At 40.7% G+C, this 67420-nt stretch overlaps 6 protein-coding genes and 1 pseudogene across 8 annotated transcripts; 1 reads left to right on the forward strand and 6 right to left on the reverse strand.

The window, feature by feature from the left end:
• Positions 1 to 2116: 2116 nt before the first annotated feature.
• LOC143481224 (histone H4) lies at positions 2117 to 2434 on the reverse strand. The gene has a single exon (XM_076979166.1). It carries the CDS (start codon positions 2426 to 2428, stop codon positions 2117 to 2119), a length of 312 nt encoding a protein of 103 aa, XP_076835281.1. The 5' UTR covers positions 2429 to 2434.
• A 30920-nt stretch (positions 2435 to 33354) lies between these two features.
• Positions 33355 to 36365, reverse strand: LOC143481220 (histone H3). Its single transcript, XM_076979163.1, has one exon. It carries the CDS (start codon positions 36104 to 36106, stop codon positions 35696 to 35698), a length of 411 nt encoding a protein of 136 aa, XP_076835278.1. The 5' UTR covers positions 36107 to 36365; the 3' UTR covers positions 33355 to 35695.
• A 303-nt stretch (positions 36366 to 36668) lies between these two features.
• LOC143481222 (histone H2A-like) lies at positions 36669 to 37158 on the reverse strand. The gene has a single exon (XM_076979164.1). The coding sequence runs from the start codon at positions 37146 to 37148 to the stop codon at positions 36762 to 36764; it is 387 nt and encodes a 128-aa protein (XP_076835279.1). The 5' UTR covers positions 37149 to 37158; the 3' UTR covers positions 36669 to 36761.
• A 654-nt stretch (positions 37159 to 37812) lies between these two features.
• On the reverse strand, positions 37813 to 38813 carry LOC143480589 (histone H1 pseudogene; annotated as a pseudogene).
• A 3681-nt stretch (positions 38814 to 42494) lies between these two features.
• On the reverse strand, positions 42495 to 42894 carry LOC143480884 (histone H2B 1/2). Its single transcript, XM_076978747.1, has one exon. The coding sequence runs from the start codon at positions 42884 to 42886 to the stop codon at positions 42512 to 42514; it is 375 nt and encodes a 124-aa protein (XP_076834862.1). The 5' UTR covers positions 42887 to 42894; the 3' UTR covers positions 42495 to 42511.
• Positions 42895 to 43510: 616 nt separating this feature from the next.
• On the reverse strand, positions 43511 to 44292 carry LOC143480934 (histone H4). Its single transcript, XM_076978803.1, has one exon. The coding sequence runs from the start codon at positions 44284 to 44286 to the stop codon at positions 43975 to 43977; it is 312 nt and encodes a 103-aa protein (XP_076834918.1). The 5' UTR covers positions 44287 to 44292; the 3' UTR covers positions 43511 to 43974.
• A 1815-nt stretch (positions 44293 to 46107) lies between these two features.
• Positions 46108 to 50180, forward strand: LOC143480665 (dynein regulatory complex protein 8-like). Of its 3 annotated transcripts, none has more exons than XM_076978452.1 (7): positions 46108 to 46272; positions 47811 to 47895; positions 48029 to 48101; positions 48224 to 48303; positions 49366 to 49408; positions 49594 to 49660; positions 50016 to 50180. In XM_076978452.1, exons 1-7 carry the CDS (start codon positions 46248 to 46250, stop codon positions 50087 to 50089), a joined length of 447 nt encoding a protein of 148 aa, XP_076834567.1. In that variant the 5' UTR covers positions 46108 to 46247; the 3' UTR covers positions 50090 to 50180. The 3 variants fall into 3 exon arrangements, with proteins under 3 accessions (XP_076834567.1, XP_076834566.1, XP_076834568.1); XM_076978453.1 differs by having other exon boundaries at positions 46113 to 46272; positions 49971 to 50148; XM_076978451.1 differs by having other exon boundaries at positions 46110 to 46272; positions 49594 to 50148.
• Positions 50181 to 67420: the final 17240 nt, after the last annotated feature.

The following is a 67420-nucleotide window of genomic DNA, read 5'->3' on the forward strand; positions in this document are numbered from 1 at the left end:
GGGATAATCTTGGTATGTTAAGGGAATTGATTACAAACAATATTGGAAGAGAGTTTTTTATTGTTGCCTTAGACCAAAAGAAAGCTTTTGATTTTATATCAAGAGAATATCTGTGGTGTGTGTTAAAATATTATGGCTTTCCTGACAAATTTATTAACATTATTAGATTGCTGTACATGAGATCCAATGTTCAGATTAATGTGAATGGGATTTTAACTGAAGGATTTGAGGTACAGAGAGGGGTTAAACAGGGCTGCCCTTTAAGCGCAGCTCTGTATGTTATTGCAATCAGTCCTCTTTTAAACATTATTAAAAATGATAATAGGCTCCAAGGCGCCCGAACTGCCTCTAACCAAATAATAAAGGTCTCTGCCTATGCAGATGACGTGACTATATTCATCAAAAACCAAACAGAATTAGAGGTGATTAAACAGCTTTTTAAAGAATATGAAAGTGTCTCAGGAGCCAAACTCAATTCAAACAAGACTGAAGTTGTGTGGATGGGTAAAAATCCAGCTCCTCCTTTAGATATGGAGTGCAAAAAAGAGATTAAAATTTTAGGTATAATATTAACAAACGGAAAGTGTGCTGAAGAAAACTGGAAACAGAAAGAAATTGAAGTCCAGAACGAAATTGACTTGTGGAAAGTATCAAATTTTAAAAGTAGAATAAAAATAATTAAAACCTTTGTGCTCTCAAAATTGTTGTTTTTAGCCACTGTCTTTCCACCAGATAAAAAAACCATTAACAGATTGAACAAAATGTGCGTCAGATTTATCTGGGGCTCAAACAGAGAGGTCACAAAGAGAGAACTATTGTTTAAACCTATTGAGAAAGGAGGCCTGAACGCAATGGAAATGGGAAACAAATTAACGATAGCCTTTTGTAAAAATGTGGCACAGGCTATAGATAGACGCGCAGATTGGGTAGGTGACAGAAAAGACTGGACTAAAAAACGAGGGAGAGGGAGACACAAAATACCTGATTTTAAGCTTTTATATGGTGACTTTATATCAAAACACTCTGAAACCAACATAGACTGGCTAAATATGACAAACAAAGTAATCTATAACAAAATCATAGCAAAAGAATACGGGGGTAATTTTTGTTTTAAATACCTTACACCTAACGAAATGGATGTAGGGATAAAAAACCTCAGATGTAAAGATCTCTCAGAAAATATGAGAGACGTAATGTGGTTGATTGGTGTGGGTAGATTATCAGTCAGGTGCGTTGTGAAATGGAGTTGCTACGTTACCACCAAACTGTGCCCTATAAATGGATGTAACAACGATGAGACTGTTGAGCACCTTTTGCTATATTGTCCCCGCTCAGCAGAGATATGGCAATACATGAAAGAAATCGGGATTAATATTACCATAAACGAAAAAGCTGTCATGCATGGCATATTCATAGAAACACTTCCAAAAAAAGTTCACAACCTGTTTTGGCTAACAATCTGCATAATAAACAATAAAATTTGGAAAACAAGATGCAAAATGATAATAAACCAGTGCCATATCTCTGCTGAGACGGTTTTTAAACAGATAAAAATCGAATTGAGGAGACAACGGACGGTCGATAGAAGGACAATTAACACACTGCCATGGGACATTTTGGATTTTTGATAGTGAGTAATTGAATGTAAAGGAAAAAAAAAAAAAAAAAAAAAAAAAAAAAAAAAGGATGTATGTGTGTATTTTGTTTATTGGTGTATATTCCCACATGTTTTTTTTTTTTTTGAATAGCTGTTGAAAATCAATAATAAAGATTCAGTAAAAAGCAAAGTCAGACATTGTGTGTGATAAATTGTGTAGAAATTATATGGGGAAATAACAAGTAACAAGAGTTCATGTAGCCTATAAAATGAAATAGTTTAATGTGTATGCTGTGTTTTAATAGTATGTTTGACATTATGAATCTTGCAATGATTGTGTATTGACCCTTCCATAATTTTTATAAAAGTACATTCAAAAAGCAAAGTCGGACAAAACGTTATCTGTGCGCGTTTAAGTAATTGACGCTTGTGGTTACCAGTAAACGCATGAAACAGCTCTTTAAATGAGTATATGGGTGGCTCTTAAAAGAGCCGTTGGTTTCGTGTCGAGTTGAGCGTTTAACCTCCGAATCCGTACAGAGTGCGTCCTTGGCGTTTCAGAGCATAAACCACATCCATAGCGGTGACGGTCTTTCTCTTGGCATGTTCGGTGTAGGTAACCGCGTCCCTGATAACGTTCTCCAGGAACACTTTGAGCACACCACGGGTCTCCTCGTAAATCAGACCGGAGATACGCTTGACACCGCCACGACGAGCCAGACGGCGAATGGCGGGTTTAGTAATGCCCTGGATGTTGTCACGGAGAACCTTGCGATGACGCTTAGCGCCTCCTTTCCCAAGACCTTTACCACCCTTCCCTCTTCCAGACATCGCTAAACGTTTCTTTCACTACTCACAGAAAAGTGAAACAATTAATCTGCAAAACCCAGCGCGCATCTGTTATACTTCTCTACAGGACCTGCTTGAAGACACTAGAGCACTGGAGGAGGCGGAGCTAAATGCCACGTTCCTCCAAAGCCTCCAGCACCACATTTAGATGAACTGGAACAAGGACTCCACGCTAAGTCATAAAAGTACAATTTTACAATTTGAGATAGTTTAGGCAAGCACAACAAGCAGCAAAGAGAAGGGAAAAGAGAAAGCAAAGAAAGACAACAGCCGGCCTACAACTCTTACTGTTACTACTACTGCTAATAACAAGAATAAGACTTGGCATAGAAGTACACTATATTGCCAAAAGTATTCGCTCACCCATCCAAATGATCAGGATGAGGTATTTCAATCACTTCCTTGGCCACAGGGGTATAAAATTAAGCACCTTTGCATGCAGACTGTTTTTACAAAGTATTTGTGAAATAATGGGTTGTTCAATTAATCCAGCATGAAATTGTAATAGGATGCCACCTGTGCAACAAATCCAGTCCTGAAATGTCCTTGCTCCAAAATATTCTGCAGTCAACTGTCAGCTGTATTATAAGAAGATTGAAGTGTTTGTGAACCACAGCAACTCAGTCACTAAGTAGTAGGCCAGGTGAACTGATGGAGCAGGTTCAGCGGATGCTGAAGCACATTGTGTAAAGAGGACATCCAAAATGCATGTGGCCTTCAGATTAACTCAAGAACAGTGTGCAGAGACCTTCATGGAATGGGGTTCCATGGCTGAGCAGCTGCATCCAAGCCATACATCACCAAGTGCAATGCAAATCATCAGATGCAGTGGTGTAAAGCACTCCACCTCTGTACTCAAAAGCAGTCGAGGCGTGTTCTCTGGAGTGACAAATCACGTTTCTCTATCACGTTTCTGGCAATCTTATGGACCAGGCCTTCTGCTCCAACATCAGTATATGACCTCACAAGTGCGCTTCTGGAAGAATGATCAAAATCTCCATGAACACACTCCTAAACTTTGTGCACAGCCTTCCCAGAAGAGTTGAAGCTGTTCTAGATGCAAAGTGTGGACCAACGTCAAATTGAACCCTATGGATTAGGAATGAGATGTCACTTAAGCTCATATGCGAGTCAAGGAAGGTGAGCGAATACTTTTGGCAATATAGTGTAGATCCTCAGCACTGGGAACTAGAGTTTCAAACATCTACGTTAGAGGAGTCCTGCTGTAAAATGAGAAATATGCACTCTTTCTTTAAAATGAGAAGTCTGAAACCTGTTCCTCAGGGCAACCTGAACACAGCTCAGGAAAATTATTTTATAATAATAAATATTATTATTATTAGAGGGCTTGAAAAGTCTTATTTTGTTATGTATCATACTTCTTCTTATTATAGGACTTGTGCTATGTTTTTTTTTTTTTGAGTTGACAGCATTTGTAATTGTTTATGAATTTAAACATTCTTAAAGCCCCATAGAAATTAATGGCGAAATTTTCAGAATTTAAAATTATAACTGCCAGTTAGAGTGTGCTGTAGTGAAAAATGATCAAAAATCTCCTGGATAAACTGCTGTAAAATCTTTAAGCATTTACCTAGAAGCTCCATTTAAATTTTACATAGGAGAGAAACTTGTCCTTTCCGGCAGTCCTAAATATCTATCATTTGAATAATTACTTTTTAAAGTTATGACCATTTGTTTGGCCCTATGCACCACAAATTGCCCCATGGGATGTAAACTTATCAAAATAAGAGTTAAGCTTTTTCTCAATTTGCCTCGGTGTTTAACTTGTCATAAATCAGACAATACATACATACATCTCTCTCATACCCATGCCACGTACACAGACATATACATAGCTAAGGAGGTGGTCATACATACAATACACCTTCATACACACAACATATGCATCATATATGCCATAAACATACACACCACATACAATCCCATGAACCATAACACACAACTAGACTCTACACACATTGCACTCTAATCCTGTCACAACAGGTAGCTCCCCCACACACCCACACACATACATCTGTCTCTTACCCATTCCACACAGACACACACACCACACAGACACATACATACATACATCTCTCTCATACCCACAGCACACAGACATACAGCACACAGCACACTGTGCACCTTCATACACATCACACTATACACACTATTCACCTTCATGAACTACACGCATCTGGGCTTTAGAAAGTCCTAGAGCAGGGGTACTCAACTGGCGGACCGCGGTCCGGATCCGGACCCAATCTCATTCCTGATTAACTGGATACGGACCAAAAAAAAAAAAAAACGGAGCATTTATTTCAGGGCTATTGAAAAATAAACACTCCGTCACGAGTGTTCCGTTTGCCACCCCCGCTCAACAACTTACGTTCGCCACCCCCGCCGCACCGGACCTCAGGTCACAGGTATCTGCCAAAATTGGACCGTGGACAAATTTAGTTGAGTACTCCTGTCCTAGGAGGAGTAGTTAATGGGGATAGACAAACCAGACCCGAGGCCAGTCAGCAGACACACAGACTAGGCCGACTGTCACTTAACTAGTCACACCGGATTGAAACTGTGTCTGTTCTAGTGTTGTGTTGTTCGCGAACGAGTCGTTGAAATGAACGAATCATTTGAGTGAACGAACTGAATCGATTCACTTCCTCAGCTGATTCGTTCCTTTTTCAGTTCAGTAGTTGAGCTCAGCAGCGACCGTGCAGGCTGGCAGGGCGAACTGCTGTGTGGCCTGTGAATCACTGATTCACCCGTGAATCTAGAGGCGGAGACATTCATTGTGAGGGAACTGTGCATGCTCAGTGATTTGTTCACTGTACTGAGGGATCTCGTTCACTCTGATTCGTTCACTGTACTGAGAGCTCTCGTTCACTCACTCTCTGATTCGTTCACTGAACTGAGGGCTCTCGTTCACTCTCTGATTCGTTCACTGAACTGAGGGCTCTCGTTCACTCTCTGATTCGTTCACTCAACTGAGGGCTCTCGTTCACTCTCTGTTTCTTTCATGAACTGAGGACTCTCGTTCATTCTCTGATTCGTTCACTGTACTGTGGGCTCTCGTTCATTCTCTGATTCGTTCACTGAACATACTGTCACCCAGAGAACTGTTGCTAAGGACGTGATTTACGTTTGCACTGCCACTCACTCACATTTTCTTTTTGATTGCATATTTAAGTTGATATTTTCTTCTGAATGTACAGTTTTTATCTTAATTTTATATTTATTTTGCACTTAGTTGTAAGTTAGTTCATACTTATTTTTTGTATTAAGTTACAGTGATCCCATGCCACTTCATGCTTCAGCTTTTGCAAATTCACTCTTTCACAGGTTTTTATAAGATATTAATGGGGAAAAATAATTTGTGGGTCTTCACTTTTTCGCCGGTTGTCTGCGGAATTCGATCGGCTGAAAAAATTTTTTTTTATGATTTTTTACATGACATAATCCCAAAATGTATAAAAATATATTATAAGTATTAATTCTAACAATTAACAAGGAATCTTATAAATAATAAAATAGTACGAATTACAGGAAATTGTGCATATTTACTCTCGGAAACGAGAACCAGCATCACTTGCCTGAGACTCTACTCGCCTTCATGAGATTGTATAGAATATAATAGAATAGAATAGGTACTTTATTAATCCCGAAGGAAATTAAGTATACAACACGACTGCTCGCTGGACAAGCACACATGCACAGAACAGTGTGGGAATGGTTATTAAGTGAATGGGAAAAGTTTATGTAAAGGTGTGGGGAGGGTTTATAAAGCCTTAACCCTAGCAAGTCTAGGGGCATTTTTGCTGTTTATAGTGTATAAAAACTTAAATAAATATACCATTTCTACTTCGTGGATTGCAGGTAGTTCTGGAATCTCCAGAATGTGATAAAGTACCGGGAGTACCTGGAGTGCAGTGTGCTGTGCTTTTCTGAGACCTGGCTGTGTACTGACTGTCCGTACTCTAACGTGTCGGTGCCTGGCTTTCGGATCGTGAGGGCCGACATGAAAAATGGTGCCATCCGCAACATTTTACTATTAAGGAGAGTCATTGTTGCTCAAACGCTGAACTTTTAACAGTCAGTTCACGTCCGTACTACCTGGCGAGGGAATTCACCGCCACCATCTTTGTTATTGTTTACATTCCACCAATTGCGGATGCGGAGGTAGCGTGTGACGTTATACTCTCATGTATCGCAAAACTTCAGACTCTGTATCCAAATGCTCTTCAATCATGACTTCAATTACGTCACACTCTCCACCACCTTACCAAAGTTTTACCAGTTTGTAAAGTGTGCAACAAGGGAGAATAAAGTCCTGGATCTTCTGTATGCAAATGTAAAAAATGCATACAGCTCATCTGCACTTCCCCCACTTGGTAGGTCACAATTTGGTCCTGCTGACCCCCACATACCGACCAGTGGTCTTAAGACAGCCTGTGACAGTAAAGACCATCAGGAGGTGGACTCCAGAGGCAGAGGAGGCTCTGCAATTCTGCTTTGAGACCACAAACTGGGGAGTTTTGTATGAGTCAGCTGGAGAGGACATTAACAATGTGACGAACCGCATCACTGACTACATCAACTTCTGTACTGACACCATTGTTCCAGTCAGGCGGGTGCATTGTTTTCCCAACAACAAAGCATGGATCACCAGTGACATGAAAGAACTTTTAAATAAAAAGAAGCAGGCTTTCAAGCTGAGAGACAAAGATCTTCTTAGGAGTGTGCAAAAGCAGCTGAAGGTGAGACTGAGGGTGAACAAGGAGACATACAAAAGGAAGCTGGAAGGCCAACTACAGCAGAACAATGCCAAGGAAGTCTGGTCAGGAATGAAGATGATCATGGGCTTCAGTTCACAAGAACAAGCTGCTGAGGGTAGTCTGGACACAGCCAATGAGCTAAATGCTTTCTTCAATAGATTTAGCACACCCACACCCATCACCAGCAGCACCCTGTTCACACCCTTGTCACCTCAACAGCTTTCTCATTCCTTTTCGCACCCCACCACTTCACAGCCGTAGTCTGAAGCCAGGCAAAGCTGCAGGCCCTCATGGAATTGTCCCAAGAGTCCTGAAGGTCTGTGCCTCTCAGCTGTGTGAGATCCTCCAGCAGGTGTTGGGGAAATCATCATGTCTGGTTCCTGTTCCAAAAAAAGTCTCAGACTTCCACTCTCAATGACTACAGACCAGTGGCTCTCACATCTCATGTCATGAAGGTCCTTGAAAGACTTGTTCTGACATATCTCAGACCTCAGGTCAGCCCTTTCCTGGACTAGAGGTGGGTAGGAACGCGTTACATTTACTCCGTTACATTTACTCAAGTAGCTTTTTGGACAAAAATGTACTTGTAGGAGTAGTTTTAATATGAAAGACTTCTACTTTTACTTGAGTAAATATGTGGTGAGAAAAACGCGACTTTTACTCCATTACAATCGGATTTGCACCGCGCGCTACCGTTACTTTCGTTTTGTAAAAAATTCGTCTTTTCAGTGAGAAAAGACTGACCAACGTCTCGTCACCCGAGTATGAGTGACCAATCAAATGAAGCCGGTCAATCACGTGATCACATATGCAAACTTTCTCCACCGTAGCAAGAAAGTGACAGAAAAACCTACCGAACATCCCTGACCTCACATACAGCCAATGTTTACATTACAAATGTGTAAAAGGACAGTTATATAATGCGCTGCAGGGTTGCCAAGTTTTCAAGATCACTTTTAGTGAGATTTAAACTGGGGTAGGGGGTGGGGGTTTGGGTAGTGAACGTAAATTGTTGACGGGGGGGGGGGGGGTATAAAATGGACACAAATTAGTATTATATTGCGATCGATTGATCGCCAGTGGTTGGCACCAGAGCGAACTAGTAACTCATTGAATCATAGATGTGGATCAGAGGTAAATAAACTAGATTTTTTCCGGCGTGAGAAATCACATGTGTGGCGTGTAAGCGTGTGAAGACAGTCAAATGCGTGTGTCTCACGCTCAATGCGTGAGAGTTTGCAACCTTGGCGCTGCCAATTGTGTCTGCAAAGGTGTGGACATTTCAGCCTACAAGAACTCAACATCAAATATGAGGAAACACGGTGCGATAGGTTTGCTGTATGTATAATTTTGTGTAATGCTATATCTCTGAGGCATAACGTTTGTATGATGTAATTATTAAATGTATAACGCAGTGCAATACTAAAAACCAGTTCTCACACTGATTGTACACACTAGCAATATAGGTTTATAGATTAAGTCTGCTACAAATTGATTGAGTTGGTGTCAAGTTGTAGCTACACGTATTGGCTGACAGTCTTAGTCAGTTAGTGCCTTTGTGGAACACATTAAAGTTACACAGGCCTAATAATTAGAAACAAACAAAAATACACATTATTTATAATAAATAATTTATATATATATATATATATATATATATATATATATATATATATATATATATATATATATATATATATATATATATAATATTTATTTATAATAAATTATTTTTATCATTAAAAGTCATTGTTTCCCGTAATTCAATTTCCCATTATGTAATTTACTGACACGAGACAGTACTCATGCATTTACTCACTACTTGAGTAGCTTTTACTCAAAGTACTTTTTTACTTTTACTCAAGTAAATTTTTGGGATGCATACTTTTACTTTTACTTGAGCAACATTTGGTTCAAGTAACTGTACTTTTACTTGAGTAAAATTGTTGAATACTCTACCCACCTCTGTCCTGGACCCCCCGAAGTTTGCTTACCAGCAGAAGATTTGAGTGGATAATGCTGTGATCTACTTACTGCAGAAGGCTCACTATCATCTTGACCAGACCAACACATCTGTGAGAGCCACCTTTTTGACTTTTTCGTCTCAAGTGCTTTTAACACTATTCAACCCATCATACTGAAGGAAAAACTGATTAAGATGATGGTGGATAAGCCCATGATCCACTGGTTCCGGGACTACCTGTTTGCTAGACCCCAGTATGTGAGAACCGGAACCTGCCAGTCTTATCGTCTGGTCAGCAACATCGGTGCCCACAGGGAACTGTGCTCTCCCCCTTCCTTTTCACCCTGTACACCACTGACTTCCAGTACAGGTCTGACCTCTGTCACCTTCAGAAATTTTCTGACGACGTAGTGGTGGTTGGGTGCATCAAGGATGAACAGGAAGGAGAATACAGATACCTCGTGGACAGATTTGTTGGGTGGTGTAAAAGGAACCACTTGATCATCAATGTGACCAAAACCAAGGAGATGGTGGTGAACTTCAGAAGGAAGAGATCCACAATCTGCCCTGTCACCATCATGGGTCAGGATGTTGAGCTGGTGGACTCCTACAAACAAACTGGACTGGAAGGCCAACACTGATGCTGTCTACAAGAAGGGGATGAGCAGACTATACTTTCTGAGACGACTGAGGTCCTTTAATGTGTGCAGCAAGTTGTTGGAGATCTTCTACCAGTCTGTTGTTGCTGGTACTATCTTCTTCGCAGCAGTCTGCTGGGGAAGCATCATCAGGGGAGGAAACACCAGGAAGCTCATCAAACTGATCAGGAAAGTCAGCTCAGTTTTGGGATGCCCACTGGTTGGTTTTGAGGAAGTGGTGGAAAAAGGTCACTCAACAAACTCACTTCTATACTAGAAAACACATCAAACCCTCTCCATGAGCTACTGGTCAGACAGAGGAGCATCTTTAGCAACAGACTCATCCAGCTCCGCTGCAACAAAGATTGGTACAGGAGATCATTCATACCAACTGCGATCACGCTGTACAACAGCTCTCCACTGTGCCAGTCGTTACTGCACGACAATGGCTTATCAGGTCCTTGTAACATACTGATCAGACAGACAAGGTTTCAAGTGCGGGTAATAGCCGCTTATTGAAACAACGATCACAGAGCAATCAAACAGGTGGGTTACTCCGTTCAGGGTGTGTTGTGCAGGAGTACTGTAATCATAGTCAGGACAGTCCAGGGTCACGCCGGTGAGACAGAAGCCAGGAGGTATAGAGGGACTAGGCAGGGAACGACGTCTAGGAGGAGAGCAGAGGTCGGTACACAGAAAGGCAGTAACACAGAAAGAACGCTTGGTATGTGGCATGGCAACAATACTTCGCAACCCGGAAGAGAGCGGAGGAAACTTAAATAGTTGTGAAGGGGGAGGGGCAATGAGTAGCAGGTGAACTGCATCTGCATGGAGATCATGTGCTATTCCTGACAGTCCTGCTCAATTGCACTCAGTCTACACCAGCTGGTCTCATTCTCCATGCACTTTGTCCTTCATCAATTTTAACTGTTAATATTACTGCTGTTACTGAGCTTAGTCACTGCGCTTAGTTAAAACAGTAGTACTTACTGCACTATTACGGCATAATACTCATGCCACTACCTTGCACATCAATCTCATGTCATTAGATGTAGATCTCATGTAATCTATTACTTTCATACTGTTATATTTAATATTTTTTATTCTACTTAATCCTAGCTATATCATAGGCTATATTCATTACTACTGATACTTTTATATTATTCTTGCTCTCTTTGTATCTGTGCTGCTGTAATAACTGACTTTCCCTCTGGGATTAATAAAGTTCAATCTAATCTAATCTATCTGTGATGCTGGGTGGGAGGCAAAGGATGAGACAGGAATCCAGGTCTCAGACACAACGACACGTTTAATAATACGAATAAGCGCCGTTAGCGCACGTATAACATACACACGATCACACGGAGAACGACGAGCACAGGACACTGCGCGAACGCACATTAGGTAGACAAACCACATAAGACCCACGTGATTACGAGACGAGCCACAGGTGAGACGAATCAGCACAAGACACAACTGCACCCACGGAGAATCACTAAGGCAGACTAGGAGACGTAGATGACGTAAACACACGCCCAAAAGGGAGGGGCTGGGGTCCTCAACGTGACCAAGGGCACTACCCATCCCAGGGTGCCAACAGGACTGAGTGCCCCGAACCCACATCGATGGGCGGATCCGACGCGTTCAGTCCTGCGCCTGGGAGATGACCACCCTCGGTGGAGAGTCCGCCACGAACCACCTAGAACACCCTCCCTGGGAAGACCGTGGAAAACACATTAGACCAGTGGTTCCCAAACCTTTTCTGCCGTGCCTCCCTTTAGTAGATGAGAATATTTTTGCACCCCCCCATATTGACTAGGGATTCATCGATTCACGTTTTTCACTTCCGATACCAATTCAGATATCTGAGGCTTAGTATCGGCCGATACTGATCCGATACCGATGTGATAAGAGTAAAACAGTGCTGAATTGACTTAAAACATTTTTTTTTAAACACAGACATACTGAATTACAAGTTTATTGAAAACTCTGCACCAGTATAGCACACTTAAACACACATATAAATATGTAAAAACAACACAATTTGCATTTGTTCAGTCAGTGCAATTATGAATATAACATTGAATGTAAAATTAATAATACCAAAGAACCTGAAACTTACAAAAACAATAGGTTCACAACTTTGGTCAAACATGAAAAAAATAAACTGCAAGAAACCTTTGAAATGGTTCAAGAATTTTAAATATATTTTAAAATAAATAAGGAGATGAAATAAGAGAAACAGCAATACATATGCGGCTAGTTTGCTTGCGCAGACATCACGCAGAGCACAAAGCATGTAACGGCCAGAAATATGTGTACTGTCTCTTTAAGGGAGCGAGTTGAGCGAGTGTATGGAATATTGTTGCTTTTTAGCTTTCTGCCGTAGACCGACTGAGACCACTGCTCTTTATTTTATCTTATTTTATTTCTGTAAGTAACGCATTCAATGAGCTTTGGACAACTCACCAGTTCATGTATGAACAGTCAAGTAGTGCTGGAGCCCAGGTTTATTTTGGTCAACCAGCAAATAAACGGACTAATGGCGCATTTCCACTAGGGCCTGCTTGGCGCGGTACGGTTCGATTCGCGACGGTTTGTGAGTGTTTCCATTAGTACCAGGACCCGTTTAGCCGGCCCCTTTGGGTACTTTTTTCGTACCGACTCGCTCGAGGTTCTAACCGTTCCGAAGCGGTACAGTTCTGTCACGTGGAGGAACAGCATGACACTGATTGGCCAGGGAGTGTCGTCACAGGTTGCGTCAGGAGAGCGACTCCTCCGCTATGCTATGGACTCCTCAGCCATTTTTAAAACCCAAGGAGCGAAGTCTGTTCCCTGGACAAACGCAGAGGTACAAACCTTTCTGTTAATAATCAGCGATCAAAAAATCCAGGGCGAACTGGACGGGGCCACTAGAAATGTAAAGGTTTTTAGCGAGGTTTCCGCGCTAATGGCCACTCATGGCTACCAGCGGTCCGTTCAGCAGTGCCGGTCGGTCCAAGCTAAAAAAGCTTAACGCGATTACCGGGCGGTGAAGGACCATAACGGACACAGCGGAGCAAACCGCAAAGACTGGAAATGGTTCCAGCAAATGGATGTCATATACGGTCACCGGCCAGCCAGTAGAGAAAGAGCTGGACAGACACGGCAATGTCAGTGCTGGAGGCCACGGAGAATGGTGAGTGTATTGTGATTTCAGTTTTACTAGGCTCGTAAAAGATGTAACATGAACGTAATATGAACGCATCTATTGTAAACGCAGTAATTTAGAGCTGTGTTTGTAGTTAATGTTACCACCACAGTCACTACTGTACAATAGCTAGCTCGTAGCCTTGCTAGTTGCTAGTTAGCTGTAGCCATAGCAGCGATGACGTGCTACACATTTTGTGCAGTTACGCTATATTGTTGTTGCTTTCACGGGAATGCTTGTGTTTAATATTTGTTATTTTTTACGTTCAAGATTCCCCTTCCACTTACGAGGCGAGCGGAGTTGGCGGAAAATGTTTCCTTCAACCGGGCTTTCCTCGGGGTGCTTGGCGAACTTGTGAACACCATGCGAGACAGACGCCAGTAAAAGCACACAAAATGTTGCTTGTAGTACTATAAATATTTATTTCATATAAAGCTATACGTATATATTTGCTTTTTGCACTTTTTTAAACTATAACTATAATTTACATATGTTGTACTTTAAATATCTATATTTCATAATAAAGTTTGATTTCATTTGATTGTATGACTGATGCTTTTTATGCAGGGTGTGTTCAGCCTGTTTGAGTAATACCAAATTATTATCAATAATTAGAGCAACCACATACAATAATGAAGATAAAGATAAATAAGATACAATAATGCTATTTGTTAAGGGGTGTTGTGCCGGTGTTGTGGTCGCATACAAATGCCGGTGTTGTGGTCGCATACAAATGATGTCACGACACTACAACCCGCGCGCCAACAGCGACTCCACCCACATTGGGGTGGTTCACCATTGTAATGGAAACACAACGCGACCGTACCGTTCCGTTGCGAAGCGACCCGTATCGAACCGTACCGTGCCAAGCAGGCCCTAGTGGAAATGCGCCATAAGTGGAATACCACCAGCGCGAGTACGAGTCAGTGATTCATCTCTCCTCTGTGTACTTCGTGCTTCACTCGCCTGTTAACTGTCCAAGTTCACTTCTATCCGGGACAGAGTGGATATTTAACCCTTTGATGCGCAACATGGGTCAAAAGTGACCCGGCTGAGTTTTTATTTTCTATATCTTTGCAATAAATTAATTTAATCATTCAGCCTTCAAGGTATTCCTCAATTAACTTGTTTTTGATCATCATATAGGCCTATCCTTAATTTATTTTTTCATTTCTTACTTTTTGAATAAAAACTCTTTTTGTATCACTACCCCTCTAATGCACAACATGGGTCTAAAATGACCCGCATTCATTTTCTATGTTACTTCATGTTTGGCTGAGTGTTTCTATGGTACATCTTTTAAATTAATAAATCATTAATCATTTTCTATCCCAAGTTTGCAGTAAATATCTTGTTTTTGTTTAATACAAATCTTGATTCTTATTTTCCTTTTTTACTTTCAGAAAAAACACATCTTTTGTATTTATACATTAAGTTTACACACATGGGTCACAGACGACCCACGTGCATTTACCATTTCATAACTCACCACAGCTCCCATCAAACAAGTATTGTTTTTTCAATTGTTCTAACATTACTTTAGAAAGTATTTTGATGATCTTTGGGAAAGACAATTGTACATACTGTAATATTTTATTAGGTTTAGGTTACCTTGAGAGTGAGTACATTACTTGTAAGAAGGTCACAAGTAATTATTATTTACTAGCTAACTGTTGAACCTTGAAGAGGCCTGTGGTTCTCTAGTACAACATGGTGGGTGTTTCCATCCTCAATGTCTACACCAACTTCACCTGCACAACACCCTGGTGATGTGGGTGGGGTGAACGCTGCATGGCTCCTATTCATCAAGGAACTGAGCAAAAATCTTGTCATGCCACATATGAAGAGGTACATGGAGGTCTCACCCAAACTCCAACAGCATGTGTTTGAGGCAGTGGGAAGATGTGGGTTACAAAAACAAACCACAGCCACCACCCATCCTCAGAAAGACATCCCCAAGGACGGCCAACGAAAGAGGAAGAGGTGCGCTCGCTGCCCTCTTCCCGAAGACAGAAAGAGGAAAAGGTGCAGAGACAGAAAGGCCAACCAGTCCAGGGGGCAGGTGAACCAGATGCCTGAACCACCTCAACTGACTCCTCTCTACAAGATGGAGCAGCGAGACTACTCCGAGTCTCTCCCGGATGACCGTACTCCTCACCTTATCTCTAAGGGAGACCCGGACACCCAGCAGAGGAAACTCATTTCAGCCGCTTGTATTCGCAGTCTCATTCTTTGTCTCATTGTATTCATGATCTCATACTAGCCAAAGCTTACAGTATGACCATAGGTGAGACTTGGAATGTAGACCAGTAAAAACCCTTCACCACAACGGTCCGTTACAGCATTCACTACACTGCAGAGGCTGCACTGATCTGCCTGTCACCCACCTGTTTTCTGCTCACTGTCCTCACCCGAGCGTCTTTTCACCTGTCCCTCATCCCCTTGTCTGTGTTTGTATTCAAGTCCAGTTTTCTGTTCAGCCTTTGTTGCATCATTAGTCTTCCACACTAAGTGTTGCGGTATTTATCTTATAGTCATCATAGTCAGAGTCATAATCTTAAGGTCTTGTTGTCCTGTCCTGCTTTCCCTATTTGTCTTGTTCTTCCATTTTCTGTTTTTGGATCTTGCCTATACCCTTTATTGGTTATTTTGAAGATGCTTCGTTTAAATTTCCTCTTCCTTTGATGTCTGCATTTGGGTGGTCACTTTGAAAACCTGACATTGTGTGTGTGTGATAAAATGAAAAATATGTGGCAAAAACCAAATAAATGTTTGACCCCACTCACTACTAAAGTAACAACTTAATACTAGTTATTATTGGATTATGTTACTTTATTTTATATCACATTTGGATGAAGGGGTCATTTTGACCCATGTGTGTAAATTCAATGTACTATTATAGAAACTATTTTTGCTCAATAAGTATTAAAGTTCAAATGAAAATAATTATCAGCAGTGATCAAAAACAAGATATTTAATGAATATTTGGAATATTCAATCATAAAAAGAATAGATTCAAAAGACAGGAACACAGGAAAACCCTACCAGCATTATATAACACTGGATATGAATGCGGGTCATTTTTGACCCATGTTGTGCATTAGAGGGGGTATGCATATGTTGCGCATCAAAGGGTTAAGCCACACAGGTTGCACAGTTCTTCGTTTGTACAGTCTTTTCCCCGGTGGCCAAAGTTGCCACATTTCCAGCAACGCTGGAGTTCACAGTCCTTCACCTGGTGGTCTGCAGAGTGACAGATGTAACATCCTTGAGACTGACCTTGGTAAGATACCTTCCCATTATAGGGTCCAAGGGAGATGGAATTAGGGATATGGCACAGAGCTCCATTGGATGACATGTCAGGTTTCACTTTATAGCGTCGAACTCCGTACCACATTCCAAACTGATCTACAGGTTTGAAAACTGGTTGCAGGATAACACAATATCTTCTGAGATATTGCTCCACATCGGCATCAGCGACTCTCCCGGTCCAGAATTTGATGTAAATGGTTTTGATGTCTTGTGGAGCTGAAGTTTGTAACTCCCAGTCCTTCCAAAAATCGCCACTATTAAAAATTTGAGCAAACATGCTCAAACCTCTTTCAGTGAAAAACATAACTTCAAACATTTTGTTATTAGGGAGAGCAATGAAGGAGTAAATGTCTTTCACCGAGAGCCACTGACTAGACAGCAAGTTCGATCCGATTTCAGTGCGGCTGGGCGTTTCACCTGGACCAGTGTATTTAATTTTGGCCCAGTGTTTCCCCACTGCGTGAGGTGAAGCCGCCATTGCGGCTGTATTGTCACACCAAGCTTAAAGTCTTTAAGGTGTACGACAGCTTATATATAAAGCGTAGTTAGCAATACAAAATGGCTTCAAGACCAAACAAGACAACACGATTACCACCCTTCCCTCTTCCAGACATCGCCAAACGCTTCTTTAACTACTCACAGAAAAGTGAAACTAAAGCTGCAACAACCAGTGCCTCTGTTATACTTCTCTACAGGACCTGCTTGAAGACACTGGAGCACTGGAGGAGGCGGAGCTAAATGCCACGTTCCTCCAAAGCCTCCAGCACCACATTTAGACCAACTGGAACAAGGACTCCACGCTAAGTCACAAAAAGTACAATTTTACAATTTGAGATAGTTTAGGCAAGCACAACAAGCAGCAAATAAAAGGGAAAAGAGAAAGCAAAGACAGACAGCAACAGTTTAAGAGCAACAAATGCGGGCCTAGAAATCTTACTGTTACTACTACTGCTAATAACAAGAATAAGAAGACTTGGCATAGAAGTACACTATATTGCCAAAAGTATTCGCTCACCCATCCAAATGATCAGGATGAGGTATTTCAATCACTTCCTTGGCCACAGGGGTATAAAATTAAGCACCTTTGCATGCAGACTGTTTTTACAAAGTATTTGTGAAATAATGGGTTGCTCAATGAATCCAGCATGAAACGGTGATAGGATGCCACCTGTGCAACAAATCCAGTCCTGAAATGTCCTTGCTCCAAAATATTCCACAGTCAACTGTCAGCTGTATTATAAGAAAATTGAAGTGTTTGGGAACGACAGCAACTCAGCCACTAAGTAGTAGGCCAGGTAAACTGATGGCGCAGGGTCAGCGGATGCTGAAGCACATTGTGTAAAGAGGACATCCAAAATTCATGTGGCCTTCAGATTAACTCAAGAACAGTGTGCAGAGAGCTTCATGGAATGGGGTTCCATGGCCGAGCAGCTGCATCCAAGCTATACATCACCAAGTGCAATGCAAAGCATCAGATGCAGTGGTGTAAAGCACTCCACCTCTGTACTCTAGAGCAGTTGAGGCTTGTTCTCTGGACTGACAAATCACGTTTCTCTATCACGTTTCTGAAAATCTGATGGACCAGGCCTTCTCCTCCAACATCAGTATGTGACCTCACAAGTGCGCTTCTGGAAGAATGATCAAAATCTCCATGAACACACTCCTAAACCTTGTGCACAGCCTTCCCAGAAGAGTTGAAGCTGTTCTAGATGCAAAGAGTGGACCAACGTCAAATTGAACCCTATGGATTAGGAATGAGATGTCACTTAAGCTCATATGTGAGTCAAGGAAGGTGAGCGAATACTTTTGGCAATATAGTGTAGATCCTCAGCACTGGGAACTAGAGTTTCAAACATCTACGTTAGAGGAGTCCTGCTGTAAAATGGAGAAATATGCACTCTTTCTTTAAAATGAGAAGTCTGAAACCTGTTCCTCAGGGCAACCTGAACACAGCTCAGGAATTTTTTTTTTTATAATAATAAATATTATTATTGTTAGAGGGCTTGAAAAGCCCACTATTGTTATCCCACTGCTTCTTCTTATTATAGAGCTTGAAAAGTCTTATTTTGTTATGCCTCATACTTCTTCTTATTATAGGGCTTGTGCTATGTTTTTTTTTTTTGAGTTGACAGGATTTGTAATTGTTTATGAATTTAAACATTCTAAAAGCCCCATAGAAATTAATGGCAAAATTTTCAGAATTAAAAATTATATTTGCCAGTTAGTGTGCTGTCGTGAAAAATGATCAAAAATCTCCTGGATAAACTGCTGTAAAATCCTTAAACATTTACCTAGAAGCTCCATTTAAATTTTACATAGGAGATAAACTTGTCCTTTCCGGCGGTCCTAAATATCTAAATCATTTGAATAATTACTTTTTAAGTTATGACCATTTGTTTGGCCCTATGCACCACAAATTGCCCCATGGGCTCTCATGTAAACTTATCAAAATCAAAGTTAGGCTTTTTCTCAATTTGCCTCAGTGTTTTAACTTGTCATAAATCAGACAATACATACATACATCTCTCTCATACACACTCCACACAGACACACACATACCTACATCTCTCTCATACCCACGCCACGTACACAGACAGATACATAGCAAAGGAGGTGGTCATACACAATACACCTTCATACACACAACTAGGCCTGTGTTGAAAAAATCGATTTTCCGATTCAGAATCGATTCGCATATGATGATCTGATTATCGATTCGTACGTCCAAAGATCGATTTTTTAGTGAACTTTTACCCCCGCCTCATCACTGAATTCACGCAGGCGTGCTCGGTCTAACTAACTGTAAAACAACATGGCGACGGACAGTGCCGGTAACGACGATAGTCAAATCGGCAATCTAAAAACAGAAGGACAGTTTATCCAGTGTCAGTGACTATTTACATTTAGTCCATGTCACTGACAGTTTACCCAGTGTTTTTACAGTTTAAAAAAGTTAAAAATGCTCTTGTAACGTTGGGCGCAAGGCGATGGACGAGACAGAATCCTTTGCACTTTCCAAATCGTTACGTTTATTACATTTACCGAAGCGCAGACAGCGCACATAAAACACGTTTACATAGAACATGTGTGACTCAAACAACGACGAGCACAGGACGCTGCGCGAACACACATTAAATGGACAAACCACACAAACCCCACGTGATGACGAGACGAGCCACAGGTGAGGATTATCACAAGACGCACCCGCGGAGATACGCAGACGAGTAGATGCAGACAACGTTAACACACGCCCAACAGGGAGGGGTCGGGGACCGTAACGTGACAGTTCTGTTATTATATTCTTACTTTAAAGAAAAATACACGTTTACATTTTATACTTTCAGTTTATTAAGTGTGAGCACTTTTAAAATAAAAATGCATTTGGTAGCAACAGCTTTTGGGTGACTTCTTAATTATTTCAATCATAATAATAATGCACTGGTTAGTGTCCCAGTAGGAGTCCACTGTTGCAGATATAGACACCTCAAAGATGTCCTCTGTTTATTGTCCTGGATTACCTTTCTTGAAGGTAGATTTATGATTACCCTTTTCACCAGTCTTCCAGCCATCAGTAACTACCAACTACCAGTAACTATTTGCTGATTAATATTGATATAATACTAGTTTTAACATGTTGCTTCTGTACATAGTCAGGAAACAGCTCAAATAAATACATTTTTAATAACACTAAACCCAGTGTTGGGGTAATTACTCTAAAAAAGTAATCCATTACTCATTACTTATTACTTATTAAAAATTGAAATGGGATTACTTTACTCATTACTTGCTGGAATATGTAATCTAATACCTCATTACTTTTAAGTTACATCCTGAAATCCATACAAATACACTCAAATTTACAAACATCTACAAACATATCTGGAAAGTACAAATCAACTAATCTTTCAATAGTTTATTTAGGAACAGATCGTACCAGTAATAGCAACACTTAACGTGTATAAAATGGATTTCACTTTACTTGATGTTACTTATTTTCCATGAACAAGTCCATGTATTTTAGCAATAGAAAAATGTCCAATAAAACCTTCTTTAGTGGTACAACAAAACAAAACCAAGCATTTCACAACAGTATAAGAACTGAATTCACAAAAATAAAATCTTCATAAATTAAATAAGTTCTCTTCAAGGGGCTCCTTTTAAACTCACATGAAACTGGCTGAAACATTCTGAATGCTCAGAAAACAAATGCCACAGATTTTTTTTTCACTCATCATTGAAATAGTGGTTAAATCTCAGTAACAAAAGTCTCTCAAATCGCCTAGAAGAAAGCTTGTTTCTCCTTGGAGTGAGGACAAGACTGCCTAGACTGAAAAGCCTTTCTACGGGTGCGCTTGATGGTGTCGCAGTGTTGTATTTCAATGAGATTTTCTTTATTCTGGGGAAGTGGTTCAGAATATCCATCTCTGATCCAGCTGATTTCAAGTACTCCATTACTTCACTCTCTGCATTGTAAGATGTATCTTCCTCTTCAAATGAAAAAAAGTCATCCTGACTTGAGATGGAAGGTGTTTTCTCTGCAGGCCTCATCATGGGCTCATGAGAGGACTCCTCACAACACTCTGTGGTCAGCAGTAACCTAACCCTGACTCGCCTCTCATCATCTTTAAGCCAGCGCAGCTTGAACTTGGGCAAAGAGACAGCTGCCAAAAGGGCATCCTTACTGTCCAATACAGTGGAAAAACGCACTTTGATAGCCTGTCAAAACAAAATACAAAAACATGCTTAACAAGCCTCTTTATTATAAAGATTTATTTGCTTCACACCATATCCTTACCTGTACAATTGCATCAGGTAGTCCCACTGTCATCCTGGAAAGCTCATTCTGCAATGCTAGTGTTTTAGACATTAGAATCTCCAGTGTTGGTAAAAGTGTGCCATAGTAGCAGTTATCTTCTCCTTGCAATATATCCAGTGCAGCAGTGAGTGGCTTCAGTACTGTGCAGTATTCCTTCAAGAACTGATATTCCTTTTCTGTGATACATTTTAGCCCCAGTCGAGAGAAAATGGTGTTCAGCTCTGTGATTGGGATCTCAGTAATGCGGTACAGGGCATCATAGAATGAGTTCCATCTTGTTGCAGTGGGTACAATGAGCTTTCTTTTAGTCACGTCTTCAACTAGCTCAGAGGCTATAGATGAGCGGCTTGTTTTTGTCCAAAGAGCTGAGGACTTCGCAGTGACACTTCTGTAGACTACTCTGGACTCACTGTTGGTTGTTAGCCATTTCTCCACATCATTACTTGAGATCAAGTTAAGTGTATGTGAAGCACATTTCATGTGAGGAGGGAGAGTAAACTGCCCTTCTGAATCAGAGGAGAGAGCCTGGCCAACATCTGTAAAGCTCACCTCTTCATCTCTGGGCTCCTCATCAGAATCTGAAACTGCATCTGGAGCAAATTCATGCATTCTAAAGGCTTTGATAAAATTAGATCCATTGTCAGTCACAGTAGCAGTGACTTTATGTGACAGCTTGTATGCTGAATGAACCTGTTCAATTTCACTGGCAATGACATCATATGCCTCCCCTTAATTCTTTTACACGCCAGGGCAGCTTTTTCACGACAAAAACTAGTGGGGTTTATCCAGTGAGCCGTCATCCCGAGGAAGCTTTTATTGTGGCATGTCCATATATCTGCGGTGGTAGAGACATACTCTAAGCCCTCAAATGTTTTTTTGAGCTCACACTCCATGTTATCATAACATGTGTCCAAATAGTTTGCAAATGTTTTTCGGTCTGATGGCGGTACACTTTTGCCTGTGACGGGAATCTTGTTCAGTATGTGTCTAAAAGACGGCGACTCGACAGTAGACAGTGGTAGCATTTCCTCGACTATGTATCTTCCAACAAGTCTTTTCATTTCACCGTTTGTTACCTTCCTTCCTGCTGGTGGATGAAAATCCAGTTTAGCTTGTTTGCTATTGGGGCACTCTCTTCTTCGACACAGGGGTCTTTAGCGACAAGTTTTGTTTTACCGTGCACCCTGATTAAGTGCTTCGACAAATTGCTTGTCGAGTTTGCTGCAGTTGAAAGGTGCTTTCGGTTTGGACATAACTCACACTTTACTGTAATGTTTTTATCTTTGCGTGAAACAAATTCAAAATAATGAGAGTATCTCCATCTGTGAAAACATCCACTCTCCTCCTCTGCCATTGTTGCCAAAGGGCGCTGCGCTTATTGCGCTCCTCACGTTCAGTCACGTGACATGCCCGGTAGTCAGTTACAGCAAGGCGCCAGTGCAGAAATTACGCAGAAAACAGCTTCGGGAAATCTTTTACATTTCGGCCATTTAAGATAATATTTCTATATAAAAATCGGAACAACGCAAGTAACAGTTTTTTATTAAGATAGTAACTGTAATGTGATTACAAAATATTTAGCTGTAATGCGTTACATTACTTCGTTACAGAAAAAGTACTCATATTACTGTAATGCGTTACTTTGTACCGCGTTACCCCCAACACTGACTAAACCCCGAATTGGATCGAATCGGATCGAATCGATTAAATCGGATTAAATCGGAATAAATCGATTCTTAATCTTCAGAATCGGAATCGGATCGATTCTTGGAATTTGAATCGATACCCAGCCCTACACACAACATATGCATCATATATGCCATAAACATACACACCACATACAGTCCCATGAACCATAACCAGACAAGACTCTACACACATTGCACTCTAATCCTGTAACAACAGGTAGCTCCCCCCACACACCCACACACATACTGTCTCTTACCCATTCCACACAGACACACACACACCACAGAGACACATACATACATATATCTTTCTCATACCCACAGCACACATACATACAGCACACTGTGCACCTTCATACACATCACACTATACACACTATTCACCTTCATGAACTACACGCATCTGGGCTTTAGAAAGTCCTAGAGACTCAGTAGCACCTAGTGTAGCAGGCCCGGTTTGCACAGCCGTAGCCAGCGAGCCCTCAGCTCCGATATTAGAGCCCTCGCAGCAGGGAGAATGGGTGACGTCTCGGCAGCATAGCTGGAGGGCTGAGCACCGTTAGACTCAGGTTCCCGTGTCAAACAGGTTTGCCCCACTCAGTAATACACTGACTGAGCTGGTTATTGGAGACTCACAACTCTGACATGTGAATGTAGCAAATCCTTTAGAGACACCAGCGGCCATAGTCAAATGTATTCCGGGGGCTAGAGCACCTGACATCAGGGCTAATTTAAAGGTGCTGGCTAGACGTAAATATTCCAAGATAGTTATACTCATCGTCACCAATGATGTGGGATTGAGACAGTCTGAGATCACTAAGGATAACGTTAAAGAGGTGTGTGAGTTAGCGTGGACGATGTCACATGCCGTAATATGCTCTGGTCCCATTCCAGTTCGGCGTGGTGCCGAGACCTACAGCAGGTTATGGGCGCTACACTGTTTGATGTCTAAATGGTGCTCAGGAAACAAAGTGGGTTATATACATAATTGGACATGATTTGAGGGCAGGCCTGGCCTTTTGAAGCGAGACGGCATCCTTGGGAAGGTGCTGCTTTCATTTCCAGTAGCATATCTGCTAGGCTTAATAGTGGTAGTGTAGGAGTAGTTAATGGGGATTGACAAACCAGAGCCGAGGCCAGGCAGCAGACACACAGGCTAGGCTGACTGTCTGCGAGCTGCAGGCAGATGTCACTTAAAATCAAATCAAATCAAATTTTATTTATATAGCGCTTTTTACAACAGTTGTTGTCACAAAGCAGCTTTACAAGTGCCGAGTCCTAGCCCCCAGTGAGCAAGCCAAAGGCGACAGTGGCAAGGAAAAACTCCCTAATTTTTTGCATGAGGAAGAAACCTTGAGAGGAACCAAGACTCAGGGGGGGAACCCATCCTCCTCTGGCCGACAACGGTCACCATGACAACAACAACAATATAGACAGAATGTAGACAGAATGTAAAAGATGCAATAATGTCCATTTAGACAGAATATAAAAGATGTAATAATGTCCATCATGCTGTAGGCATCCGGTTAGGCAGGAGGTGGCCGGCCCAGGATGGATCGCTTGTCTCTCCTCATCTCATTATTCCTCAAGCAGGCGGGCAGCCATGTGGTGAAATGAAACAGGGAAAATTAGCTGTGTATGAGGACATGTACAGGACAGGTAAAATTATAAACATTTCTGGAGTGTGGCAGCAACTCCGGCACTAAGTTAAATTATTACAGCCTAGCTAAAAAAGGCAGAACCAGAAGGTAACATAGGCTTGGGGACATTCTGAGACAATGGCATCTGTCCACTGCACTGTCAACAAACTTGAGTGACCACGAGCAGTGACAGGATGACAGCACCAGCACCCCAGTCTACCATAAAACCCTTCGTCTATGAACCCCTGGATCTGTACCTTTATCTAAGGGGGATATTAATTATCAAACGCTAGACTAAATAAGTGGGTTTTCAACCTAGATTTAAAGATTGTGACTGTGTCAGAGTCCCGGACACATTTAGGAAGATTATTCCAAAGCTGGGGGGCCTTATAAGAAAAGGCTCTTCCCCCTGCTGTTACCTTGTTAATTTGTGGAACTAATAACAGACCAGCACCCTGTGATCTTATGGCGCATTTCCACTAGGGCCTGCTTGGCGCGGTACGGTTCGATACGGGTCGGTTTGTGAGTGTTTCCATTAGTACCAGGCCCCAGTGAGCCGGCCCCTTTGGGTACTATTTTCGTACCGACTCGCTCGAGGTTCTAACCGTTCCGAAGCGGTACAGTTCTGTGACGTGGAGTAACAGCATGACACTGATTGGCCAGGGAGTGTCGTCACAGGTTGCGTCAGGAGAGCGACTCCTCCGCTATGCTATGGACTCCTCAGCCATTTTTAAAACCCAAGGAGCGAAGTCTGTTCCCTGGTCAAACGCCGAGGTACAAACCTTTCTGTTAATAATCAGCGATCAAAAAATCCAGGGCGAACTGTACGGGGCCACTAGAAATGTAAAGGTTTTTAGCGAGGTTTCCGCGCTAATGGCCACTCATGGCTACCAGCGGTCCGTTCAGCAGTGCCGGTCGGTCCAAGCTAAAAAAGCTTAACGCGATTACCGGGCGGTGAAGGACCATAACGGACACAGCGGAGCAAACCGCAAAGACTGGAAATGGTTCCAGCAAATGGATGTCACATACGGTCACCGGCCAGCCAGTAACGGAAGAGAAAACGTGCTGGACATTGTCGGTGCTGGAGGCCACGGAGAATGGTGAGTGTATTGTGATTTCACAGTTTTACTACTAGGCTCGTAAAAGATGTAATATGAACGTAATATGAACGCATCTATTGTAAACGCAGGAATTTAGAGCTGTGTTTGTAGTTAATGTTACCACCACAGTCACTACTGTACAATAGCTAGCTCTTAGCCTTGCTAGTTGCTAGTTAGCTGTAGCCATAAACACAGCATGAGCAGCGATGACGTGCTACACATTTTGTGCAGTTACGCTATATTGTTGTTGCTTTCACGGGAATGCTTGTGTTTAATATTTGTTATTTTTTACGTTCAAGATTCCCCTTCCACTGACGAGGCGAGCGGAGTTGGCGGAAAATGTTTCCTTCAACCGGGCTTTCCTCGGGGTGTTTGGCGAACTTGTGAACACCATGCGAGACAGACGCCAGTAAAAGCACACAAAATGTTGCTTGTAGTACTATAAATATTTATTTCATATAAAGCTATACGTATATATTTGCTTTTTGCACTTTTTTAAAACTATAACTATATTATTTACATATGTTGTACTTTAAATATCTATATTTCATAATAAAGTTTGATTTCATTTGATTGTATGACTGATGCTTTTTATGCAGGGTGTGTTCAGCCTGTTTGAGTAATACCAAATTATTATCAATAATTAGAGCAACCACATACAATAATGAAGATAAAGATAAATAAGATACAATAATGCTATGTGTTAAGGGGCGTCGACCGGTGTTGTGGTCGTATACAAATGATGTCACGACACTACAACCCGCGCGCCAACAGCGACTCCACCCACATTGGGGTGGTTCACCATTGTAATGGAAACACAACGCGACCGTACCGTTCCGTTGCGAATCGACCCGTACCGAACCGTACCGCGCCAAGCAGGCCCTAGTGGAAATGCACCATTAGTTGACGTGGGGGTTCATAGTAGGAAATAAGTTCCTGGAGGTATTCAGGAGCAAGCCCGTGTAGTGCTTTATATGCTAATAATAGAATTTTAAAATCAATACGAAATTTAACTGGGAGCCAATGCAGGGCTGATAGGACTGGTCTAATATGCTGAAATTTTCTAGTTCTGGTCAGAACTCTAGCTGCGGCATTTTGAACTATTTGAAGTTTATTTAGATTCCTATTTGAACATCCTGACAGTAGTGAATTGCAGTAGTCTAGTCTAGAGCTAACAAAGGCGTGCACCAATTTTTCTGCATCATCCTGTGATAATGCATTTCTTAATTTGGCAATGTTGCGGAGATGTAGAAAAGCTATCCTAGTAGTATTATCTATATATTTATCAAATGATAGGTCAGAGTCGAGTATGATGCCTAGGTTTTTGGCTACTGTGCCAGGTGTAATGGGATAGTCTGCAAGATTAAGCATTAAATTTGGAATTTTCTGTCTTGCGGCCTTAGGGCCCACAAGGAGAACTTCTGTTTTGTCCTCATTTAATTGTAGGAAGTTTAGAGACATCCAGCATTTAATATCTCTTACACAGGCCTCAATTTTTCCTAAACTGAGTTTGTCATCGGGTTTGGCTGATATGTAAAGTTGAGTGTCATCCGCAAAGCAGTGAAAATTGACACCATGTTTGTTTATAACTGTGCCCAATGGTAGCATATATAATGTAAATAATAGTGGTCCTAAGATGGAGCCTTGCGAGACCCCATATTTAACCATTGTACGTTTGGATGAAATATTATTGAGCTCTACAAACTGATAGCGATTTGTTAAGTAAGACTGAAACCATGAAAGGGCTGTGCCTGAGACTCCAACCCAGCGTTCTAACCTTTCTAGCAAGATCCTATGATCAATTGTGTCGAAAGCTGCACTAAGATCAAGAAGCACTAACAGCGATACATAACCTTGATCTGAAGCAAGGAGGAGGTCATTTGTTACTTTAACTAATGCTGTTTCAGTACTGTGATGGGGCCTAAAACCAGATTGGAACTTTTCAAATATGTGATGCCTATGCAGATATAGGCATAATTGCTGGGCAACAGCTTTTTCTATGATCTTAGATATAAATGATGTGTTTGAAATGGGTCTATAATTAGATAGTACAGTAGGATCAAGATTTGGTTTCTTAATCAGAGGTTTAATAACTGCTAATTTACATGATTTGGGCATGTGACCTATTGTAATGGATGAGTTAACTATAGTTAGAAGAGGTTCAGTTACCGCTGGTAATACCTCTTTTAATAACTTTGATGGAACCGAGTCTAGTGTGCAGGTAGCACAATTTAAGGAAGAATTTTTTTTTTCTAATTCTGATTGTGGGAGTGGATGAAAAGCATCAAGTTTTTCTCCCAGTATGCGATTTAAATCGATGTCAACCAAACCAGATGACATACCAGTTGTATTACTAATAAAAGGTTTTATATTTTGTCTAATATTCTCTATTTTATTATCAAAAAAATCTATAAATACATTACTAGTGAGGTTTACTGGAATCTGAGGTTCTGCGCCTGCTTGATTTTTTGTAAGTTTGGAAATAGTATTAAAAAGAAATCTAGGATTGTTTTTATTTTTCTCTATCAGTGAGGCTAGGTTTGCTGAGCGTGCTTTAGCGAGTGCCCGTTTGTAGTCAATGACCACCTTTGGAGGTGACCGCCTACCAGGTGAAGAGGCAGTTGGAGAAGCTGAAGCCAGGAAAAGCTGCAGGCCCTCATGGAATTGTCCCAAGAGTCCTGAAGGTCTGTGCCTCTCAGCTGTGTGAGATCCTCCAGCAGGTGTTGGGGAAATCATCATGTCTGGTTCCTGTTGCAAAAAAAGTCTCAGACTTCCACTCCCAATGACTACAGACCAGTGGCTCTCACATCTCATGTCATGAAGGTCCTTGAAAGACTTGTTCTGACACATCTCAGACCTCAAGTCAGCCCTTTCCTGGACCCCCTGAAGTTTGCTTACCAGCAGAAGGCTGGAGTGGATCATCCTGTGATCAGGCTCACTATCATCTTGACCAGGCCAACACATCTGTGAGAGCCGCCTTTTTGACTTTTTCGTCTCAAGTGCTTTTAAGATGACGTCACTGGATTCGTCATTTTATGAGTCACACATCCGTAATTCTTATTCAAGATATCTCTAACGTAATTATGACTAGTCAAAATGACATTTTTAGATATCTGAATTAAAGAAGTACGTGCATTACGCCCCTTTTGCGATGTTGCCGAGTCGTCGAAACTGCTGCCTGCGGAATTTTGGGTGGGTAAAATGGCGTTAGCTGTTCTTGAAAAAATTGACAGAAAATGCCACAATCTTGAAAGAGCTCAACAGTATGGATTATGCGGCACTAAAAATAGTGTTAAAAACGCGAGAATGCGAGTTCGACTGTCCTGACATCGCATACAGACCACTGATTAGCTAGAGTGACCAGATGTCCTCTTTTTCCCGGACATGTCCTACTTTTGAGACCTAAATAAATGTCCGGGGGGAATTTCAAAATCGTCCAGGGTTTTGTTCGACTGACTCAATCATAATACATGTACAGTGCATTGTGATTAGAATTGCCACTCCGTTCCATTCCACTTAATTCCAGGTTTTTCTGTATCGCAAATTAGTCACGTATTTCTCCTCAAATCTATCTACTTTATATTGTGTGTGTGTGAAGAAGAAAGTGTGGGCCTGTCAGTCTACCCCCGAGTGTTTACAAGCGAAAGCACGTGTGTCCGCCGGTTCTACGGCAATGCCGAAACTAAAGTGAACGTTTACGGAGGAGTTAAAGAAAAAAATTCCTGTGCTTCCGCCAGGGTCGTGAACCATATGAGGCAGAGTGCTTGATGTGTACGGCAGGTACTATGTTGTTTTGTGGTGTTCAATAAATGCAATTTTTACACAGACACCATGTCATTTGTGTCATATCAAACACAGATACACCGATGACCCCGGCAAAAAAGGTGTCCTCCTTTTCAGAAACCCAAATCTGGTCACCCTATATTAGCAAATACAAAGAGTGCCAAGTTTGGCGCCAAAATGCTACGTAAATCTGGGACGTATTGACTAGACAAAATGATTATTGAAGATATCTACAAACACATTCCGACTAGTCAGAATAATTATTCAAGATAACAGGAATAAAAAAAAAACATCTAGATAAAAAATATTCAAGATATCTGCAATTTATTTGTAGACATTTTTAAATGACTTTTGACTAGTCAAAAATACAGTTCTGGATATCTCTAACTTTGTTATGCCTAGTCATTACTTACTTTCAAGATATCTGATATTTAATTTGCACTAGTCAAATCTTAGTTTAAGATATCTAAAAATATGTTTAAGATATCTTAAATAATGAGTATGTTTAAGATATCTTTAATTAGAATAATGAGTCAGAACAAAAAACGAGATATCTGTAATTGACTTTTTGACTAGTCATAATTTAATTGACTAGTCAGTAATTAATTGCAGATATCTTGAACTTGAGCCTCCATACAAATCAACGGTGAATATGACGTAATTTAGTCAGAATGTAATTGGAGATATCTCAAATTGACATTTTGCCTAGTTAAAATATAATTAGAGATATCTTAAATTAAATATACAGATATCTGTAATGTAGTTACAGATATCTCGAATGTAAGTGGGGTGAAGCCCATTTTATGTTAAAACGGCCTTCGATACAAACAGGACAGAAATACAGTGTGAGTCAGGCCTTATGTGACATCACAAACAGGACAGAACTACAGTGTGTCAGGCCTTATGTGACATCACAAACGGGACAGAACTACAGTGTGTCAGGCCTTATGTGACATCACAAACGGGACAGAACTACAGTGTGAGTCAGGCCTTATGTGACATCACAAACAGGACAGAACTACAGTGTGAGTCAGGCCTTATGTGACATCACAAACAGGACAGAACTACAGTGTGTCAGGCCTTACGTGACATCACAAACGGGACAGAACTACAGTGTGAGTCAGGCATTATGTGACATGACAAACAGGACAGAACTACAGTGTGTCAGGCCTTATGTGACATCACAAACGGGACAGAACTACAGTGTGTCAGGCTTTATGTGACATCACAAACAGGACAGAACTACAGTGTGAGTCAGGCCTTATGTGACATCACAAACAGGACAGAACTACAGTGTGAGTCAGGCCTTATGTGACATCACAAACAGGACAGAACTACAGTGTGAGTCAGGCCTTACGTGACATCACAAATGGGACAGAACTACAGTATGAGTCAGGCAATATGTGACATTACAAACAGGACAGAACTACAGTGTGTCAGGCCTTACGTGACATCACAAATGGGACAGAACTACAGTGTGAGTCAGGCCTTATGTGACATCACAAACGGGAAAAAACTACAGTGTGAGTCATTCTTCATGTATGAAGAATTTGGTTCCAAAACGCTATAAATCCATTTTGATCAATTTGAGTAAAAATGTGTTTTCTTTAGCAAGAAAGTGGTAGGCTAAAAACCACTGTTTTCTGTTTCAAACTATCAAATACCATACTAAGGTTAAAAAACACAAACAAATCAAATCAAGATTTTAATATTTAAAGATTTATTTAAAAAAAACAATTCGTTTTTTCGCAAAAACGCAATAAATCCATGCCATGTTTTTTTCAAAATGTCTTGTATATCCTTTGGCATCAATAGAACATTTTTTTTACTGAAAATGTGCAAAATACAATAATAAATAACTGTAAATTGTACATCTTAATATAATAGTTTGACCCTTGGGCCTAAAAACACAAATTTCAAAACATTTCATTAACGAACAAGACATTGTCACGCTACAGCCCCGAACCCCTCCCTTCGAGCGTGTGTTAATGTTCTCCGTGTCTTTGTATGTACGTCTGTGTGTGTGTGTGTGTGTGTGTGTGTGTGTGTGTGTGTGTTCACTTGTCTCGTTAGACTAATGTGTTTCACGCGGTGCTTGTTAGGCTACGTGTATATAGTGTGTGTTTGTATCGTTTGGTGCTCGTCTTTAACGTGACATTCGTTGTGTGTGTGTTAAACCGTGTCAGCACGCCGTGAGCGTGTACTGTTTAGTGTATTCTACTGGTGTTATGATGCGCCGTGAGCGTTTACTGTTCAGTGTGATTGACACCTGTTTCAAGACGCCGTGAGTGTGTCCATCGTCAAGCTCAATACACGTAGCCTTTGAATGCACCTCGTCTTTGCATCCTCGACTCCCTCGCACCCGTTACAGACATAAATAGTAAAATAGTATAACTATTAACATAAATAGTATAGCTGCTATACGAACAGGCTCCTCTATACCATCAAAACCGTTCATTTTAGCAGACTTTGAGAGTGAAAAACGAGATATATTTTAACAAAGTAGGCTACAAGAAATGCCGGGCGGCTCAACAGGTCGCGTCTATGATGTTTCCATATGTGGTGGTGCGCTGTGATTGGATGAGTGGAGATGTGGCGTTCTGCGGGAAATCAGGATTGGCGTTTGTTGCATTTTGGAAAGAAAGAGAGAAAGCAGGGCAGTATTACACGGCGGATGTGGCGTTTAGATCAAAATTGAATATTGGCTTTTCAAGAGTGGTGAAATGAAAAAAATGTGAAATGTGCCATATTTTGTCAATTGTGATTTTTACACCCCAATCGAAATTTGTCCTCCGCTTTTAACCCATCTGTGCAGTTAGAACACACACACTAGTGATTATTAGGGGGCTGTGGATCACACGTGCCCAGAGCGGTGGGCAGCCCTAGCCCGGCGCCCGGGGAGCAGTTGGGGTTAGGTGCCTTGCTCAAGGGCACCTCAGTCATGGCCTCAGGTATGGGAATCGAACCCACGACCCTCCAGTCACAAGACCAGTTCCCTATCACCAGGCCATGACTACGTTTTCTTTTTCACTATCTCAGCTTGAGTATATGTGCGTGTGTGTTCAAATACACCTGTATGTTGACGTGTGAGAAATAGTGTGAGAGTATATTTAATATACTACAGGTGGAGAGTTGTAACACCATGAATTCCACCGATCATGGATCAGATATGAGTCATATGATCATTCCGGTATTTACCCAATTCCTCCCTGATCCCATATGGTGACTATCAAGGATGGAAACGGGCACATGCAGATTCCATTTAGAAAAAACTGATTTCGAGGTAAGAAAGTAAATTTCTGAATCAAGACTTTATTTTTTTGTTTAGTACTTATACTATTGCAGAAAAAAACGATGTGACTTCTATTACATTAAACTAGTTTCTCAGGTAAATTTTGATGCATTTTTGCCCTGTTAATTTCAAATCACCTTGCTAATACAGTTAGCTAAACAATGGCAGACAGGGGTGGGGTGTGTTGTAACACAGCTTTTTAAAGTGTTCTTTCACCTTACTAAAAAAACATTCTTGATTTTAATAATTTTACAGAATGCCTAGGCAGTGAAAAAGAAAGACTAACAGTGGTGAGCCTGCAAATGTAAAAAAAAAAAACATCTTATGAGGTCACAAAGAAGGGCAAGTCAGTCAGATCAGTTGTGAAGGCACATAGTATCTGTGATATAACACACACACACACACACACACACACACACACACACACACACACACACACACACACACACACATTGACATTGCTTATTATTTGACCTCCATGTTCTTTACACAGGTACAATGTATTAGAGTGTTCATTAAGCATAATGAACCTATATTGTTAAATAAGTTTGTTCTATTACACTAATTTACACACACACTTGAATAAAACCAAGTGGATATGAGTTATGGTCAGTCACAGAGAGAGAGAGAGACATTGTTCTGGATTGTTCTTTCATTATTTTATTTCAAAAACCTCTTTTTGAAGCATATTGCATGGTGTGGCCTCTGTTGTTGCTTGTTTTGTCTAATTGTTACAATTTACCCCAGCATGTGTTGTAACCTACCCTGGTAGTGGGGTAGATTGTAACAAAGGAACACAATGTATTCAACTCACGAGGCCAGTGCTATTTGAATTGAGTTGCCATTTGGTGCCATTTGTAGTAAACACATGTGTGTACTTTGTATAAAAGTTTGAGAACTCTAGCTTAACCCTCCTATTATGTGCATCCTTGTAAAACAGCCGTACTGTTTAGGGTCACTTTAACCCTGGTGCATGTTTAATTGTTCAAAAGATGTCTGAAACCAAAAAAATCCTAACAAACAGTGTGAATATTTAATTACTAACTACATTACTAATTATTCTATCAATATTTAGTGCAATGGTGTTCCTTACTTGTAACAGGTAATGGTTCAATTAGGATCGTTTTTCATAAAAATGAAAATTTCCATGTTCAAACTATGATACCAAACACACACAACACTCTCATACACTTATACACACACACACATACACACACACAAAAACACACAGACAAAAACACACACACACAAACACACACACACACACAAACACACACACATACACATACACACACACACACATTGACATTGCTTATTATTATTCTTTACACAGGTACATTGTATTAGAGTGTTCATTAAGCATACATATTGTTAAATAAGTTTGTTCTAGTACACTAATTTACACAAACACTCCTGAATAAAACAAGTAAATGGCCGAATAGTGCAACTTAACCAACCCAAAGGCTCTTTTAAGAGCCACCCACACTTTTCACTGAAAGGTATTTAAATCTTATGGTCCATGTACAATAAATATTTCCATCTTCTCCTTCCTGGGTACTTTAAAGGTGGGTACATGCTGAACACACCCCCATTAGCCTTGTGTTAATATGCTTAGGCTATGTGACATATATAATATATATTTGACTATAGGCTCTGCTCTAGCCTACAAGCACATCAAATCATCTTGCACACTATTATGTTGTAATGTCCATTGCCCACATTGACATGATTTCCATTTGTTACATTTCATTAGTTGTAAATTCTTTGTACAGCCCTCCATAACTTATAGAATCACAGCATATAAAATCCTTTACTCCTTATTTTTTAAATAGAACTTCAAAATGTTCTTTAGATTTTTTTTTTACATAGAATGAAGAATAATAAGGCAATAATGTTAGCAGTTTTCAAACACAACATCAATTCAAAGTACAGAACACAATACAGAAGGTGATGGGTAAACAAATGAGAAGGCCTCCCAGTATTATTCTAATGGATTTACTGTTATTGTAAGAGTTCAGCTGTCTGCTATCTTGTGGATAACTTTTCATAATTTGTTTTCTGTCATATCTTGGTTTCTCAGATTTCATGTACACATTTGCTGACATGGACACAAACAAAACATACTAACAGTGATAATATTACAAAATAATTTTCATTCTTCAATTTTCATTTCATTCTTAATCTTTCTACAGTGGTTCTGTAAAACCAACTATTGCTCCTGACATCTCTGATTCAATGGGTCATTTATGAATGGTTAGGAATGTTATTAATTGTGTTCTTCGTTTTTTGTTGTCTTCCTTCTTTATCAAAACCCAATTCACAAAACCTCTATAAAGACAATATTTATTGTCCACAAAAGCAAATGCTGTTCACTGTAAAAACAAAACTCGTTTTGCAAAAAATAATAATTATGTGTTGTGCATTATATAGATCGTATTGAACCAAGGCTTCCCTGTACAGTTGCTTCATGCGAATTTTGTTGCGTATCAGGATTCGATCACTGGTGTCTATGGTGAATCTACTGTATGTTGGAAATGACACCAAGGACACATCATTTTAAATTGAAGGGCTCATCTCTCATCCTGCTTACCAGATTTGTTGCCTACACACTTTCTCAAAAACAATTCTCCCTATAGCAATTGATCCTTTACTAAATAAATAAAAAACTCTTCCCTGAACATTTGCTATGTATCCAAGTCATTCAAATGAGCAGTAATCCTACCACTTATCAAAACTGAACTTGACAGGCCATTTATTTCAAAGATCTGAGAAAGTTTTAGCTTAACAACTAAGCTCATGAATACCTGATTCAGAACCAGTTAAAGGAAATCTTTCAGTCAGGGTTTAGGCCTTAACATAGCAATGCTGATCAAAATAATTCATTCATACTAGATAGATGTGAAAACAGCAAATTTCCTGGTTTAAATCTTATTTAGCTTCAGAGAATCATTCCTCTGCTGATTGAACTTGCTCGTTTTGCAGTGAAACAATTAGGTGGCTCTTAAAAGAGCCTTTGTGTTTTTGGGGGCTTTTACTCCGAGCGCTCAGTTTAAGCACGCTCTCCGCGAATGCGACGGGCCAGCTGGATGTCTTTGGGCATGATGGTGACTCTTTTTGCGTGGATGGCGCACAAGTTGGTGTCCTCGAACAGACCAACCAGGTATGCCTCACTAGCCTCCTGCAAGGCCATGACAGCAGAGCTCTGGAAGCGGAGATCGGTCTTGAAGTCCTGAGCGATTTCTCTCACCAGGCGCTGGAAAGGCAACTTACGGATCAGCAGCTCAGTAGATTTCTGATAACGACGAATCTCCCTCAGAGCGACAGTACCGGGCCTGTAACGATGAGGCTTCTTCACGCCGCCAGTGGCCGGCGCGCTCTTGCGAGCAGCCTTAGTGGCGAGCTGCTTCCTCGGGGCTTTGCCACCGGTGGATTTACGGGCGGTCTGCTTGGTTCGTGCCATAGTGACAGAAGTCGACTGTTCACCAACAAGGAGGAACGAGAATAAGAACCTAGTATGGGGACGTCCTTTTTAAGCCCTAACGACGACCAGCGCTCATTGGGCGTCTTCAACACGAAGACCATCCATTGGACAATCAAGTGTGCGTCACTCTTCGACAATTGGCCCGTAGAGCGCACACATAAAAAAACGCCTACTTTTCAGGCGGGTTCACGGCAAGACTTTGTTTGGATTTTTCTGCCCATAATGTACCATAATCAGTCTCCTTAATTCGCATACAATCTGCTTAAAAACAGACTCTGCAGGTATAACACTGTTATTTTATGTCTCTAGCAGGTGAGAAATGTAGGATCATGGTACCAACATGCTGGCTTTCATCATTAGTTGCCAGCAGTTTATGCTTACTGTCCTATATTCTGTTCATAGGAGCAACATCATGTCTGTCTTTATGCACACGTATAAATTCATATGTGCATATGCAACATTAGAGTGATTGTGCGCATTTAAACGAAGTGTGCGAATGCTTAGACGTGAAACAGCAGCATCCAATAATGACAAGAGCACATACTAAAATCTGCATGAATGAAAAGTTGCACTTCATAAGTCGATGTGGGTGGCTCTTAAAAGAGCCGTTGGATTCTGAAAACAGAAGGGAAATTTACTTGGATTTAACGGTCTTCTCGGTCTTTTTGGGCAGCAAAACAGCCTGAATGTTGGGCAGCACGCCACCCTGAGCGATGGTCACTCCTCCCAACAGCTTGTTCAACTCCTCGTCGTTACGCACGGCGAGCTGCAGGTGACGAGGAATGATACGAGTCTTCTTGTTGTCGCGGGCGGCGTTGCCTGCCAACTCGAGAATCTCAGCAGTTAGATACTCCAACACGGCAGCCAAGTAGACGGGAGCACCGGCACCGACGCGCTCGGCGTAGTTACCCTTGCGCAAAAGCCTGTGTACACGGCCCACAGGAAACTGCAGTCCGGCGCGAGACGAACGAGTCTTGGCCTTGGCCCTAGCCTTACCACCGGTCTTGCCTCTGCCACTCATAATGTCAACCACAGCGCTGTAAGCAAAGACGAAATAATCACGCCTGCTCTAAGAGCGCTGGAGATATAGCTAAATAAGCTGCTCTCCTATTGGCTTAAAGAAGGCATGACGAATAACCAACCCGAAGCGGTCGACATCCAAAGCCAGCCTCCATCTCTTTCCCCTGCAACACTCCATGTGGCACGTCTTTTCTTGTTGTCCTTCGTATATGCATTTCAATATTGAATAAAGTTTTAGAAATCTTCTAAGCTATTCAGGGTACACGCATATGTATGACAAGGACAGGAGAGATTGGCAAATTAAAAAATATAGCATACAATAGAATATTACTGTGTACATGTCCATATGTTGAATGAGATGCAAAATGTTTTACGCGCGTTTACTCTACAAAACTCCCTCTCGTAATGTTTTTCTATATGTATGCACTTTAATTTAATGTAGAAATGTACTCAAGTTATTCAAGCTACGTACATGTATGACAAGGAGAGGAGAGATAGGCAGACTAATGTATTCATAGCATACAATAAAATCTTATTATATACAATATTTCTGTGAATAATGAAATGCAACATGTTTACTATGGATACAGTAAGAAAAACTGATTTTCGTTGGACCCTAATAGATATATAAAGTTATATATATGTTGTTTTACCGTCATATTGATATCGTAATGTTATGAGTATGGATTGCTTGAAATGCTTGTGTATTGACTTTTCATTCTCCATTTTAATAAAGTACACTTGGGCAAATAAAACATACGTATATAAAATAGAATCTTATTCTACACAGTATTTCTGTATTTAGGACGGGATGAATGTTTTAGGTTGTCATTTTTCTTCCCAATGTCCACGCACTTAATGTAGAGCAATGGATGAAACTGCACCTTAAAATCCACCAACGACACAAAATATTTAGTTTAAAGAAAAGCGCTCTTTAGAAAAAAAGGTGGGTGGCTCTTAAAAGAGCCTTTTGGGGAGACCAAGACATGAAAACATGCACGTTTACTTCTTCTTGGGGGCTGCTTTTTTCGCCTTTGCTGCTTTTGGCTTGGCGGTCTTGGGCTTCGCAACCTTTGCCTTCTTGGGGCTCTTGGCTGCTTTCTTCGGAGCGGCCGGCTTCTTCGCTTTCTTGGGACTCTTGGTAGCTTTGGCGGCAGCGGGCTTCTTCGCCTTCTTGGGCGACTTCTTTGCAGCGGCGGCGGGCTTCTTTGCCGCGACCTTCTTGGGCTTTTTAGCCGCGGCAGGCTTCTTAACGGGGGACTTTTTCGCCTTAGGCGCGGCTTTCTTGGCGGGCTTCTTCTTAGTTTCCGCTTGCTTGTTGATCTTAAACGAGCCAGACGCTCCGGTGCCTTTGGTCTGCACCAAAGTCCCTTTCGTCACCAGGCTCTTGATGGCGAGCTTGACGCGAGAGTTGTTCTTCTCCACGTCGTAACCGCCAGCAGCCAAAGCTTTCTTCAGCGCGGCGAGAGACACGCCGCTCCGTTCTTTGGAAGCAGAAACAGCTTTAACGATAAGCTCACCGACGCTGGGTCCCGCTTTCTTGGGTCTAGCGGCAGCTTTCTTCTTGGGCGCTTTAGCCGGCGCGGCAGCGGTTGAGGCTGGAGCCACTTCTGCCATCCTTGAATTTTCTAAGAGAAACAAACACTGAACGAACTGATCTGTGACTGTGAACCTCCCTCCTCGCGACGGACTGTGGTCTTAAAATACACATGAGGACGGTGTAGACTCAACTCGCCCGACACTGCGTGCCTGTGCTTCCGTGAGTAGATGGTACTTGTGTTTTCTCACGACAAATCTCGACCTAAATATGCATCCAAACACTATTTGCAGTGCATCAAAAAACGCGAATGGCAAGAGAAGGCTCTCTCGTTTATTTGCGTGCCAGGGAAGCCCATGCAGTTCCGGGTCGTTTTGCACAACTGCCACAAAAACGCAACCTGCGACTGTCGCACCTAAGAAGACATGCTGTGTTTTGTGTGATGTGTGGGGTGAAATTGACAGAAATGAAGGAGTAGGTCTAACAGCTCATAGTGTGTGCTATGAAGGAGAGTCTGAGTAAAGGCATGGAGGTGTTTTGAACGTGGCAATGGTGTGTTTATTAGTTAAAAAATCCCTTGTGTAGGTGTGACTAAAACACAAGCATGGGGTGCAGGAGGCCGTGGCCATATGTACAAATACTATGAGATAAATAGTGGTGGTCTCAAGAATCAGGAAAAATTAAACTTATGAACAGGTATGTTTAAAAAAATAAGAGTAAGAACTAATGGAAAAGTAAATGTTTATCTGTCAAAGGTGTAAACTTGTGGAACAGTTGTGACAAGGACATAAAAATCTGCAGTTCACTTGTCAAATTTGAAAAACATGCTTAAAAATAAGGTAATAGATACTTATAATAAAGATAAATAATTTTATATATGTATAACTTGATATTGATTTTTAATAGTAATGTATGATTGTTCTGTAGATGAGCAAAGTTTATTATTAATAACAATTGGAAAAATATATATTTGATTAAAAAGGGTAGTCAATATAAGTTAATGCTTCAAACTATACATTTTTCGGTTATCATTATTTTCACCATTATAACCATTATTATTTATTAAATATTATTTTACTTTCGTTTTCTTTCTTTTTTATGTAAATGTATGTATACATATGTGTTTATATATATGTTTATATGTATATGTACATGTTTCTCTAAAATCCGAAATAAACTCTAAACTCCAGTCAGTTTATTCTCTTTCCAGCCTACCAGTTCTTTAAAATCCCAGTAGCATTTCCAGTGCCATACGTCTATGTATGTCAGACAAGTAGGCGTGTTTCTACTCCAAGGACTCTCTGAACTGTTTTCTCCCCACTGGTTTTTTTATGATGGTGCAAAATCCTTAAATTTATCAGAAGCCTAAATGACAGACAGAAAATTGTTTTCTTCAATTTGTCTGTATGTTTCCTTTTGTATTTTGTAGTGTTCTTACAATTGCTGTTGTGTTTGAAAAGTGCTATTCATATTTATAGTATGTATTATTATAAATACATATATTTCCTAAAATTTACTAGATGTAAATTACAAATAATTCCACATGCATTTCAAAGGCTTCAGTCAAAACACCATTAACATTAACCTCTACCTTTGATTTGGCATAACATTTTTATCATTAACCAGTGCTTCTGGTACTCTAAATTACTCCATAACCTTTCATATATGTTCCTTTTGCACAAGACCAAAACCTTTCGTCTGGTCCAAGCCCACAATAAAGTAGTTTTTCTCTTCTCCTTCACACAACAGATGCTTTAATGTACACAATTTATCCCTCATATGATGACCCCTAATTGCACACGTCTGTTCCTTGCCAATTATATTGGGTAATATTATTGCAAACCTGTTTACAATTCTGTATTACCACTCCCAGAATGTGGACATATGTGGGCAAATAATATTAATTATTATAATTATATATAATTGGGGAAGACTGGGTTTGGTTGTAACACTTTTTGCTTCTGAACCTTTATCTCACTGAATTCTTGAGCTAGACTTCTCAAACTTTTATACAAAGTACACACATTTGTTTACTACAAATGGCACCAATTCAAAACTCAGTTCAAATATCACAATAGACAAAAGATGCAACAACAGAGGCCACACCATGCAATATGCTTCAAAATGTAAATAAAATAATGAAAGAACAACCCAGAACAATGTCTCTCTCTCTGTGACTGACCATAACTTATATCCACTTTCTGTTTTGTTTGAGTGTGTGTAAATTAGTGTACTAGAACAAACTTATTCAAAAATATGTATGTACCTGTGTAAAGAACATGTATGTCAAATAATAAACAATGTCAATGTGTGTGTGTGTTATATGGCAGATACCATGTGCCTTCACAACTGATCTGACTGACTTGCCCTTCTTTGTGACCTCATCAGATGCTTTAAGAAAAAACATTTGTCTTTCATGTCAGTCTTTCTTTTACACTGCCTAGGCATTCTGTAAAATAATTAAATTCAATAATGTTTTCTTAGTTGTATGTAAGGTGATGGTTGTAACACTTTTAAAAGCTGTGTTACAACCCACCCCACCCCTGTCAGCCATTGTTTAGCTAGCTGTTTTAGCAAGGGGATTTGAACTTAACAAGGCAAAATGCATCACAATTTACCTACTACAATTAATGTAATAGTTCAATGTAATATAATTCTTATACTATTGCAGATAAACCACAAGTACTAAACTAAAAATAAAGTCTTGATTCAGAAATTTATTCTTTCACCTCATTTTTTTCTCTATGGAATCTGCATGTGTCTGTTTCCATCCTTGATATTCACCATGTGTGATCAGGGAGTAATTGGGTAAATACCGGAATGATCATATGACTCATATCTGATCCATGATCGGTGGAATTGATGGTGTTACAACTCTCCCCATGTTACAACACCCGGTCTCCCCATACAGTATATTATATTCTCCTTTCTCACACGTCAACATGCAGGTGTCTTGACCCTCCATCATCCAGGACACATGGGAGACAAGCATCCAGACTTTTCTCTGTCCTGGCTCCAAGGTGGTGGAATGAACTTCCCTTGTGTGTCCGAACATCGGTCACTTGCTGTCTTCAGACGCCGACTGAAGACCCACCTCTTTCAAGTGCACTTTGCATAATTATGCTTCGTCTATTGTGCTTTATCGTCTCTTTCCTCAGGTGTTTGTTACAGGTATTGTTTACTGTCTTTTTCCTCAGGTGATGTGTATGTTCTAGTGCTGTCAATTCCAGGTGCCACGATTAAAAGTCCTGACCAGGATTTTGCTCAAGCTTGCTAGATTTTCTAATTAGCAATCCAGGTAAAATTAGTGGAATCAATACAATCCAGGAAGCCAGAGCAAAATCCTGGTGAGGACTTTTAATCGCGGCACCTGGAATTGACAGCACTAGTATGTTCAGATATAATTGTTAGGTATCATTTGACTTTCGTCTAGTGGTTTGTCCAGCTTAGAGTACCTTGTGTTCAGGACTATCTATTCTTGGAGATTCCAAGCAACTACGTAGCACTTTTGTAAGTCGCTCTGGATAAGAGCGTCTGCTAAATGCCATAAATGTAAATGTAACACGCGCACACACACAAGCTGAGATGCTAAGAAAACGTACAGCAGTGGATACAAAGTTGTACAGATCATATACATTATAGAACACAACATAAAATACATTCTAGGCTGCCCAACAAAGCACAGCACGTGGGAAAATTAACAGGACAGAAATAGCTTTAATCTAATTATTGTGCAAACACATTCCTAAGGGAAAAACTCTTTGGGTGAAAGTGTGGGTGGCTCTTAAAAGAGCCTTTGGGTTGGTTAAGTCGCACTATTCGGCCATTTACTTGGAGCTGGTGTACTTGGTGACGGCCTTTGTGCCTTCAGACACGGCGTGTTTGGCCAGTTCACCGGGAAGCAGCAGGCGCACGGCGGTCTGGATCTCCCTGGAGGTGATGGTAGAGCGCTTGTTGTAGTGGGCGAGACGAGAAGCCTCACCAGCGATGCGCTCGAAAATGTCATTGACGAAAGAATTCATGATTCCCATCGCCTTGGAAGAGATACCGGTGTCGGGGTGGACCTGCTTCAGGACTTTGTACACGTAGATAGCGTAGCTCTCCTTCCTGGTCTTTCTGCGCTTCTTGCCTCCTTTACTGGCCGTCTTGGTCACGGCTTTCTTAGATCCCTTCTTCGGGGCAGACTTTGCTGGCTCAGGCATGATGCTCGGTGATGAGTGAAACACCGTTGAATGAACAACAACTCTCCAGCACCTCCTACATTAAGAGTTTGGTAGTCTAATTAGGTCACGCCCTCCCTCCACGCTCATGACTAAGCATCATTGGTCAAAAACAAGCCCTCCTATGACAGGACCTCCTATCGTGGCTCCGCCACCCCACTGTGCCGTAGCGTTTACCTCTTAATCCCGCCCAGCCATTTCTGCCTTCAACTTTCAAACGAAAACTATGATAGAGCATCAAAATCTGTTTAGTTCTGCTTGCGCAAGGAATTTCTAGCTTATCATTTTATTATACTAAAATTCTTTGGATGTGGTTCTAAACTAGCTAGGTCATAACTTTGATTATCATTACAAAAAAAATCTTTATTTGTATAGTATCTTTCATAGATACATGAAACTCAAAGTGCTTTACAAAATAAATAAAAACATTAAAAAAAAACCTAAAGAAAAAAAGGAATCAAACATAAAATAATATAATAAAATGACAATTTATTAAAATAGAGAGTAATGTAATAAAGTAAATAAGACGACTTAAAATAATTAGAACAGACAAGGAATGGTAAATAATGTCATAATGTCAAAATTATTTACCATTAGTTTCAATAATGCAGATTCATTGCATTATTTCGTCATAAAGCGTCTCCATTTATTTAATATGTCCATTTATTTAAATGTTTTAGGATTCAGAGACTACAACGTGCATTTTAAAACTGTTGTAGTACACGGCAACGTCGGACATTGTGTGTGATAAATGGTGTAGAAATTATCTGGGGGTTCATGTAACAGTAAACAAGTAACAGAATTCATGTAGCCTATAAAATGAAATGGTATAAAGCGTATGCTGTTTTAATATTGTAATGTTTGACATTATGGATTTTGCAATGATTGTGTATGGACCCTTCCATAATTTTAATAAAAGTACCTTCAAAAAGCAAAATCGGACAAAACGTTCTCTGTGCGCGTTTAAGTAATTGACGCTTGTGGTTACCAGTAAACGCATGAAACAGCTCTTTAAATGAGTATATGGGTGGCTCTTAAAAGAGCCGTTGGTTTCGTGTCGAGTTGAGCGTTTAACCTCCGAATCCGTACAGAGTGCGTCCCTGGCGTTTCAGAGCATAAACCACATCCATAGCGGTGACGGTCTTTCTCTTGGCGTGTTCGGTGTAGGTAACCGCGTCCCTGATAACGTTCTCCAGGAACACTTTGAGCACACCACGGGTCTCCTCGTAAATCAGACCGGATATACGTTTGACACCGCCACGACGAGCCAGACGACGAATGGCGGGTTTAGTAATGCCCTGGATGTTGTCACGGAGAACCTTGCGATGACGCTTAGCGCCTCCTTTCCCAAGACCTTTACCACCCTTCCCTCTTCCAGACATCGCTAATCGTTTCTTTCACTACTGAAACAATAAAGCTGCAACACCCAGCGCGCCTCTGTTATACTTCTCTACAGGACCTGCTTGAAGACACTGGAGCACTGGAGGAGGCGGAGCTAAATGCCACGTTCCTCCAAAGCCTCCAGCACCACATTTAGATGAACTGGAACAAGGACTCCACGCTAAGTCACAAAAGTACAATTTTACAATTTGAGATAGTTTAGGCAAGCACAACAAGCAGCAAAGAGAAGGGAAAAGAGAAAGCAAAGAAAGACAGCAACAGCCGGCCTACAACTCTTACTGTTACTACTACTGCTTATAACAAGAATAAGACTTGGCATAGAAGTACACTATATTGCCAAAAGTATTCGCTCACCCACATATGTATGATGACTACAAAACTTGTCAGACCTCTACAACATACGTATGACTTCTACACTAGCAAGACCTCTCCAACTTATTTTAGACCTCTACAAAACTAGTCAGACCTCTACAAAAATACATTTTTCATGAAAGAAATTTGTCTTGAACACAAAACAAAACCGAAACGGCAATATGCTTATGACTGAAGGCTTTTCCTACAAAACAGTATTATTTAAGTCAGTAGGGCCTCATACAGAGTCAATGCATGGCTTTATAAAAACAAAAGAAACGTATTTAGAGGTTTGGTCACATCAAAGGTTGGTTATATACAACATGTATTTCCTACCTTGTGTGTCTGCACTGCATGTAATTTTACTGCTTCCTATGACACATAAGCTTTGAGTTGTCATAACATCTCATTGTGACATAAGCAAACAATGCGAATAAATAAGTGAATAAATCTGCACTCCTACAATGTGATCAAAACACCATTAACAGCCATTAATAAGGGTGGTCATTAAAAAGGACAGACACTAATAAACGTGAAAATAAGGGTGGTCATTAATAAGCTTGGCCAATAATTAGGGCAATCATTAATAGGAGAGGTAATTCATAAGGGTTAACCAATAGTAACACACACACACACACACACACACACACACACCTTAGTCTGTGTAACAATAAAGGACCGAAGGACATTCATAACTGCATTCTCACTCCTTCATCTCAAAGCACTTACAGCAGCAGTCCCAGGATACCTTATAGTGAAGGTCTCTGTCTGAAGGGTAAAAACACAGGCATCCAACCCGAGCTGATAGCACGGGGCAACTGAGCTGTCATTAGCTGAACTGTAGTTGAGAAATTACCCATAAGCATAAATCTGAATGAAATACAGCTCCATATTGTGTATACAGTGTATTTAAATGCTGTGTTGTTGGAATCTGTAGTAAAGTCTGAAGTTAACCTGAAGTTAAATGTAAATCTAAAAAAAAATTAAATTATCATTTAAAAATCATTATCTGCCACTAGATGTCGCTGTATCTCAGGTTTAACTGAGCTTCAATAGATCTGTTTTTCTGAGGTTTAGGATCACTGTAATTGAAGCCCATACTCAGGTAAAATTGAAACATTTTCATACCTAGCTGAGCTATTATTAACTCAATAGGGAAGCTGAAGCAGTGAGAACACTGTCAGCAAGGCGGAGTCATCACTGGACCGTTTGGTCAGTTACTGTAGGACACAGTCTCTCTTGTGGTATATTAGGTAGGTGCTCTGTCATGAAAAACATCCTCTTATAACTTTCATTTTGTTGATCAGATTTATTTTAGCTGTGTAGACTTGTTTTTTGCCATGGTAGAAACACCATCGGTTACAAAATGGAATCAAATACCTACTCTGTTGGCTGAAACCTATGATCCTAGGCGCGTTCTTGTGATCAGTGCAGCGCTGAATAAACGGAGATGACCTCCGCCGTCCGTCACTCTCTTCATCTATTATATTCTGTAAATCAGCCACTTCCATCACTGATGACGGACACGCGCGAGCTTCGCGGAACGGAAGTGAACGTTTCTGTCTCTTAGCAACCAGCTGTAGCGTCAAACATGGCGGGAGATAAAGACTCTGCAGGTATCAAACGACGTGAACGTTCTTAATGTGTCTTTGTTGGTCACGTGACCAGATATTCTGCGCCGTGCAGTAACGTGCGTTAACTGACTAGCATACGCTAGCTAACTAACACAAGTTGTTAAGCTACTATAGTGCTGTTAGCTAATGTTACAGGGTTGTAACTACGTTAGAGTCCTGCACCGGGTCGGGTACCCGCGGGTACCCACGGGTACGGGCAAATAGATGCTGAAACGGGTGGGTTTTACACATACCGAAATTTTACGGGTGGGTATGCGGGCGGGTAAGTTAAATAAGTGGTCATTTTTAGTAGGCTTTTATTTGCTACGTAATGAACATAGTGTTACATTTTGCCTGATTAGCGCCTCCCGATGGTGGTGGCGAAGCTCAGGGGAGCTTACTTATACCGTAGCTCCGTTGGCCAGAGCGGGCTGAACTTTACTCTTCAGCTGTTCTGGGGTAATACCCAAACTTCGGTTCTTTTCCAGCGGAAACATGAGCAGAGGCTGGTTATAACACAGTACCGGGCATTTATTGTAGCTCGCTAGGTGGTTACAAAGCAAATGGGTGGCCGTGCTAGAACAAGGAAAAATGACGAGAGAGAACTTGGCGTTTAGGATTTGTGATCCAAGAGCGCAGAACGCAGCTCAAACCTGGGACTGTGGACGATATACTGTTCCTGCACAGTATCCTAGGATAGATTTGTGAACCTATGCGATTTTATTTGGTTGTTATACTGGCATTTGTTCCCTCTCGTTTTGCAGTTGCTAATTTTAGATAGGAATAGCCATACTGTTCCTGCACAGCAACCTTTTATTTTATTTTGTGTTGTACTGACGTTTTTTCAGAGGCGCATTGAAAAATAAAGTGCTCTATAGGAATACTTTCGATTTGTGTGATTTTTCACGGGCACGGGTGGGTAACGGGTAGAATATTAACGGGTCCGGGCGGGTACGGATTTAACTTTGAAATAGCCACTCTGCGGATATGGGTGGGTACGGGTCTCAAAAATCGGACCCGTGCAGGACTCTAAACTACGTTAGCTGGCTGGCTAACTGGCATTTTCATTTTAGAGCATAAAGTTGACATAAACAATAAAATATGTTGGCTACACTATTTTATATTTTACTTTGCTAATGAACTTCATTTCCCTCTAAATGTGACGTGCAGATATTCTAATGGTTCACATGTTAAGTAACTTGTTATCTGACTTAAGAACAACCTGAAAGATCCCAGTGCAAGATTGACCACCAAACCAGTTACCAAACCAGTTACCTGACGGAGTTTAACAAAGGTTATACATGAAAGGTTATATTTGAAATCTTCATGGCTGAAAGTTAATTGTAGGGAGCTATCATAAAATGACAAAAACACTTATTTTTCAATATAGTATGAATATGAGATTTTCAAAAAAAAAAAAAAAAAAAGTTTTAGCATCACATTCGACCTGACGACACCTAAACGAACCTTGGGCCACTTCGTTACAACAGGCATGTCAAGCTGTTTGGATTAACAAGATAATTTTCTACTGTCCTTTACAGAAGGTATTGTATCTGAGGTCCACAAGAGGATCAGCAACGCATTTGATGTGTTTGATCATGAATTCAATCACACGGTTGATGTCAGGTAAGGTTTAATTCATGACAAACTCCACCTAAATGTACAAACTCCCCATTTACTGCACTGTACATACACAGTTCTCGTTCATTACATTTTATTGCTTTATTTCTCTAAATGTGTCCTTTTCTTGTTTTCCTAGAGAAATTGGTACCATTATTCGATCCCTTGGTTGTTTTCCAACTGAAGCTGAACTGCATGACATTATTGCAGAGGTCAGAGTGTTATTTTGTCTGTGTAGAATATTTCATTATAAGTTATAGGCCACCACAGTGTTTTATTGGCTGTGTAGTGAGATCTGGTGTATACTGAAGGTGATGTGTAGTTGCTTTAACAGGTTGAGGAGGAGGAGTCAACAGGATATATCCGCTTTGAGAAATTCCTTCCGACTATGACCAAGGTCTTGATGGAGCACAAGTAAGACAAGGCCTAATTCACTGTGATTTTATATGATCCCAGAGTGTACTGATGAAATGATATGTTCTTGGTATTGGATGAAACTTCACATTTGAACTCTTCCCAGTAGATGCTTGATTCTCGTTTTAGCACCATTAGCATTAAATCCATTATGTGAAGCTCATCACAGTAAATTAAAGTGGACCGATATTGCTGCATGCACTCTCAGTGACTACTGAGTTTCTCTTACTGGAGCATAATTTGTCCGAGATCTGTCTGAGCAAGACTTTACTTGTTTCAGTGATTCATTGACAATAAACAACAAAGTAGGTTTTAATTACCTGAACAAGTAAAGTAGGTTTTGCAAGAAAGGTTTGCTGATTTTTATCACCCAGCCATTTGAAAGCATAGGTGAATAATGTTTTAGTAGATCTGAATCTGATCATTTATTGATTATTGTTTATTGTAACATGTATAACTCCATTTAAGAGAATGGAGTGATATTCCTTATTACATAACTGTAATTAGTTGACTTGTTAGCTCCTGTTCATGTGAGCCTTACCTTTGTACACAAGGCATATTCATTATATCATTTAGTATCCACCCAGTGAGATGTGGTGAGTGTGTGTGTGTTGTGTGTGTCATGTTGTGTTGCAAATCTCTAAGAAAGATGATTTCAATTATCTTCACAGAAAATACTTAGATATGGTGTATTTTAAGTGTTAACTATATATATATATGGTGTTGTAATGTGGAATGAGGTGTTTTCTGGGGTGAGTTTCAGGAGAGTGTTTCAGTGCCAGCCCCAAACATGTTGCATGGTTATTAAAACTGCATACTTTAGCACCACTTTCATTTCAGAACCCACACTACATATATTTTAAAGCCAGGACAGTGCTTGATTGCTGCTGGTGAAAAAGTAATTCTTGACTAACATTCTGCTCAATCCTGACCTTTTTAATGAAGAAAAAATTTGTGGATTGGCTGAATCCCCTGAACCCCGAATTGAAAAAATCCTAGCAATGCCCTTGATGTGGGAGAATAGATTTGCATAACCGGTTCTGTTCTGTCTCCTCTGTTCAGGTTTCGCCCCATTCCTGATGATATGCTCCTGCAGGCCTTTGAGGTAATTCACATTCATGTACTAGATCTAGAAACTCTAGTTCTAGTGTTCATGCACTGCGAGTGCATTAATGTCTACGTTAATGGCAGCCTTCTTCACACTGGACCTCATCTACAGTCATTGCTATGAATACTTCAGCTTATATGTTTTCTGTGTAATTACTAATCTACCCTGAACACCCTCCTTAGGTTCTAGATCAGCAGAAAAAGGGATTTTTGGAACCAGAAGAACTATCCAAATATTTGATGCAAGAGGGTAAAATCATATTTCACTTATTCAAAAGCATAAGTTTACAATATAAAAACATACGTTCTTGCATGAATAGAATATAATGTACATGACTCAGGATCGCCAGTGTGTGTTCAGTTTCGTTTCATCCCTGTTCCCAACACGTTTATCATTCTACTGACCCTCATCACCTGCAACATGTGTGATGAGCCTCTCTGCCTCTGTGTCGCACTTCAAAATGGTTAACTGCACATTTTCTCAGTGTTTTAATGTGGTTTAGATATTTTGAATTTGCCTGTAAAACACTGGTAAGCACAGTTTTATTCACACTAATCAGGGGAGCCCTTTACCCAAGAGTAAACAGAGGAAATGTTCTCTGCAGCTCTTGATCCCGACAAAAATGTCATTTTCTACAAGGACTTTGTGAGCATGATGACCATCAATGACACACAGTGATGATGGAAAGATGCTCCTCACAGTTCTTCTGTACTGTTTCATATGCTGCACTTTCAACGCCTCATACACAATGTTAAAAATAAATATAATAAACCTCTATATACAATAACAAAGAACTTGTCATTTATTCCCTTTGAACTGTAAATAAATGCCTCATGGTACAAAACAGGAAGATTTCCTCGTTATTTGTTAGCATGAAAAATATGTTACATCAGTGTATAATTCCTCCTCCTTTAATCATCAGTATCCCATTGATATACTGGTATGTATATGGAGGGTGGTGTGACTTGGTAAAATGTAAATGTGCCATATTTGTCAATTGTGATTTTTCAATTGAAAATTGTTCTCTGCTTTTAACCCATCTGTGCAGTTAGAACACACACACACACACACACACACACACACTAGTGATTACTAGGGGGCTGTGGTGCACACACACACACACTAGTGATTACTAGGGGGCTGTGGTGCACACATGGCCAGAGCGGTGGGCAGCCCTAGCCCGGCGCCCGGGGAGCAGTTGGGGTTAGGTGCCTTGCTCAAGGGCACCTTAGTCATGGCCTCAGGTCTGGAAATCAAACCCACGACCCTCCGGGCACAAAACCAGTTCTCTACCACCAGACCATGACTGCCTATGGTGTGTGTGTGTGTGTGTGTGTGTGTGTGTGCGCATGTGCGTGTGTGTGTGCGTGCCTCCGTGCATGAGTGCGTGTGTGTGCATGTGTATGTGTGCGTGTGTGTGTGTGTGTGTGTGTGTGTGTGTGTGTGTGTGTGTGTGCGTGCCTCCGTCCATGAGTGCGTGTGTGTGCATGTGTATGTGTGTGCATGTGTATGTGTATGTGTGCGTGTGTGTGTGTGTGTGTGTGTGTGTGTGTGTATGTGTGTGTGTGTGTGTGAGTTCAGCAGAAGGAGACACATGGCCTGTCCACTGTTAGGCCCTTCTTCACATTTGCCCTCCCCGTGCAGTGCCTCTGTTTAGTGTAGAGAGGAGGACTCCTCATAACTGGTGATTTTAATCTAATGAATTTGTCTCATGGGCTTTTTGTATAATTTGCTAACTGTGTTATGTGACTATTTTACACTCCTTGCACTGATGTGTTGAATATGAAATATTATCATCTATTTTCCAGCCTTTTCATTTTTTTTATTTACTACTAATAGGTCAAGGACATTATGATCAAAGATCAAATCTTACATAAAGTAAGATTAACGAGTATAGCTTTCTGACATTTCTAGTTGTATGTCAGTAGGTGGCGCTGACTACGCGTGCAAGAGAAATCAATTAAGACAAACTTCAAACTGCTGCTTTCTACTAACAAGCTACAGCTACGCATTTATACATGCCAATCTTTTCATTTGTTGATGAAAAGCTGCGATCAAGCATCGCCATCTATGTTATGCTCTGAGTTGTTTCAGGTTAGTACAATAGGTGATTATTTTACAAGCTGCCAGTTTGAATAATGTTTGGGGCTTCTGGCAATTTCTTATATATTTTATATCGTGCGGTTTATTCGTCGATTGCTGTTTTAACATATCTACTGATTACGTGTTTTGCTGGTATTTTCATAGCTTTTTAAATGTCGATTACTGCAATTATCTACATAAAACTCGTCGCTTTAAGGACACGCCCACGCGTCACTCACTGGGATATTGACACGCTATTGGCTGAGAACTCCGAGGGGCGGTCAGAACCGCCCAGAGACAGATGTGCGCATCTGGGTTTAATGACCAGCGACGTTTCACTGGAGTAACAGGAGACCAGACCGTGTTGGAGAGGCACTGGTCCAACTGGGTCCACAATACCGCACTGGAACTCCCACTGACACATCCTGAGACACCCCGAGACACCCTGTCTCTGTGTCTCCCGACATGAATGCGTATGGAGACGTGCTGTATCTGAGATGATGGTTCGGCGAACACTGGGAATGAAAGCGCAGTGATCGTCATTTCAGGAGTCCTAAACGCTCGGATCTATGAAACATTACATGTAATATTCCTGTTAGGTTGGACCCTAATGGATGATCCACTGCATGGACGTCGTTACTGAGTCTGGACTTGGAGAGAGACACAAGTTGTATGTGAACTGACTTCAGCTCTGTTCAGACTGGGTGTGATATACATTCACCCACTACGTTGGTCCAGTTCTTCACCATGACTTCTCTCACAGGGAATAAAGAGAGGTCTGGGACCAGGAGCCGAAAATACGGGGTAAGTTTGCCTTTCTGCCTTTATTTTGTGCAGTAGTGACCGTGTTTCTTCTGTTCTCCAGATCACTGGGGTTAGATGGCTTGAGATCATCACTAGGGTTAGATGGCTTGAGATCATCACTGGGGTTAGATGGTTTGAGATCATCACTAGGTGGTTAGATGGTTTGAAATCATCCTTAAATGTGTTTACCAAGCACTTTTATTCTTTTCATAGCAGATAGCGGATTCTTCTCCTACCAAGTCAGCCTCTTTCTCCCCTGAAACTTGGTACCGGAAAGCATACGAGGAGTCCCGGACCGGCAGCCGTCCGGCTCCCGAGGGTGCCGGTTCCGTGCCTGGGTCGTCTGGAACACCTTCACCTGTATCCGGAACCTCGTCTCCTGGCTCCTTCTCGGACTCGCCTGTCCCCATCTCACCGGGGATTGGCACGTGTTCGCCAGGGTCCTTAGGTGGATCCCCGGGATTCGGCACCGGTTCCCCAGCCTCGGGTAGTGGGAGCTCCCCCGGTTCTGACAGAGGGGTATGGTGCGAGAACTGCAGTGCCCGGCTGGTGGAGCTGAAGAGGCAAGCCCTGAAACTGCTGATCCCGGGACCCTGTCATTGTGTTTTTCTTGATGAGATGTGATGATGATAAATGAAGCGTGGACCGGTGCGAACAGGGTGTGGTGTTTCTGCGGCGTTTGCGTTGTGCCTCGGTACCACTGCGATGTCCAGAACCTGCCATGATCACAATAGCCAGTGGGCTCAAGTTATTGGGCAGAAACAACTGATTACCGATATTGTAAAGCAGACTGAAGAGAAGAGGCCGTGGGCTAGGACAGTGGTGGTGTGCAGTAAGTTATAAGAGTCCCGTATCCCTACATGTAATGCTGCTTATGCGCTTCTGCGCGCTCCGGTTCTGGGTGCGGGCGCGCTCCGGTTCTCTTCACGCTCACCCTGAACTTGTTAGATTTGCTCATATCGGTGCAGCTGGGGTGTTGTAACAACCAGTGAGTGCTTTCAAAGTATTCAGTATAAAATGCTCAGGAAAACATTAAGTTTGTATGCGATGCATTCCGCACTGCTTTAACCACTGCGCCGCCATGATTCTTGTGAATGTTTTTTTTCTTTGATTAAAGATAATGCACCAGGCACCGATGGACAGTGTGTGTGTGTGTGTGTGTGTGTGTGTGTGTGTGTGTGTGTGGGGGGGGGGGGGGTGTCTATAGAGTTGTTTACTCTTCTCTCACTCTAATTTAGATAAATGAACATATATTAGTGCATATATTTTACAAAAACAATCTAAATCTAAATCTTTAGATCAGTGTGACAACACTGACTTAATGAGCTACTTTTCCATTGAAGAGCAGAGTTGTATAATCCAGGTTCAGAAAGTAAAAGTCCTCACCAGGATTTTGCTCAGGCTTCCTGGATTGTGTTGATTCTACTCATTTTACCTGGATTGCACTAATTAGAAATCTAGCAAGCTTGAGCAAAATCCTGGTGAGGACTTTTACTTTCTGAACCTGGATTATACAACTCTGTTGAAGAGAGAGGTCATATATGATTGACATGAACATTTGGCATCAATTAAGTCCCTAATTGCACCATTTTTACAAAAAAGCACACACACACATACACACGCACGCGCGCGCACACACACACACACACACACACCCAAACAACACACATTAACATTTATCACGTCTTGTAGTGTGATATGCATACAGTGTATCCATTACTACATAACCTGGGGGGTGTTCCAAGAAGCGGGTTAAGCAAGAAAACCCGGGTAAGTTAACTCAGAGTTCACGGAAACTCGAGGTTTTCCGTTCCAGAAACCGAGCTTAGAGAGAACCGGAGTCAGTTACTATAGCAACTTATGCTCTGAAGCTAACCTGCTCGCTGGCAGGTTAACTTGGACCTGACCCAGAGTTACAAACACGTCATCATGACGTGTCCTTTCCTCGAAGATCATGTGGATATTGAAACTCAGTTTATTCGCTGAGTTCTTCGTCGGGAACGCCTTATAAAACCCCGAATAGACATAGGCCTACTATCATTTTCGGATTATTTTTTAATGAACGTTATCGTTTTTCAGCACAATCCAATACTTACATCAATAAAATTATTAAGCGTCACATTTCAAATATTACACATCGCGGATCAGCCCTAAATTCTCTCCAGATTGTTATACATCGCTCTTCGTTTTTTGCTAGTGGAAGTTTTTTTTATAGTGTAGAAGATGCGGGATCTGTCAGCAAAGCTACTGTATGTCGGTCTGTCCGAAAACTATGTCTGGCATTAAAATGACTAGTGCCCAGTTTTGTGGTGTTTCCTGGGCATAAGCCAGTTATGGACATCAAAGAGGAATTCCACAGCATCGTTGGTTTGTCTTTAATTCACACGGACAATAAAGAAATTAAGCAAAGAAGAAGCAGTATATAACAAACTTAATTCCATTTACATTTTAAGGATTTCCTAAAGTGGTTGGCTGCATTGATGGAACCTACATATGCTACCTATTCCAGCACCATTAGAACATGAAGGCGATTACATAAACAGAAAATCCATCCATAGCATTAATGTACAGGTACTAACCTTTATAATATATAATGAATAATGTACTTATCTTTAATGGCAACAAAACTAACGTAGCTATTGCCACCAGCCACTTTCCCTCAAACTGGACATATATAGACTTACCTCCCCCTGACTATATCTCAGATTTGCCACCAGTCCAGAGACCAGTCCACCAGCCCTTTGGCACCATGCACCATGCACTTTATCCCTGTCCCATTTACCTACCTCACACACACTGTACATACTGTACTTATATTTTTACATTTTTTTACCTTGCTTATTTTAATGTCTATTGCCTGGCTTGCACCATGACCGTCTTGCACTATGTTGTCCTGCACTATGTTGTATGTAATTGCTGCTATGATATTTTGTAGTATGTAATTGCACTGAGGCCTAGCCTAAATGTGTTTCATTGTGCTGTACAACCCTGTTTCAGCATAATGATAATAAAGTTGAATTGAATTGAACTGACCGTTCTCCCCATCAAGATCATATGTGATGCTTCCCACCTCATCACAAATGTTGAAGCCAGATGGCCAGGATCCGTGTATGATTCCACACTGTACAACAAATCTGAATAGAGTAGGCCTGAGGTAGTGCAATGTAATAGTTAAATCAGTGTAATGCAGTGTAATAGTTAAATCATTGCAAACCCTAGTGTGATATAGGACACTATGACGGCCTCCTTCATGGAGACAGAGGGTATCCCTGCCTGTCCTATAGGCCTACCTTATGACTCCCTATTCAGATCCTGCACCTGGACCACAGTCCCGCTACAATCAGGCCCACAGCAAAACCAGGGCAAGAATTTAAATGACCCTAGGAATCCTCGAGGCCAGGTTCCAGTGCCTGAAGGGGCTCAGAGTAACCCCTGATAGGGTGTGCCACATAATAATGGCATATGTGGTATTACACAACATTGCAACCATCCAGGAAGAGCGACAGCCTACCATCTTTGACATGCCCACAGATGAGGAACCTTACATGCATGTGGGTGACAACAGAGATGGTGGAGTTGTCAGAGACTCCATCTGCAATCACTGCTTTCCACATTAAATCATGCACCACCACCCACCCCACCCCACCATCCACCCTGTAACCTTTTAATATACATTACAGTCAAATTCACTGTTATGTTTCATTATTTCATTTTTCTTGTAAATAAATATATTTTAGAATATATTTTAAGAATAAGATATAGTTATATACAGCCATACCACTTTGTACTATATTCTTATACTTCATTTTTATCTGATGCCATGTGTGTTTCACACCACTCAGATTAGACCTGGAATCAGTAAGTGTTCAATTAAAAAATATTTAAAAACTCAATACAGTATTATAAAGGTGGAGAAAATAATAATATAATCGCACCCTTCTGCTAAATATAAAAATATCATTTTCACTCACGCATTAACTCTGTTGGCAATTCTTTGACATGCTGACTGCCTTTCTCTAGCAGCTACCGCAGTATTACATTTACGTTTAATAATATCTAAATATTCTGCATACGCAGTCATTAATACTCCTAAGCTACAGTGGTGTGAAATACGATGCTCGGCTGATTTTCGCGTTTAAGTCCATGATAAATCCTATTTATCTGCGTTCCATTAAGAATGCCTTTTATATTTACGCGTGAACGCGCTTCTGTCTGGGTCAACCTACTCAGAGTTGAGCGACCCTGATTACTTTAACTCCGATCCGCCGTTTTGGAACCGAAAACTCTGAGTATGTCAGATCGGGGTAAGACAACTCAGAGTTCAGGGTTAAGTTTAAAGTTTGTTAACCCCGCTTTCTGGAATACCCCCCTGATGCCTATGAGGGAAGTTGAAGCATGAGGTGGCACGCGCAGCTTTCTTTCCTCAGAGTGAAGCAGCGCTTGGGCTTGAGTGAGCAGTTTATGCCCCTGGTCAGTGTTGAGTTGAGGGCTTTTTGTGTCAGTGGTTTGGCTTAGCTGAGGGCTTTTTCTGTCAGTGGTTGGGTTTGTTTGTGTTTTTGTGTCAGTGGTTGGGTTTGTGTTAGTGTGTCAGTGGTTGGGTTTGGCTGTGTTTAATGTCAGTGGTTGGGTTTGTCTTTTTGTGTCAGTGGTTGGGCTTGGCTAAGGTGTTTTTGTTCAGGCTAGCTGCATCTTGAGTTTTTCTTTAATGGAAGCTGGAGCATGAGGTTTATGGAGTTTACTGTTGCAATGTGGTTCATTATGGATGGAGTGTTGTGATGCCCAGTGAACCACCTCAAACTAGAAGTTCAAGATCAAGAACTAAGAACCCACCACAAAATTTAGAAGTCAGGATGCCAGGAGGTGTAGAAATGATAAAAAATAAGAAGAAATGTCAAAACAATGTCTCTGATTGATCAAGGAACAGTTCAGTATAATACAGAATTCATAACAAAAAGTCCTATGCAGTGCAGTGATGTGTAAGCATATATAATGTGTGAGTAATTTTGTTGGTCTGTGTGAAATGATCGGATTGTTGTTTTGCCATATAATACTGAGATGGTAATGTACAGAACAGTGAGTGTGTGAACATGTGAGGGTTCCAGTCTGAGTCCTGTTGGAGTTTGTAATCATAGAAAGACTCTGGGATTACTGAAAGACTAGGATTACTGGTTGTGTGTGTTCTACCTCATGTGATCGATCCATAAAGCTGGGTAATCTGCCTGTAAAGCAGTGAAAAGGAGCCATCAGGTCACCATACTACACAGGAAGCAGGCCTTCCCGGTTTATCAGACACCTGTCGCCCGTTAACTATTTCCTATATAAGACCTCCCTATACGACCCTTGTGAAATATTGCCAACATTCCTGAAAGCATACTAAGAGTTATTATTCTGATTCTCTGGTTTGACCTGGTTTAGCTATTCTCCGATTTGCCCGCTGGCACTTCTGTTCGGTTGGATTGTTTCTAGTGTACGGACCCGGACTGCCCTCGATCTCTTTGGTATTACTCCCCTGCCACTAAAGAGTTAACTTCTTTGAAATCTGCAAGTGTCTGTGTATGCCTCGTTTCCAGCGTCACTGTGTGTGTGTGAATATATATATACACACACACCAATGCTGAGGTGAAAGTTGACTGAAAACCTGGTATGGTATATGTTGTATGGGAAACATTAGCCATAATTAAAGACGACACCATTAAGTTGATTTTAATTGTGTACTTGGTGAATCTCAACTGAAGCCAAACGTTCTTATTGTGCCTTTTCGTTTTTCATTCAATGTTGCTTACTGTGTATTTACTAATCAGTGGCAAACAGATTAATTAACATACAGTGTGTGTGCTAATGCAAATATAGCTGATTATCTCGTGTTTCTTATGTTTTTATGAAGCTTATGTCTTCATAATTCATAGAGATAATCCTAATGTGATTGTACATTGTTTTCTTTGATATTGTCACGGTGAAGCAGGCCCCTACCGGCCGCCTCCGTCCACAGCGGCTGTTGTTGTTGTTGTCTGGTGACGTCATGTGCGTCCCTCAGGTGGGCGGAGCCCATGATCCGTCTCACCTGAGGGTCGTTTGTTTGCCTATATATGTCTTGTCTTTGTACCAGTTGACCGCTGGTCATTATATCCTTAATTTGGAGATATAGCACGGGTTTTAGGTTTGCACACTTTCTATTAAACCATCCTTTTTCCCTGAGACTTGGCGTGATCGCTTCCTTTTTGTTGCTCACCCCCGCCCGTCACAGATATACTGTGCATGTGTATATATATATATATATAAAATTATATAATGTATGTACACTGAAAAAAATGATACTTTGGACCAACTTAAATATTATTATATTTATGATTGAGTTGAAATCCTATATTTTAATTTAATATCAACTAAAATATTTATTTACTCAAACTCAAAAATACTTCCAGTCAAAGTAAAAGGATTACTTATTATAAAGACCACATACTCATTTATTAACTTTGTTTCAAGTTATTTTTTTAAATTTAGGAACAATTATATTTACTATTACATTCAAGTATAGTTTTTACTTTTAAGTAAACTAATTAAATTACTCTAATTTTGTTACATGCAATTTTATAAATTTTCTCAAGGTAATTTCCGGGGTCAGTACAAACTACAATTTCTTGCTTAATCAAGTTGCAGGGCAACATATTCATAAACAAAAGCTACATTTGATGTGGATAGATTTTTCATTTGGGATAAATCTAAAACAATGTTTGATTTGGTTTACTCACAACCAGGGGCGAGGCTAGGGTATTTTTTAGTGGTGCTAGAGCACCACCGTGAGGTTGCTCAGCACCCCCTGGCTCAACACATTTTTAAAATATTATATTATGCAAAAAACTTGCTCTGCACCTGCGCAATACTTTGTTATTGTGCCTGTTTGAGCACTGGGGGCTGGGCACCCCTAAAGACCAGGGGGGTATTCCAAGAAGCGGGGTTAACAAATTCTAAACTTAACCCTGAACTCGGAGTTGTCTTACCCCGATCTGACATACTCAGAGTTTAAAGTTAAAGTTAAAGTAATCAGGGTCGCTCAACTCTGAGTAGCTTGACCCAGACATAAGCGCGTTCACGCGTAACTATGAAAGGCATTCTTAATGGAACGCAGATAAATAGGATTTATCATGGACTTAAACGCGAAAATCAGCCGAACATCGTATTTCACACCACTGTAGCTTAGGAGTATTAATGACTGCGTATGCAGAATATTTAGATATTATTAAACGTAAATGTAATACTGCGGTAGCTGCTAGAGAAAGGCAGTCAGCATGTCAAAAAAATTGCCAACAGAGTTAATGCGTGAGTGAAAATGATATTTTTATATTTAGCAGAAGGGTGCGATTATATTATTATTTTCTCCACCTTTATAATACTGTATTGAGTTTTTAAATATTTTTTTATTGAACACTTACTAATTCCAGGTCTAATCTGAGTGGTGTGAAACACACATGGCATCAGATAAAAATGAAGTATAAGAATATTGTACAAAGTGGTATGGCTGTACATAACTATATCTTATTCTTAAAATATATTATAAAATATATTTATTTACAGGAAAAATGAAATAATGAAACAACAGTGAATTTGACTGTAATGTATATTAAAAGGTTACAGGGTGGATGGTGGGGTGGGTGGTGGTGCATGATTTAATGTGGAAAGCAGTGATTGCAGATGGAGTCTCTGACAACTCCACCATCTCTGTTGTCACCCACATGCATGTAAGGTTCCTCGTCTGTGGGCATGTCAGAGATGGTAGGCTGTCGCTCTTCCTGGATGGTTGCAATGTTGTGTAATACCACATATGCCATTATTATGTGGCACGCCCTATCAGGGGTTACTCTGAGCCCCTTCAGGCACTGGAACCTGGCCTCGAGGATTCCTAGGGTCATTTAAATTCTTGCCCTGGTTTTGCTGTGGGCCTGATTGTAGCGGGACTGTGGTCCAGGTGCAGGATCTGAATAGGGAGTCATAAGGTAGGCCTATAGGATAGGCAGGGATACCCTCTGTCTCCATGAAGGAGGCAGTCATGTCCTATAATCACACTAGGGTTTGCAATGATTTAAGTATTACACTGCATGTGAACAACTAGCAAAACTACCGCAGGCCTACTCTGTTCAGATTTGTTGTACAGTGTGGAATCATACACGGATCCTGGCCATCTGGCTTCAACATTTGTGACGAGGTGGGAAGCATCACATATGATCTTGATGGGAAGAACGGTCAGTTACAATAGCTACGTTATTTTTGTTACCAATAAAGATAAGTAGCCTATTCATTAAGGATTATAAAGGTTAGTACCTGTACATTAATGCTATGGATGAATTTTCATGTTCTAATGGTGCTGGAATAGGTAGCATATGTAGGTTCCATCAATACAGCCAATCACTCTAGGAAATCATTAAAATGTAAATGGAATTAAGTTCGCTATATATTGCCTCTCCTTTGCTTAATTTCTTTATTGTCCGTGTGAATTAAAGACAAACCAATGATGCTGTGGAATTCCTCTTTGATGTCCATAACTGGCTTAAGCCCAGGAAACACCACAAAACCGGGCACTAGTCATTTTAATGCCGGACATAGTTTTCGGACAGACCGACATACAGTAGCTTTGCTGACAGATTCCGCATCTCCTACACTATAAATAAAACTTCCACTAGCAAAAAACGAAGACCGATATATAATAATCTGGAGAGAATTTAGGGCTGATCCGCGATGTGTAATATTTGAAATGTTATTATAATAATAAAGTTATTGATGTAAGTAATGGATTGTGCTGAAAACGATAACGTTCATTAAAAAAATAATCCGAAAACGATAGTAGGCCTGTCTATTCGGGGTTTTATAAGGCGTTCCCGACGAAGACCTCAGCGAATAAACTGAGTTTCAATATCCACATGATCTTCGAGGAAAGGACACGTCATGATGACGTTTTTGTAACTCTGGGTCAGGTCCAAGTTAACCTGCCAGCGAGCAGGGGTGGGTTTCCCGAAACGTTCGTAGCGCTAAGTACTTCTTAACCTCGTACGTTTCATACGAGGTTACGAAGTACTTGGCGCTACGAACGTTTCGGGAAATCCACCCCAGGTTAGCTTCAGAGCATAAGTTGCTGACTAACTAAGTTGCTAACTGTCTCCGGTCAGTTATTTTCAGGTCAGGGATTTTCTCGCTTAACCCGCTTCTTGGAACACCCCCCAGATCCTAAAATCGCCCCTGCTCACAACAAATAAAAGACAAGAATTTTTTCCTCAAAAGACCATAATATTTATTCAAATGTCTTCACGTTTACCAACTTTTCTGTACCAAAATATATAAAAACACAAAATAAATAATAATAAAATTATCAAAAGTAAAATATCATTGATTTAAAAATGAATTTTAAAGCTAGTAAAGCTCGCCACCAATACAATCTACTAAATATCAAACACAGAAACAAAATACATGAAATAAAATTAATTACGGCCTTTTCAATGTTTCTTCTTTTAAGCTTTTGCAATATTTCTTAAGCATACACACCGACCAGTGCAACATGTGAAACAGTTCTGTACATTTCTCCTTGCAAACTTGAGATTTATTCTAACAGCCATTAAGAAGTTCTAAAACAGTGAAGAGTTGTTAACTTGGCTATCCATTGGTGAACTGACCAGAACGTATGAATGTTACATTACAAAGTGAAAGCAAAAGATAAAACTGAACCAGAAGGAGTGCAATCTATTAACAAAGGTTAGCACTTTTGCTGATTGTGAATTTAGCATATTCACATTTTCAGTGCCACAATACTTCTCACTACAATGAATTATGTAAACAATGACCTGTTCCATTATCTTAAAATGTATCTAAATGCATGCAACAAACAAAACTATATCCAAATGTCTTTCTTTGATAAATCCAATATTTAAAGCTTGGCACTAAGACTGCACACTTTGCGTGTCATTTTCTTTGGTTCTATCTCCATGAAGATTTTCTGCAATGCATCAAAAGTGTATTTAAGCTCACCTGGATAGCTCAAGTTTACAGCATATGTGAGACCAAACAGCATGGCACATGCATGTGCAACTGACGGCAACTCATTAAGGACTGCAACACCTTCAATTGCAATCCCAATATCATGTGCTGGCTGGAGAGAATCCTCATCCTCCCTGATGACCAACACTGCCATTGCACACCTCTTTAGCTCTGTTACAGCTTCCTCCTTCTGAGCAACCTGATGAAAGAGAAAACATTTATTAGAAAGTTGGATTGGTCTCTCTCTCTGAAGCTGGGATGGGCCCCTCTCCCCTAATCATTGTTAGCCAGTGGATTGTGAAAATAATCTATGCTCATATACATGGCCTCAGGTCCTAAACATTTTGCATATTAGCGTATGCTTGCTGTTGCCTGTATGTACTGTGGAGTTCCGTGTCCCCCACTGGTTCTTAATCAGCACAGTTTAATATTTATGAAAACTAATGTATAGCTGTTTTTGTTCAGAGGTGTGGCACTGAAAACGCCTTACAATTGGACTTTTTTGGTTTGACTGGAAATAAATGACCTGCTGACAGTAAGCGATGGAAGCTTTTCTAAACCTTAAGTGATTCAAATAACACTACTTACCAGATACTCCACATCTTCCCCAAGGTACACAGTAAGGCACTTCAGCAGACACTCTCTCTTCAGATTCACCTCAAGGCTCTAGGTAAGAACCCAAAAACATGTAATGCTAAACATACCCTGTTATGAATGTTTGCCTATATTTCCTCAGTTACCATCATAGTTTCTCTAAATGACAACAAATCTAATCTAACTCTTAGTGGGTAGCATTAAATATATGAAATGTGTTACACTTAGAGTAATACATGAATGAAGTGATTTGACAGACTGAACTCAGCTTTCCCTTTAAATACCAGTCAAGTTCAGAGACCTGCAGCACAATGTATTTTTCTATTTGATTAATTAGTACTAATTCAATTTCAAACAAGCTTACTGGCTAAGATAATGTATATTAGATGTGCATAGAATAATGGAATTTATATAAATATAATGTTTTACCCATACTCGTACTAACCTTGGCTGACGTTTCCAAAAAACTTGCATTGACCATTTAAAAAAATAAATAAATAAATTGGTTGACCACTACTAGTTAGCTTTGAGCAAACCAGTTTCAAAACTTGTCACACAATAAATGAGCTCTACTGCTTCTATTTAAAATGTGTGATATAATTCAAGCTTTGTTGTACTAAACAAGCACCTACCTGATCAAGAACCTTCAGTATTTTCTGTGTCTTCTCTCTGACAACTCCTCCCTTGTTTCTGATTATCTCAATCAGCTTGCTGTGGTGCTTGTCCAAAGAAGCCAGGAACCGCGGTTGCAGTGGAACAGTTGTAATTCTCAGAAATTCATTATTTATCTTAAAAAATTAAAAACAAACATGCAAATCAACTACGTTACCTTATAACTATGGTATGAGAGCTTAGATGCAATCACATACATTTTGAATGTGGCTGGCTCACGCTCTTCCTTTTCATAGGGCACAATTGATTTATTCACATTGCTTAGAAAACTTACTTCATCCATGGTGAACAACGCAGGCCATCTCTCCTTTAACTCTTCTATTTTTGGTTCCTTTTCCACAATATCCTTTCTTTGCAGTGAGAAAGTCTTGGCCATTTTTTCCCTTATCACAGAGTGATTGTTTCGCTTCTTTACTTCACTTAAAAGTGACAGTCTCTCATTTTCCAACTTGTCTATGGTCTCTCCAGCTGGAATGTCAGGAATGTGGTTGGCCTCTCCTTTCCTAGGTCTCTACTTTTTTTGCTGGCAATGCATCCTCTGGAGCTTTTGACTTAAGTGAATTGGCACCCGATGCCTTTTAGCTGAGTTCGGTAGTTGCCCATTTTTGTCTTCAGCCGCTGCTTCCACCCATAGCAGCAGTTGTATGAACCTGGTTCAGAGAGGCATGGATGTTTCTTGATCAGTGCTTCAGCAACATCACTGAAGTCAGCATCTGTTGGGTAGGCTTTGTACTTGAATATTTCTTCAGCTAGCTTTTCCAGAATATTTGACTTGGTTTTTGAACTCAGTGTCAACCTGGTCATGTCTGACCTATATACCGCATTTCCCTTTTCTAACTGAAGTTCAGTGTCATAGGAAAACACTGGTATTTGAAACTCTCTTGGCCACATCCGAGTTCGTGTAGAAGCAGAGCTGGAGAGTGAGGACAGGATCTCTGTGTCATCTGATGATTGTGGCATTAAATCATCACAGACAGTGATATTAAATTCTTGGCTACAGTTATCAGTTATTGGGATGACCTTGATAGTTGCAAAATCCTCAAGTTCAGTGGTAGAAGTCAGGTTTACTAGTGCATCTCCAAAATCTCTGTCTTGGTACTGCAGTCTGAAATTCCCACTAAGCGCACACAGTTTGCTGACTTCATCCATAAGCTCCCCCATTGTATTTGGTATTCCATCAGGCAGAATTAGCTTCCTGGTGTCATTGGGATGTGAGAATAACTCACAACTTGGCTGGCCTTTTGACTGCCATGTCATTTGCTCCTAAATGACCTAGTAAAAAATTAAGAATACAATAAAAACACAATTAGGTGTACAAAATGGACAACAGCAAATTATATAGAAATAATCATAATTTATTCACAACCCTCTCCTTCTCAGGTAAAAAAAAACACTAAATAACTTTAGGAAATTCCCAACATTTGTGCAACTAAAACTGAAGCATTATATTATCATTACCCAAGTTTATAACACTTCCATTTTCATGACATATGTAACAGAGGCAGATTATATCTGCCCCATCTAATTTATTTAGGTCTAATTTTGGATACACCGAGTGCATTATTATCATACGATATTGACTAAATGCTTTCTGGTGAAAAGTCTTGTATTTTTTTTATATTGCAATAATTATCACTAGGGGTGACCTGCAATAGTCGCTGATTCGACTATAGTCGACTATACCCCCTAGTCGACTATGAACGTCATAGCCGAATGTACCATTCTAACTGCATGGGGGTGCCCAAGGATATGTTGGGGCTTTAACTTCTATCAACCACTTTAGCCCAGCGTGTTCGTTTGATGGGAAAGAGATAGTAGGAACAACACACCAAAATTATAGCAATAACAAAAAGGCCTTTATTAAAACAGAGATATCTCTGGAGATCTCACACACACCAAACATGTACACCAGAGAGATCTGAAAGTTACTAGTAACATGTAAGTTATATATGGTATGGCTCCACCCCCTCAGTGCTCTTGCATGGTCATAGTTAGAGTTCTCAACCTACATGCATGACTCTGCATTATTTCATGTCCACTGTGTCCCAACCTAATAGGGTGTCCTTACAGGCAGTTGGTGCAAGTCACCTTCTGTGGAGCTTATCAGTATAGAACATATTCTACAGACACTTCACTCCCTATAGACCAAACTGTTCTCTGATCCAACAATATGCTATATGGCCCCTTGTGAGGCCCTTCTTAAGATTACGTATAAACTAATAGTTTAAGGCAGCAATTATTTATCTAATTAATAGTTATATCTAATTTTAATATCCATTTCATTGATGAGCAAAATATACTTTTGCTAATGTTATTGCTAAGCAAGAACTTATTTTCTCAACAAACCCCCTTTTAATCTCTGATAAGAGATTACAATCATATTTTCCACTGTTATCCTCTCATCTGACTCCCCGTGATACAACAGTGACATCATACCTGCTTGTTCCCTGAGGATCCCTCTGTTCAATCATAGTGCTGATAAAGCGTTCTGCTAAACTTCTTATACATGGAATACAACAACGTCCACAAGTAATTCTTTTAGCCAAAAATACTGCAACTGAAGTGAGAGCCGACATGATCAGAGCTTTATACTTTCCAAAATGTTTGTCCAGCCATCCTGTAATTGGGTTTTCTGTTCCCAAGGCCTAAAGTTCCTTCCCTTAGATTGAAATGGTAAATGTAGTACAGTTACCCTTTGTATTCCCCTTAGTTAGACTAATCATACAACCATAGCCTATGAGATCTTCCTCTGGAAATATTGAAGCCGGTAATACCATCAGTTTCGGTCGGGCCATTGCACATGCTACGCAGTTCTCTATACCTGTCTCAACTGCCTGACCCTCGATCCACTTTATCCCACGTTATCGCCTGAAAAGCTTGTACTTAATTCTAAAATTTGCTAGGGAGACCATTTAGTATAATCCGATCCGCAGATGCCTTGTAAGTCAGGTTCTGTTATGTTTATTATAAGTGGTAATAAACAACTGCTTAATATTGTTGCCATGATGAACAACAAGGGATGGCAGCTGTCCCACCTTCAAAGCAGCGGTTATCATTAATAGGATCCCAACATAGATACACATCCGATCCCCTATACGTAGCGTCCTCCCCGACAGTTAATAACGCTGCAGACATCAAATGTCCACGCAGTGGTCTCTCCCAGAACATATTCTAATTCTATACCCCCATAGTCTTTAATACAACCATCTGTTACGCTTTTTTTTTTTACCCTCGTGCTGTTGTGGTTTTGTGGTCCATGTGTTAACAGCAGCAGTATTATCACACCTTCTACTGATACCACGGCCGCACAATATCTTAGCCATTTAGGTCTTCACCATACGTCGGTCCTAACCCCCGGCTGTCCGAACAGTCTCAGTGGACTCATTATCCTATTTCTAATTCGTGGGTGACCAATAGTTTTTCTTGACACCTTCGTGCTTGAAGGGCGGGTATACCCAATCAGCCCTTCGCCCAACCCAGTGAACTATTTTGGTCACCCCCTTTTTATTTACTATAATTTAAAGTCTAAAGTTCCCGGTGGGTATCGTCTATTGTTATCACAAGCGAATTTGATTCTAACCCCGAAACCCCTTAAACTTGGTTCTCCGTCCGGCGCTACGGCAAAACAAAAACCCAAGACCCAATCCAATCCAAATTACTGCTTTGTTACTACATTACTTTGATACTTAGTTTTAAATCTTTATTTGACTTCCTGCCTAATGTTGTACTGCGATTGCAACACTATAGGATGCTGGAACCTCTTATCTTTTAAGTGAAAAGAGAGGGTGTCTGGATCATGTATGCTCTCAACCTCACACTCCTACACTCCTTTTAACC

The sequence above is a fragment of the Brachyhypopomus gauderio genome, chromosome 17 (genome assembly GCF_052324685.1).
Source record: "Brachyhypopomus gauderio isolate BG-103 chromosome 17, BGAUD_0.2, whole genome shotgun sequence".
Taxonomy (NCBI): domain Eukaryota; kingdom Metazoa; phylum Chordata; class Actinopteri; order Gymnotiformes; family Hypopomidae; genus Brachyhypopomus; species Brachyhypopomus gauderio.

Excerpts from the sequence above, each read along its gene's own strand:
- LOC143481224 (XM_076979166.1), bottom strand. The coding sequence starts at position 2,428 with ATGTCTGGAAGAGGGAAGGGTGGTAAAGGTCTTGGGAAAGGAGGCGCT.
- LOC143481220 (XM_076979163.1), bottom strand. The coding sequence starts at position 36,106 with ATGGCACGAACCAAGCAGACCGCCCGTAAATCCACCGGTGGCAAAGCC.
- LOC143481222 (XM_076979164.1), bottom strand. The coding sequence starts at position 37,148 with ATGAGTGGCAGAGGCAAGACCGGTGGTAAGGCTAGGGCCAAGGCCAAG.
- LOC143480884 (XM_076978747.1), bottom strand. The coding sequence starts at position 42,886 with ATGCCTGAGCCAGCAAAGTCTGCCCCGAAGAAGGGATCTAAGAAAGCC.
- LOC143480934 (XM_076978803.1), bottom strand. The coding sequence starts at position 44,286 with ATGTCTGGAAGAGGGAAGGGTGGTAAAGGTCTTGGGAAAGGAGGCGCT.
- LOC143480665 (XM_076978451.1), top strand. The coding sequence starts at position 46,248 with ATGGCGGGAGATAAAGACTCTGCAG. Across the intron at positions 47,896-48,028 it reads AATCACACGGTTGATGTCAG|AGAAATTGGTACCATTATTC; the intron begins GTAAGGTTTAAT and ends TTGTTTTCCTAG. Across the intron at positions 49,409-49,593 it reads TGCTCCTGCAGGCCTTTGAG|GTTCTAGATCAGCAGAAAAA; the intron begins GTAATTCACATT and ends CACCCTCCTTAG.